General features: G+C 36.1%; 4 protein-coding genes and 1 pseudogene across 4 annotated transcripts; all 5 read left to right on the top strand.

Moving 5' to 3' along the window:
- The first annotated feature begins 1,494 nt into the window (after positions 1-1,494).
- Positions 1,495-2,478, top strand: LOC115526299 (olfactory receptor 56B1-like). Its single transcript, XM_030333746.1, has one exon. It carries the CDS (start codon positions 1,495-1,497, stop codon positions 2,476-2,478), a length of 984 nt encoding a protein of 327 aa, XP_030189606.1.
- Positions 2,479-21,045: 18,567 nt separating this feature from the next.
- On the top strand, positions 21,046-22,029 carry LOC115526300 (olfactory receptor 56B1-like). The gene has a single exon (XM_030333747.1). It carries the CDS (start codon positions 21,046-21,048, stop codon positions 22,027-22,029), a length of 984 nt encoding a protein of 327 aa, XP_030189607.1.
- A 9,956-nt stretch (positions 22,030-31,985) lies between these two features.
- LOC115525963 (olfactory receptor 52N4) lies at positions 31,986-32,951 on the top strand. The gene has a single exon (XM_030333402.1). The coding sequence runs from the start codon at positions 31,986-31,988 to the stop codon at positions 32,949-32,951; it is 966 nt and encodes a 321-aa protein (XP_030189262.1).
- A 10,868-nt stretch (positions 32,952-43,819) lies between these two features.
- On the top strand, positions 43,820-44,785 carry LOC115526301 (olfactory receptor 52N4-like). Its single transcript, XM_030333748.1, has one exon. It carries the CDS (start codon positions 43,820-43,822, stop codon positions 44,783-44,785), a length of 966 nt encoding a protein of 321 aa, XP_030189608.1.
- A 21,237-nt stretch (positions 44,786-66,022) lies between these two features.
- On the top strand, positions 66,023-66,989 carry LOC115525953 (annotated as a pseudogene).
- Positions 66,990-72,089: the final 5,100 nt, after the last annotated feature.

Genomic DNA, 72,089 nt, shown 5'->3' on the forward strand with positions numbered 1-72,089 from the left:
CAGATATGTCCTTCTATATTTAAAGATAATTATATGAAGAATGAATCCACAACTGCCTTTTGTGCTATAAAGGAATTTAAACTATTTGAAAGAAAGGGTGAAGGCATGGATCATTCTAAGCAAGGGAATACCAGTTTTAGGAAGATCAGATGGCTGAGCAAAAGAAGGAAGCATGAGTAGAGGCACAAGTGACCAGATAAGACTCAGAAGTAGCATTGCTGAGGAGAAAGGCTGCATGATGAAGTAGGGGAAGAAACCACAGGACAAGGGAGCAATTGTTGGCCAAAAGGAAAGGCTTGTTTGTTATTTTAAGGCTTGGCTGGTTGGGCTTCTGAACAGAATAAAAAGTACATGAAAAACACCAGCTTCTGAAGAAAGATGAGTCTAGTTTTGAACATGAATCTGAATATACGATGGCAGTTTCTTCAACATATGGGCAAGTAATTCTTGTTTGTTAATAAAATCAAAATAATCTTACTACCAGTGCCTAACTCTTGTATTTCTATGCCTTTATAGATTCTTTAGGACTACACTAGAAAAGAAATCTATGGTTTGTCTCTATTAAGTCACTCCTTAAATCAACAAATTCAGTCATGATCATTTAACTTTCCAAGCTATCCTTTTCTGAATTTTTCAGAAATCCATACAAATCAGAATATTAAAAAAAAATAGTTAGGGGTGCCTGGGTGTCTCAGTCGGTTAAGCATCCAACTTCAGCTCAGGTCAGTGTCTTGTGGTTAGTGAGTCCAGGCCCAGCATTGGACTCTGTGCTGACAGTTCAGAGTCTGGAACCTTCTTCGGATTCTGTGTCTCACTCTCTCTCTGCTCCTTCCCTGCTCACACTCTGTCTGTCTTTCTCAAAATAACAAATAAACATTAAAAAATTTTTAAAGTTATTTCTCTTCCAATTTGCACCATACTTATGCGTGAAAATCTTTATAGTCTGTGGTATAAAATTTGAGGAGGCTATATAAAACATAAATGGACTTCTATAACAACCTGAATAGTACAGCTAGAAAATTTCATCTCCATATTTCTGTATTTAAAAAAATTTTCCGTGTTGTCAATTAATAAAAACCTAAAGTAATATTGAGACAAATATGAAGAAAACAAACACATCCACTTGATTCCACAAAATTTCTGAGGAAATAAAGAAAATTCAAAAAGAAAAAAAAGTAGAATCCTATGTATGTGATGGTCCTAAATTGAGATAACTGGGGATAAGGCAAATGGAGATGTGAGACGCATGCTGCATTGTCCCTCAATAGTCAACCGTGATAATTGCTCCTTATAAGTTTAATTTCTACTATAAAACCCCCAGAACTTCATGGTACTTTATCTTAAATTACAGTAAGGGATGTACAACAGAGTTCATTTGGTTACAGCACCAACTATGCTACGTGGAGATAGGTTAAAAATAATGTTTGATGATAATATGGCTCAAAGAAAGCAACGTTGAAACCCATCTTTTTTTTTTTTTTCTCTTAGGAAACAATGTCTGCATCTCTGAAAGGCTCTAATAGCTCCAAGTTCCAGGTGTCTGAGTTCATCCTGATGGGACTCCCAGGCATTCACAGCTGGCAACACTGGCTCTCCTTACCATTGGCAATACTCTACCTCTCAGCAATTGGTGCTAATATCCTCATCCTCGTCACCATCTGCCAGGACCCTGCTCTTCAGCAGCCTATGTACTCTTTCCTAGGCATCCTCTCTGTGGTGGACATGGGCCTGGCCACCACCATCATGCCCAAGATCCTGGCCATCTTCTGGTTTGATGCGAAGGTCATCAGCCTTCCTGAGTGTTTTGCTCAGATCTATGCCATTCACTGCTTTGTGGGCATGGAGTCTGGCATCTTCCTCTGCATGGCTTTTGATAGATACATAGCTATTTGTCACCCTCTTCGCTACCCATCAATTGTCACCAAGGCCTTAATCTTAAGAGCTACTGTGCTCATGGTACTAAGAAACGGTTTGCTTTCACTTCCAGTGCCAGTGCTAGCAGCCCAGCGTAATTATTGTTCCAGGAATGAGATTGAGCACTGCCTATGCTCTAATCTTGGGGTCACCAGCCTGGCTTGTGATGGCAGGAGGCCAAACAGCATCTGCCAATTGGTTCTGGCATGGCTTGTAATGGGGAGTGACCTCGGTCTTATAATATTGTCATACATTTTGATTCTGCGCTCTGTACTTAAACTGAATTCTGCTGAAGCTGCCTCCAAAGCTCTGAGCACTTGTAGCTCCCATCTGATCCTTATCCTATTCTTCTACACTGTTGTTGTAGTGATTTCAGCAACTCATCTGGCAGAAACTAAGGTCCCTTTGGTTCCAGTTCTACTCAATGTGCTGCACAACATCATCCCCCCTTCCCTCAACCCTATGGTTTATGCACTTAGGACTAAAGAACTTAGGGCAGGCTTCCAAAAGGTGTTTTGTTTGAGCTTAGAAAAGAAAACAAAGCACCAGAGACCTTCTCCATGATGTACATGAACTTCAGCTCCTTCTAAGACGGATAGCAGAATTTCAAATATGAAGGGGGAAGTGAATTGCCTTTGAGATATCTTTTTCACATTGTAAAAGCATCTGGAAACAACAACAACAAAAACATTCCAATTAGCTCCAAAATATTGACAAGAGCTGAATATATTGGAGGAGAAGTATTTTCTACCAAACCAAATGGAATAAAAACTAGAATTTATGATTTATATCTCTCCCCGCAAATAAAAATTAACATAACAAAAACACATAACCAAGAAATAAGTGATTGGGACGTGAGTTATAGATCATGCTTGTTTATTGATAGCTGTACCTTGGGAACAATGTCTGTCTGACTGAACAAGTGTCATTCCAGTAATGTGTCTACAGAGGGAGGAATAGAAAATACTTCAGATGAACAAAGCCAAATCAGTCTATGATGGCGCTTGGGATGGAATAGGGCAAGATGACCAGACTTCGATAAACAGAACCCAAAAGATACAGATCGATTTACTAAGTCTAAAGATAAAAGCCTATTGGCAATTCTGGCTTTCAAGGAAAAACATTTTTTATATTCTAAGGTCATATTTGATGCTTTTATACACACTGAACATTAATATGCTCCTTGAAATTCCAAAGCTAAAATTTTAAATTATGAATAAACCATTTACTTTAAACAGAAAATGGAAAAGTCATTTTAGCGAGTTGCCATATGATTTAAGTGTAAATTTGAGAAACTCTCATTTTAAAACTTTCCTTTTGTATTAATAAACTGAGAAAGTGAATAATTGTTTTTATGGTTTGTGTTGTAAAGACACCTTATCAAGGCTGGAAATGAAACAATATGACACAATTAGCTTAGTACACACTATCAAGCTTTTTATTTCCCCAGAGTGATCTTGATCTAAGAGTTTTGTTAGAATTCTCTTTTTCTGATCTTAATATATTCTCCCCAATTGTTTGGTATTCTGTTTACCTAAAATAAATGTGTGTTGTGTGTGTGTGTGTGTGTGTGTGTGTGTGACAGTTTTCAAACTTTTGTATATAGTTTTCACTCTGATATACTCTTTTGTACCACATATATAATATTAAAACTTAATTAGAATTATATTTAAATTAATGTGCAGCTTATATCATTTATATTTACTGACAAATCAATATATTTGTTCGACTTTTGTCATCTTACTGTTTCTTTGCACTTTCTTTGTATTTTCTTTACCTACTTTATCATTGGAATTCTTTATTTATTTATCTTTTCTAATAATCTTTTTTTTCTATATATGAAATTTATGTCAAATCGGTTTCCATACAACACCCAGTGCTCATCCCAAAAGGTGCCCTCCTCAATACCCATCACCCACCCTCCCCTCCCTCCCACCCCCCATCAACCCTCACTTTGTTCTCAGTTTTTAAGAGTCTTATGCTTTGGCTCTCTTCCACTCTAACCTCTTTTTTTTTTCTTCCCCTCCCCCATGGGTTTTTGTTAGGTTTCTCAGGATCCACATAAGAGTGAAAACATGGTATCTGTCTTTCTCTGTATGGCTTATTTCACTTAGCATCACACTCTCCAGTACCATCCACGTTGCTACAAAGGGCCAGATTTCATTCTTTCTCATTGCCACATAGTACTCCATTGTGTATATAAACTACAATTTCTTTATCCATTCATCAGTTGATGGACATTTAGGCTCTTTCCATAATTTAGCTATTGTTGAAAGTGCTGCTATAAACATTGGGGTACAAGTGCCCCTATGCATCAGTACTCCTCTGTCCCTTGGGTAAATTCCTAGCAGTGCTACTTCTGGGTCATAGGGTAGGTCTATTTTTAATTTTCTGAGGAACCTCCACACTGTTTTCCAGAATGGCTGCAACAGTTTGCATTCCCACCAACAGTGCAAGAGGATTCCCGTTTCTCCACATCCTCGCCAGCATCTATAGTCTCCTGATTTGTTCATTTTGGCCACTCTGACTAGCGTGAGGTGATATCTGAGTGTGGTTTTGATTTGTATTTCCCTGATGAGGAGCGACGTTGAGCATCTTTTCATGTGCATGTTGGCCATCCGGATGTCTTCTTTAGAGAAGTGTCTATTCATGTTTTCTGCCCATTTCTTCACTGGGTTATTTGTTTTTTGGGTGTGGAGTTTGGTGAGCTCTTTATAGATTTTGGATACTAGCCCTTTGTCCAATATGTCATTTGCAAATATCTTTTCCCATTCCGTTGGTTGCCTTTAGTTTTGTTGGTTGTTTCCTTTGCTATGCAGAAGCTTTTTATCTTGATGAGGTCCCAATAGTTCATTTTTGCTTTTAATTCCCTTGTCTTTGTTGATGTGTCAAGTAAGAAATTGCTGTGGCTGAGGTCAGAGGTTTTTTTCCTGCTTTTCCTCCAGGATTTTGATGGTTTCCTGTCTCACATTCAGGTCCTTCATCCATTTTGAGTTTATTTTGTGAACGGTGTAAGAAAGTGGTCTACTTTCATTCTTCTGCATGTTGCTGTCCAGTTCCTCCAGCACCATTTGTTAAAGAGACTGTCTTTTTTCCATTGGATATTCTTTCCTGCTTTGTCAAATATTAGCTGGCCATACGTTTGTGGGTCTAGTTCTGGAGTTTCTATTCTATTCCATTGGTCTATGTGTCTGTTTTGTGCCAATACCATGCTGTCTTGATGATGACAGCTTTGTAGTAGAGGCTAAAGTCTGGCATTGTGATGCCTCCTGCTTTGGTCTTCTTCTTCAAAATTACTTTGGCTATTCGGGGCCTTTTGTGGTTCCATACAAATTTTAGGATTGCTTGTTCTAACTTTAAGAATGCTGGTGCGATTTTGATTGGGATTGCATTGAATGTGTAGACAGCTTTGGGTAGTATTGACATTTTGACAATATTTATTCTTGCAATCCATGAGCACGGAATGTTTTTCCATTTCTTTATATCTTCTTCAATTTTTTTCATAAGCTTTCTATAGTTTTCAGCATACAGATCTTTTACATCTTTGGTTAGATTTATCCCTAGGTATTTTATGCTTCTTGGTGCAATTGTGAATGGGATCAGTTTCTTTATTTGTCTTTCTGTTTCTTCATTGTTAGTGTATAAAAATGCAACTGATTTCTGTACATTGATTATGTATCCTGCAACTTTGCTAAATTCATGTATCAGTTCTAGCAGACTTTTGATGGAGTCTATCGGATTTTCCATGTATAATACCATGTCATCTGCAAAAAGTGAAAGCTTAACTTCATCTTTGCCAATTTTGATGCCTTTGATTCCCTTTTGTTGTCTGATTGCTGATGCTAGCACTTCCAACACTATGTTAAACAACAGCGGTGAGAGTGGACATCCCTGTCGTGTTCCTGATCTCAGGGAAAAAGCTCTCAGTTTTTCCCCGTTGAGGATGATGTTAGCTGTGGGCTTTTCATAAATGGCTTTTATGATCTTTAAGTATGTTCCTTCTATCCCGACTTTCTCAAGGGTTTTTATTAAGAAACGTTGCTGAATTTTGTCAAATGCCTTCTCTGCATCGATTAACAGGATCATATGGTCTTTATCTTTTCTTTTATTAATGTGATGTATCACATTGATTGATTTGTGAATGTTGAACCAGCCCTGCATCCCAGGAATGAATCCTACTTGATCATGGTGAATAATTCTTTTCATATGCTGTTGAATTCGATTTGCTAGTATCATAGTGAGAATTTTGCATCCATATTCATCAGGGATATTGGCCTGTAGTTCTCTTTTTTTACTGGGTCTCTGTCTGGTTTAGGAATCAAAGTAATACTGGCTTCACAGAATGAGTCTGGAAGTTTCCCTTCCTTTTCTATTTTTGGAATAGCTTGAGAAGGATAGGTATTATCTCTGCTGTAAACGTCTGGTAGAACTCCCCTGGGAAGCCATCTGGTCCTGGACTCTTATTTGTTGGGAGATTTTTGATGACTGATTCAATTTCTTTGCTGGTTATGGGTCTGTCCAAGCTGTATATTTCCTCCTGATTGAGTTTTGGAAGTGTGTGGGTGTTTAGGAATTTGTCCATTTCTTCCAGGTTTTCCAGTTTGTTGGCATATAGTTTTTCATAGTATTCCCTGATAATTGTTTGTATCTCTGAGGGATTGGTTTTAATAATTTCATTTTCATTCATGATTTTATCTATTTGGGTCATCTCCCTTTTCTTTTTGAGAAGCCTGGCTAGAGGTTTGTCAATTTTGTTTATTTTTTAAAAAAACCAACTCTTGGTTCTGTTGATCTGCTCTACAGTTTTTTTAGATTCTATATTGTTTATTTCTGCTCTGATCTTTATTATTTCTCTTCTTCTGCTGGTTTAGGCTGCCCTTGCTGTTCTGCTTCTATTTCCTTTAGGGGTGCTGTTAGATTTTGTATTTGGGATTTTTCTGTATCTTGAGATAGGCCTGGATTGCAATGTGTTTTCCTCTCAGGACTGCCTTCGCTGCGTTCCAAAGCGTTTGGATTGTTGTATTTTCATTTTCGTTTGTTTCCATATATTTTTTCATTTCTTCTTTAATTGTCTGGTTGACCCACTCATTCTTTAGTAAGGTGTTCTTTAACCTCCGTGCTTTTGGAGGTTTTCCAGACTTTTTCCTGTGGTTGATTTCAAACTTCATAGCATTGTTGTCTGAAAGTGTGCATGGTATGATCTCAATTCTTGTATCCTTATGAAGGGCTGTTTTGTGACCCAGTATGTGATCTATCTTGGAGAATGTTCCATGTGCACTCGAGAAGAAAGTATATTCTGTTGCTTTGGGATGCAGAGTTCTAAATATATCTGTCAAGTCCATCTGATTCAATGTATCATTCACGGCCCTTGTTTCTTTATTGACCATGTGTCTAGATGATCTATCCATTGTTGTAAGTGGAGTGCTAAAGTCCCCTGCAATTACCACATTCTTATCAATAAGGTTGCTTATGTTTGTGAGTAATTGTTTTATATATTTGTGGGCTCCCATATTTGGTGCATAGACATTTATAATTGTTAGCTCTTCCTGATGGATAGACCCTGTAATTATTATACAATGCCCTTCTTCATCTCTTGTTACAGCCTTTAATTTAAAGTCTAGTTTGTCTGATCTAAGTATGGCTACTCCAGCTTTCTTTTGACTTCCAGTAGCATGATAAATAGTTCTCCATCCCCTCACTTTCAATCTGAAGGTGTCATCAGGTCTAAAATGAGTCTCCTGTAGATAGCAAATAGATGGGTCTTGTTTTTTATCCATTCTGATATCCTATGTCTTTTGGTTGGAGCATTTAGTCCATTTACATTCAGTGTTATTATAAAAAGATATGGGTTTAGAGTCATTGTGATGTCCATAAGTTTCATGCTTGTAGCGATGTCTCTGGTACTTTGTCTCACAGGATCCCCCTTAGGATCTCTTGTAGGGCTGGTTTAGTGGTGACGAATTTCTTCAGTTTTTGTTTGTTTGGGAAGACCTTTATCTCTCCTTCTATTCTAAGTGACTGACTTGCTGGATAAAAGATTCTCGGCTGCATATTTTTTCTGTTCATCACATTGAAGATCTCCTGCCATTCCTTTCTGGACTGCCAAGTTTCAGTAGAGAGATCAGTCACGAGACTTATAAGTCTCCCTTTATATGTTAGAGCACGTTTATCCCTTGCTGCTTTCAGAATTTTCTCTTTATCCTTGTATTTTGCCAGTTTCACTATGATATGTCATGCAGAAGATCGATTCAAGTTACGTGTGAAGGGAGTTCTCTGTGCCTCTTGGATTTCAATGCCTTTTTCCTTCTCCAGATCAGGGAAGTTCTCAGCTATTATTTCTTCAAGTACACCTTCAGCCCCTTTCCCTCTCTCTTCCTCCTCTGGAATACCAATTATGCATATATTATTTCTCTTTAGTGCATCACTTAGTTCTCTAACTTTCCCCTCATACTCCTGGATTTTTTTATCTCTCTTTTTCTCAGCTTTCTCTTCTTCCATAATTTTATCTTCTAGTTCACCTATTCTCTCCTCTGCCTCTTCAATTTGAGCCGTGTCCATCTCCATTTTATTTTACAGCTCATTTATAGAACTTTTTAGCTCCTCCTGACTGTTCCTTAGTCCCTTGATCTCTGTAGCAATAGATTCTCTGCTGTCCTCTATACTTTTTTCCAGCCCAGCGATTAATTTTATGGCTATTATTCTAAATTCATTTTCTGTTATATTGTTTAAATCGTTTTTGATCAGTTTGTTAGCTGTTGTTATTTCCTGGAGATTCTTTTGAGGGGAATTCTTCCGTTTCGTCATTTTGGATAGTCCCTGGAGTGGTGCCGAACTGCGGGGCACTTCCCCTGTGATGTCTTGAATAATTTGCGTTGGTCAGTGGGCTGTGGTCAGACCTGATGTCTGGCCCCAGCCCACTGCTGGGGCCACAGTCAGACTGGTGTGTCCCTTCTCTTCACCTCTCCTAGGGGCAGGATTCACTGTGGGGTGCCGTGGCCTGTCTGGGCTACTTGCACACTGCCAGGCTTGTGGTGCTGGGGATCTGGTGTATTAGCTGGGGTGGATTGGAAAGGTGCACTGGGGTGGGAGTGGCAGGCTCAGCTTGCTTTTCCTTTGGAGATCAGCTTCAGGAGGGGTCCTGCGGCACCGGAAGGTAGTCAGACCCGCTGGAGGGATGGATCTGCAGAAGCAAGGCTTAGGGTGTTTGTGCGGTGCAAGCAAGTTCCCTGGCAGGAAGCGGTTACCTTTGGGATTTTGGCTGGGGGATGGGCGTGGGAGAGGGCTCTGGCAATCGCGTTTGTTCCCTGCTCTGCTGCGCTCTGTCATCCCAGACTCAAGAACTCTCCCTCCCATTGTCCTCCAGCCCTCCTGCTCTCCAAGGAGAGCTGTTAACTTATAACCTTCTAGATGTTAAGTCCCGCTTGCTGTCAGGACACACTCCATCTGTCCCCTCCACTTTTACAAGCCAGACATGGGGGGTCTGCTTGGCCAGCAGGCTGCCCCTCCAACCCAGCTCCCTCCCGCCAGTCCCTGTAGTACAAGCCTCCTCTCTGCCCTTCCTACTCTCTTCTGTGGACCTCTCGTCTGCACTTGCTCCAGAGAATCCGTTTTGCTAGTCTTCTGGCAGTTTTCTGGGTTATTTAAGCAGATGTACGCGGAATCTAAGTGATCAGCAGGACGTAGTGAGCCCAGTGTTCTCCTACATCACATCTTCCCCTCAAAAAATCTTTTCTAATAATCTTGAGGAAGATGTCCTGTATTGCTTTTTCCTGTAATAGTTTTTTATGCCTTCCAAGTAAGAATATTTTGATGATAATTTACTAGTTATAAAATGCAAGTATAAAATGTCATTTGTTTATATATTTATTTATTTATCCATCTATTAGTTATTTTTTTAATGTTTATGTATTTATTTTTAAGAGACAGAGAGTGGGGAAGGGGCAGAAAGAGAAGGAGAGAGAGAATCCCAAGCAGGTTCTACCCTGCCCATGAGGGGCTCGATCTCATGAACCATGAGATCATGACCTGAGTCAAAATCGGGAGTAGGATGCTTAACTGAGTTACCCATGCACCCCAGTAATATCTGAATCTTTTAATTTGTGTTTGTTTATTTATTTCGAGAGAGGGAGAGAGAGACAGAGAGAATGAATGGAGGAGGGGCAGAGAGAGAGCGAGAGGGAGAGAGAGAATCCCAAGCAGGCTCCATGCTCAGTGCAGAGACTGATGGCGGGACTCGATCTCACAACCATGAGATCTTGACCTGAGCTGAATTCAAGAGTCACTCACTTAACCAATTGAGCCACGCAGTGCCCCTCCATCTATTATTTATTTTAAAGAATGTATTGAGTATCTTATATGTTCCATATGGTTTGCTAGACACTGAGGATGTAATTATAAGTACAAAATGCCCTCAATATCAAGCTTCATTGAGTTTTGGAAATGTCTACATTATATTGATTTTTATAGTATCATGAGGTAAATAAAATGAAAGAATAATTCTTCAAACAAATCAGTTCCTTACCTCCAATCATGGCTGTTTGTAACAACATTATTTAAAGATTATTTAGAGGATGTGTCACTATTATCACATCCAAGGGACATTTGAGTCTTTCTGAAGGTTTTCCTTGAAGAATGAATAGGAATTACCTACATTGGAGGGGGACCGATAGGGAGCAACAAAAGGACAGAGGACCTTGTGTCCCAAAACCAAGGGTATCAGTGAGATGTGAGTAGGAAATAGCAAATAGCAACAAGAGGCAACACTGTCATTTTCGTTTCAATCCTTCAGAATCCTATTAATGCTTAATCCTATTAAGCTTTTCTCTCAGAAGCTTCTCCTGAGATGAGCCTGGATACCCACGTGCTCCTATGCCACCAAGTATAACTTTAAGATTGCAACGACATGAGAAGAGGCCCTTGAAGACCATGCTCATCACATGTCCAACTTGTGTTTCCTTGCTATTCCAAATCATGTTATCTTTGGCAAATCTCATCTGTCCTCTCTTGGCATCATACATGATGCAGAATTTCCATAGGACTATTTCCCCTATTTGATGATCTTAAAATAGTCAAAGTTTTTTGATGGAGGGTAGAATTAATATTTCCTCTGATGGCACATAGAAGATAATTTGTTTAGTGGCAAACTCAGTTGCTTTCCATGGCAATTACTTTTGAAAACATGCCAAAATTGCAGCCAGTCTGAAAGAATATACAAATATAGGTATTGAGTACTTGAAATGTTGTAGCATGTTTTACCATACTATCTCCTTCATTTTCTCAGCAATATATTTCATTTTGTTCTCGATAAATTATAATATACAGGTACAATTTCACAATTGCAGTTTGAGGAATCCTAACAACCTGGAATTCACATACCTGTTGACTATATATGGAAAAAGAATATTCACAGCACTTCACAAGAGCTCTCTACATTAGCCATACGTGCAGGTGGTTGTAGATTATTTATTCTCATTGTTACCTAGAATTTCATTGTGGGGTTTTATTTACCCATTCTAGCAATAATGGACATTTAGGCATTTTCCAGTTTTAGATTACTAATATATTACAATTATGCTACAAAGAACATTCTTATGGATGTGTTTTCAAAAAACTCCGTACGCATTTTTGTTAGGAATGGACCTGATGGTCATACATATATTCATCATTAGCAGATAGGCCAAAAATAATTTAAATCTACACTCCTACCCACAGTTGTTCCATGTTTTCACCAATGCTTGGTATTATTAGTCTTTTTTCATCTCAGTGATTTAGTTTGATATGTATTGCTATGTCATGAGAGACTCAATTTCCATTCATTTTCCTAATGACCAGAGAAGTTGGTGCCTATTTACATGTTTAGTGGTACCTTTTTGCTCATCTTTTGTGAAAAGTGTAAGTAATCTGTCCCATCCCACCCCATTTATTATTATTGTAGAAGTTGAAGACCGTGTTAAGCAATGATGAGAAGACAAAGACAGTTAACAGAGGGTAAATTTGAGTATGATAGATTTCAAAGTGTTTGCAGAGACTCTTATACCCTGAATACAAAAGAACACAGCTGGGGTGCCTGGGGGGGCTCAAGTAGTTAAGCGTCCAACTCCTGATTTTGGCTAAAGTCATGATCTCACAGTTTGTGAGTTTGAGCCTGACCTTGGGCTCTGTGCTGACAGTGCAGACCTTGCTTGAGATCCTTTCTCTCTCCCTGTCTCTGTGTTCCTCCCTGCTTGTGTTCTTTCTCTCAAAATAAATGAATAAACTTTAAAAAATATTTTAAAAAAAGAACATAGCTGAGGAGTAAATTTGGCCTTGAAAATGGAATTGCAAAACTCAATAGTCATTTAATGCTCAGCAAGACAGGTATCTTATACTAAGGACTTGTTCTTGGTCTGGAAAACCTGGGATTCTGAAAAATGGGATGTGGATTCTGGATGGATGCCCATTGAGGATTTGGCTCTGCATATCTCTGAATCGTTAAAGAGTTTGGTCTACCCCCTTATTTGTAAGAGCTAGTGCTACCTTAATGCAGGAAGGTGAAGGAAGACACCTCAATGAAGATGTGTGTCTCCTGGTACGGTTATTACCTTCTCAAGGTTTCCAAGCTGGTAACTAAGGTTAAATCTCATTGTGATTATACTATGAGTGAGTTGCAAGAGAAAGATAGTATGTCTTAACAGGAGTCAAGATATTGGAATTTAAGGGTGCTTGATTGAGGAAACCAGAACATAAGACATGAGAGCATAGGAGAAGGGGCATCTGGATAGCTCATTCGGTTAAGGATCTGGCTCTTGATTTGGGCTCAGGTCATGATCTCACAGTTCATTTATTTATTTATTTATTTATTTATTTGATTAAATTCAAGTTAGTTAGCATACAGCACAGTCTTGGCTTCCGAAGTAGAACCCAGCGATTCATCACTTACATATAACACCCAGTGCTCATCCCAACAAGTACCCTCCTTAATACCCATCACCCATTTAGCCCATCCCCCACCCGCTTCCCCTGTGGTAACCCTCAATTTGTTCTCTGTATTTAAGAGTCTCTGATGGTTTGCTCCCTCTCTGTTTTTATCTTATTTGTCCTTCCCTTCCCCTGTGTTCATCTTTTTTCTTTCTTAAATTCCACATGTGAGTAAATTCATATGATATTTGTCTTTCTCTGAGTAGTAGACACTTTTTCATCATAGAGTAGTATACCACCTCATCTTTATCCATTCATCATTGATGGACATTTGGTCTATTTCCATAAATTTTCTATTGTTGATAGGGGTGCTATAAACATTGGGGTGCATATGCCCCTTCGAATCAGCATTTTTGTATCCTACTAAATACATAGTAGTGCAATTGCTGGGCTGTAGGGTAGTTCTACTTTTCATTTTTTGAGAAACCTCCATGCTGTTTCCCACAGTGGCTGCACCAGTTTGCATTTCCACCAGCAGTGCAAAAGGGTTCTCCTTTCTCCACCTCTTTACCAACATCTGTTGTTTCCTGAGTTGTTCATTTTAGCCATTCTGACGGCTGTGAAGTGGTATCTTTGTGGTTTTGATTTGTATTTCCCTGACGAGGAGTGATGTTGAGCATCTTTTCATGTGTCTGTCGGTCATATGGATGTCTTCTTTAGAAAAGTGTCTATTCATCTCTTCTGCCCATTTCTTCACTGGATTATTTGTTTTATGGGTGCTGAGTTTCATAAGTTCGTTACAGACATTAGATACTAACCCTTTATCCAATACGTCATTTGCAAATATTTTCTTTCATTCCATTCTTTGCCTTTAGTTTCATTGAATGATGTTTTATTCAATCATAATAACCCTATTTTGGAATGATTAATTATATAATATTAGATGAAAATATCAGTATATGTTGCAGTACATTATCATCATTTTTGTTAAAACATATATAATACATGCATATCAGCACATTTACATATATGTAATTCTAAAATCAGGATAAAAATATAACAGATTCCTTCTGAATTGGAGAACTATAAGTGCTTTTTGATCTCCATTCTTTTTTCTCAGGTTTTTAATGTATGTCGGTATTACTTTTTTTCCTATTTTAAACAGATAAAAAATTAAAATCAGTAACTTTTCAAAAAATTATTGCTATCATCATGATTATTTCAGGGTTTTATATTCATCTATTTTTTTCCTAACTTAATATGTAGGTGTAATAAGTCTAAACTTTTGTTCCCCGTATTTTTTAGATTGCCATAATTGTCGTCTTTTCTTCTCTTAAAATCTACTCTTGAAATCAATATTACACTATGTGTTAACTAACTAGAGTTTAAACAAAATCTTGAAACAAAAATAAAACTAAACTAGGGACCATGTTTACATCTTTCTTAGCATAGCTTAGAGAGTAGACAGTTTTAAATAAATAGCCATCAAATGGAAAGATGAAATAATACAGGAATAAAAGAAGAAATTAGAAAAAGAATTTGTGTGTGAATGAGAAAAAAACTTCTCTGCTTAAGTGCTTTTGATCTATTTTTCCATTGGACAGGGGAGAAAAAGGAAACATAAATGTGTGCTGAATATCGAGTCCTAGTTTTAATTAAAAATAACTTGTGTTTGGGGCGCCTGGGTGGTTCAGTTGGTTAAGCTTTGACCTCAGCTCAGGTCATTATTTCACAGTTCATGAGTTAGAGCCCTGCGTTGGGCTCTGGGCTGACGGATCAGAGCCTGGAGCCTGCTTCAGATTCTGTGTCTCCCTCTCTCTGACCCTCCCCCACTTGTGCTCTGTCTCCCTCTCTGGCAAGAATCAACATTAAAAAATAAATTAAAAAAGTAACTTGGGTTCAATTTCATTCTCTACTTTCCTGTACATATATGCTAACACACAAACACACACATATGAAATTATTCACTTATTTATGTATCAATATTTGGGCACTAAGAATGGACAGTTATAGCTCTTTTTCTTCCTCCCGCAGAGGTTTAGCTTGATCCCCACATCAACACTTGTGTCTCCAATACTCTGACATGGTCCCTTGGGACACATGACACACATTTTCCTTTAAAGTCTTGGTTCAATAGTACAGATATCAAGGAAGTTGAAGATTGGCTGCTACACATGCACAGTCATTCTAGGATTGTGATTTTTTTAACAAGATCCTAAATACCTGGACTAGACTGCATTCAGCCCACTGTTTCGCTATCCAGGAACTAAGGTATTTAAGACATACAAAAGAGGGGCTAGTGACAGAATTTTCTTTCTCTCTCTCTCTCTCTCTCTTTCTTTCTTTCTTTCCTTTTTTTTCAATAGGCAGTAAGATAAGGCAGAGAGGGGTTTGGGTATATATCAATTGCTTATTATTTTTCCAGAACTAAATCTTCAATTTCATTCATATAATTTGAATGCAGAAATATTGTGTGGATTTGAGTGTTTTTATTAAATATGTGTTTTTCCAAATAGGGCATTAAAATTCAGTACAACTATTGTGATTATGATCATCTATGTTACATCTCTATGTAAATAGGAATCTTTATGTCAGTGGTCGTGGAAGTTGGACATGAATCACTCTCATGACAAGGAGAAATGGAAGAACAGTTAGAAAATAGTTCTCCACCATTAGATCAATGACCCGCTCACTCCGGCTTCTTACCTGTCCTGCCCCTGTTCCTCAAAATCAGAGTGCAATTTTCCTTTATTATTTTCTAGAGAGACGGAGCTATGGCTTTACTTCATTGTTTTTGGGTAGCAAAAAGCACATGGGTATGCCTTTGCCACACCCTCATAGGCAAAGAAAAACATGGATGTAAAGAATTAAAGATGGTCTTGTGGAAAAACAAATTTTCTTACCTAGGGTTGAAGAATGAGACAGCAGGTGATATCAAAACTGCATTTTGTAAGTTTGGTGATAGTCATGTGTTAATATTACCATTCCAGTAACCCTGTCTACAGGCCAGCATAATATAGGTCAAATTTCCTTGTGGAAGAAATTGAATTCTGATGTATCAAAAATTTTTTTAATTTGTTTTGAGAAAAGAAAACTGCTTAAGTTTGTAGTTAATACTTAGTTCTTTAACTTAGATCTTGGAGAGTTTTGCAAATATATTGAAGTTGGGACCCAAATTATTGTGTAAGCATAAAGCCAGTTTTAGTGACTAAAGCTATGCAGATAAAAAGGAAATTGAGGAGTGTAAAGAGAATGTTTAGCAATTTTTATAAAATACATCCTTCCAAAGAGTGCATTTGTAATCCCAGAAAAATATTTTTAGTTTTCAATTTAGTGGTACTTATGAGTTTTTAAAATATTTATTTATTTTGAGAGACAGCGAGACAGAGAGAGAGAGAGAGAGAGAGAGAGGCAGGGAGAGAAAATCCCAACCAGCCTCCATGCTGTGAGCAATCAGCCAACAGTGCAGACTCCCTCTCCCAGCCTGACCTCAGGACTGAGAGTTTAGGACTTGAGCTGATATCAAAGGTTGGACGCTCAACCTACTGAGCCACCCAGAGAGACCTAATGGTACTTATGTTTTTCTTGTTTTCTCTACCTGCTTCTTATACACAGATATATAGTTAAAATGCGATAGATGTAAGGAAATATACTTGGATAAAAAAAACATAGTAACTTTTTCTCCAACCCAAGCAGTTCTTTCTGGGTAGAAATCAAGACACTGAACTAATATCGTTCACGCTTGTTATGAGACTCTAACCTCAAAAGCTGTAATATTGCATTGTGCACCTGCTGTTTACAATACAAGTATAGTAACCAATGACTGAATATCACAGTTCAATCATTCAAGAGAGACTGTCCAATGTATTAAAATGGGATAGAGGGAGAAAAGAATAGTGATCCTTATAGACTAGTTTATACTCAATTTTAATAAGTTATTCAAAGATAATTTTATAAATCTTTTTTTGATTACAAGTGTAACTTGTGTGTGTATAATTTGTTTTAAATTTACATTTTTCTTGGGGCATCTGGGTGACTCAAGTGGTTAAGTGTCTGAATTTGGCTCAGGTCATGATCTCATGGTACCTGGTTTTGAGCCTGGTGTTGGGCTCTGTGCTGACAGCTCAGAGCCTGGAGCCTGCTTCAGATTCTGTGTCTCCCTCTCTCTCTGCCGCTCCCCTACTCACACTCTGTCTCACTCTCTCTCAAAAATAAATAAACATTACAAAATTAAATTTATATTTTTCTTAATGACATACGTGTAACAAAACTTAGAATATACAATGTTACCTATAAATATAAATTATAAATTTACTAAGTAAAGATAAAAGCTTCTTGGCAGTTCTGTTCTTCAGAGAAACATTTTTTTTTAATTGCAAAGGTCTTATTTGTGGTTTTTATACAAATGAAAATTAATACATTCCTTGAAATTCCAAAGCTAAAATTTAAAATGATGAACAAAACATTTCTCTTAAACAGAAAATTGAAAGTCACCTTAACAAGCCGACATATGATTTAAGTGTAAATTTGAGAAGCCCTCATTTTAAAACTTTCCCTTTGTATTAATAAACTGAGAAAGTGAATTTAATTGTTTTTATGGTGTGGGTTGTAAAGAAACCTTATCAACCTGGAAATGAAATAATCTGATACAATTAACTTTAATTACACACTGTCAAGATTTCTATTTTCCAAAGTGATATTGACCAACAAGTTTTGCTTTGAATTCTCTTTTCCTGACATTAATATATTCTCCCCAATTCTTTGATATCTTGTTTACCTAAAAAGAATACAGATTTTAAACTTTTGTGTATAGCTTTCATTCTGATATACTGTTTTGTAATGCATATGTAAGTTTTAAAGTTAATTAGAGTTATAATTAAATTAATGGGTAGTTCAAATAATTTATATTTACTGACAAACCAATATGTCTCTTCCACTTTTGTCATCTTTTTTTTTCTTTGCACATTCTTTGTATTTCCTTTATTTCCATAGTTTATCATGGGAATGCTTTATTTATTTGTCTTTCCTAATAGTCTTCAGTAAGTTGTTCTCTATTGCTTTTCCTATAGTAGTTACTTTTATGCCTTCCAAATAATAATATTTAGATTATAGTTACTAATTATAAAATGCAAGTGTAAATGTTTTTGTGTATTTATTTGTGCAGTCATTTATCCATCTATTATTCATTTTTTAAATGTGTATTAGTTTCTGAGTGAGAGAGAAAGAGAGAGAGTGCACAAGTGGGGGATGAGTAGAGAGAGAGAGAATCCCGAGCAAGCTCTGCACTGTCAACACAGATCCCAACACAGGGCTCGATCTCATGAACCATGAGATCATGACCTGAGTCGAAATCAAGAGTAAGATGCTTAACCAACTGAGCCACCCAGGCATCCCAGTAATATCCTAATCGTTTTTTAATGTTTATTTATTTATTTTGAGGATGGAGAGAGAGAGAGAAAGAGGGAGAGAGAGAGAGAGAGAGGGGGAGAAAGAATGATGGGGTAGGGACAGAGAAAAGGGACAGAGAGAATCTCAAGCAGGCTCCAGGTAGGAAACCTTTCCCAGTGAAAAACTCCTGCTATTGCCAGGACATCAGACTGAGTCTCTGCCCCTGACCACAGTTAAGTACTAAAACCTTGGCATGTTCACACTGGCTAAATCCCAAAGCATCCCATGGAACATCCCTTTAAAAAAAAAAACCAACTTATTTTTAAATTTATTTATTTATTTTGAGAGAGACAGAGACATCATGTTGGGGGGCGGGGTGGGGGCAGAGAGAGAGGAAGTGAGAGAATCTGAAGCAGGATATGTGCTGCCAGCACAGAACCCAATGGGGGGTTTGAACTCATGAAACCATGAGATCACGACCTGAGCTGAAACCTAGAGTCAGATGCTTAACCGACCGAGCCACCCTGGTACCCCTTTTTTTAAAAAATGTTTTTAAGTTTATTCCAATGGCTCATCCTTAATCTTTTCTTATGTTGTTTTGGCAATATTTTGTACAAGGGATTTACTCTTTTCTCTGTCCTAGGAGGAAATAAAGGCTTGGAGAAGCTTTTCAAAGGGATTAGGGCTAGAATTAGAGAAGATAGGGTTTGTGTGGTGATTTACAAGTGACCTCATTTTTAAAACAGCTGCTAGATTGTCTTCAGGATGAATATATTAAGTGTCTTACGTAGCAGGATCACACTCCATGTCTTGCCAACCTTTAAGTGCTAAAAAAAAAATGGAAAACACTTATTTCTTTTCTGTGAACTCAAATCTGCTCCTTCTCTTAACTGTATCACACTAATATCAATCAAGAGAAAACATCAAAGATACAAGGCTGTGTCTTTGATATGATGATATATAATAATAAGTGAGTATTTGACAAAAATACCAGATCCCATACAGTCAAGTGGGTCACACATGTCCAAGTTCTCGAGATGGAGCTGTGAAGTTGAACTCCTCAGGAGTTCTGACCTAAAAGTCCAGAGACAAACTAGTTTCACCTCCAAGCCTCTTTGTGTCTGTTTGGTTAAAATCTCCTGCGAATACATACAGATAATTTTCGTGTTCACCAAATTACATTACCGTTAAAGAAGGATGATTTCCCCATAATTAGGCGGTACATGTTTATCTAAACAGCAGGCAAGACATTTCTGAGAAAAAAAATGCGTCTAGTTGTTAACATGAATCTTCTTTGGTTGGTGATAATATGAGAGAATTTTAGTATTTCTTCAGATTGTTTTTCTATATTTAAAAGCAATTATATAAAAAATAAATCCATAACTGCCTTATGTGCTAGAAGGAATTTAAACTATTTGAAAGAAAGGGTGAGGGCATGGATCATTCTAAGCAAGAGAATACCAGTTTTAGGAATTTCAGATGGCTGAGCAAAGGAAGGAAGCATGAGGCACGAGTGAGCAGGTAAGACTCAGAAGCAGCAACACTCAGGAGACGGGCTGCATGATGAAGTAAGAGGAAGAAACCACAGGAGAAGGGAGCAATTGTTGGCCAAAAGAAAAGCCTGGTTTGTTATTTTCAGGCTTGGCTGGTTGGGATCCTGAATAGAATAAAAAGTACATGAAAAACACCAGCGGGAAGAAAGATGAGTCTAGTTTCGACCATGATGAATCTGAATATACAATGACAGTTTCTTCAATATATGGGCAAATAATTCTGGTTTGTTAATAAAATCAAAATTATACTACCTGTGTCTAATTCCTGTATTTATATAGCTTTGTAGATTCTCTAGGACTAAACTAGAAACAAATTTCTAAGATTTGTCTCTATTAAGTCACTCCTTAAATCAACAAATTCAGTCGTGATCACTTAATTTTTCAAGCTAGTCTTTTGTGATCTTCTTAGAAGTCGATATAAAGTCAAATATTAAAAAAAGTTATTCCTCTTCTAATTTGCATCATACTTATGTTTGAAAATCCTTGATGTCTGTGATATAAAATTTGTGGAGGCTATATAAAACCTTAATGGACATCTATAACAACTAGAAATGGTGAAACTACAAAATTTTATCTTCGATAATTCTGCATTTAAAAAGTCTCCTTGTTGTCAGTTAATAAAAATCTGAAGCAGTGTTGAGACAATATGAAGAAAACACATATCCACTTGATTCCACAAAATTTCTGAAGAGATGAAGAAAGTTCAAAAGAAAAAAAACTAGAATCTTATTTATGTGATGGTTCCATTTTCTTTTCTTTTTCTTTTCTTTTCTTTTCTTTTCTTTTCTTTTCTTTTCTTCTCTTTTGATTTCTGTTTCCTTTTTTTCCTTTCCTTTCTTTCCTTTTCTTTTTTCTTTTCTTCTCTTTTCTTTTAATTTTATTTAAATCCAGATTAGTTAACATAGTGTAATTATGGTCTCATGAGTAGAATTTAGTAATTCATTACTTACATATAACCTCCAGTGCTCATCCCAACAAGTGCCCTCCTTAATGCTGTGATGGTCCCGAATTGAAATAAATAAGGATAAGGCAAAAAGAGATTTGAGATGCATGCTGAATTGTCCCTCGATAGTCAACCGTGATAATTGCTCCTTATAAGTTTCGATTCTACTATAAAACCCCCAGAACTTCATGATACTTTATCTTAAATTATAGTAAGGGATGTACAACAGAGTTCATTTGGTTACAGCACCAACTATGCTACGTGGAGATAGGTTAAAAATAATGTTTGATGATAATATGGCTCAAAGAAAGCAACGTTGAAACCCATCTTTTTTTTTTCTCTTAGGAAACAATGTCTGCATCTCTGAAAGGCTCTAATAGCTCCAAGTTCCAGGTGTCTGAGTTCATCCTGATGGGACTCCCAGGCATTCACAGCTGGCAACACTGGCTCTCCTTACCATTGGCAATACTCTACCTCTCAGCAATTGGTGCTAATATCCTCATCCTCGTCACCATCTGCCAGGACCCTGCTCTTCAGCAGCCTATGTACTCTTTCCTAGGCATCCTCTCTGTGGTGGACATGGGCCTGGCCACCACCATCATGCCCAAGATCCTGGCCATCTTCTGGTTTGATGCGAAGGTCATCAGCCTTCCTGAGTGTTTTGCTCAGATCTATGCCATTCACTGCTTTGTGGGCATGGAGTCTGGCATCTTCCTCTGCATGGCTTTTGATAGATACATAGCTATTTGTCACCCTCTTCGCTACCCGTCAATTGTCACCAAGGCCTTAATCTTAAGAGCTACCGTGCTCATGGTACTAAGAAACAGTTTGTTTTCCCTTCCAGTGCCAGTGCTAGCAGCCCAGCGTAATTATTGTTCCAGGAACGAGATTGAGCACTGCCTGTGCTCTAACCTTGGGGTCACCAGCCTGGCTTGTGATGGCAGGAGGCCAAACAGCATCTGCCAATTGGTTCTGGCATGGCTTGGAATGGGGAGTGACCTCGGTCTTATAATATTGTCATACATTTTGATTCTGCGCTCTGTACTTAAACTGAATTCTGCTGAAGCTGCCTCCAAAGCTCTGAGCACTTGTAGCTCCCATCTGATCCTTATCCTATTCTTCTACACTGTTGTTGTAGTGATTTCAGTAATTCATCTGGCAGAAACTAAGGTCCCTTTGGTTCCAGTTCTACTCAATGTGCTGCACAACATCATCCCCCCTTCCCTCAACCCAATGGTTTATGCACTTAGGACTAAAGAACTTAGGGCAGGCTTCCAAAAGGTGTTTTGTTTGAGCTTAGAAAAGAAAACAAGGCACCAGAGACCTTCTCCATGATGTACATGAACTTCAGCTAATTTCAAATATGATGGGAAAAGTGAATGCCTTTGAGATATCTTTTTCACATTGTAAAAGCATCTGAAAACAACAACAACAATAACAAAATATTCACAGTAGCTCCAAAATATTGATAAGAGCTGGATATACTTGAGAATAGGAAAGACTTTCTACCAAAACAACCAAATGGAATAAAAACTACAATATAATATTTATATCTCTCTTATATTAAAATGTAATATAATAACAAAAGCACACTCACACACAACCAAAGAAATAAATGATCTATAACTTGAGTTATAGATCATGTTTGTTTATTGATAACCATTCCTTAGGAGCAACGTCTGTCTGTGTGAACCGGTGTCATTCCAATAATGTGTCTGCAGAGGGAGGAATAGAAAATACTTCAGATGAGCAAAGCCCAATCAGTCTATGATGCGGCTTGTGATAGAACAGGGCCATATGACCAAACCTGGATAAACATAACTCAACGGATACAGATGAGTAGGCAGATATGAGGAGGAGAGAGAGACAGACAGAGACAGAGACAGAGAGAGAATGAGAGACAGAGAGAGAGTGAGAGAAAGAGAAATATAGATGCACACAAGAATCTATCTTTTGTTCCATTTGCCTTTCCAGATCTATCCACCCTTTCTGCAGTGTTCTATACCCTAAAGGTCTTAAGCTCATATACTGTGTAACCTGGGCTCCTTTTTTCCCAGCACCAGTTAGGTTGTACCAATAGGAATCACTGGCAGGAGATTCGAGTGCAAGAAGAGAGTTTCAGTTATTTATTCTTCTCCTAGCCCACTTTGACATTGGGGTTCTGGCTGGATGTGCCAATGAAGCATTTGCCACATAGCCCATCTGCAATAGCTATAGCTTGTATGGTTTTACCCAAGAATATTTTTAAAATATTCTCTCCCTTATGTTGGACAAGAACACAATCAAGTCATTGTGTTGGTCTCCACTATTTTTTTCAACATCCATTTTTGTTTCCTTCACCCCAACTACAAGCCAGTTAATGGCAACTTCATTAAATTCTCCTGAGACTCTCATTTGTGTGTACCTTTTGTCTCTTGCTGAGACTCTGAATGACTCATGAGCTTTACTTAAACCACCACCACATCTACTGCAACTACTCCTCTGCCATGACTAATAGGATGTAGGCAGCATGAGGAGGTGAGAAGCAGATCTACAGATAGAAATAAAGAAGTCTGTAAGGCAACAGGCAGGTGCAGGATATTTATCCCAGTGAAATACCTTTCCCTGGAAATATTCTTCTCTTTTCTATGATGCTAAAACCAATGAAGAGGAAAAATAAGGCTTACCTTAATATGTCATGAATCTCATTATGATCTGGACTTGTTTCCACTGATCCTATGATTAGAGTATCATTAAGTAGCTGGCATATTTTATGGATTATCTCATAAAAATTGAGGATTAGTTTGGGGCACAGGCCTACCACATGTTAATAGTTCTATTCCATACCATATACTGTCACTCATCTTACAGTTAAATATTAAAAGTAAATTCTGGCTTCCCACATAAACTTGAATTTATTTATTTTCATTTAAATGCTGATAGAAAAAAATACCCAATTTCCAGAGGACTCATAAAACTACTTTCTTTACAGTTAAGATGACAGAGCAGCATGGAGACCCTCAGGTTGTTTCGTCCCTGAAAGTTACCTAGATTCACACAAAACAATTTTGTACACCTAGGAAATTGATCTGAGGATAGCACAAAAATCTGCATAACTTGAGCCACAGAGCTTGGAAGTGCGTGGTGTGGAGAGGTGAACTGAGGGAGAGAAAAGCCACAGAGGTAGGGAGGTGTTTTGGGGAAGAGAGGACAGAGAATGGGGGAGAGTGTGGTGCATCAGGAGAGTGTAGGAAAAACACTCCCTGAAAGTAGTTGGAGAGAAAGAAAGAGAACAAGTGAAAACACTTGCAGGTGATTGAACAAGAGATCTGTTCCCCAAAGCCACTGATGGGGAGAAAGGAGGGGGTTTCACTTCTCCCAGGAGTGCAGAGTCTGAAGTTTTAGAATTCAGTGTCTGGCAGTGCTCTGGTGAGGAAGTAGGGTGAATCCTCAGGTTCCAGTTTGTGTGGTGTGAGGGGTCCACTTGCCATGAAGGGAGGAGTGGTTTTCCTGCTTGGAGTGCATTTGGTTGAGGCCATATGGCCTCCCCATAGGCAAAAGTCCCAGGGGACCCCTGAAAGCAGCCAGGTTTGCTGGTATTGGGACGAAGAAGCCAGAGTGTGGTGAAACCAGGCACCGACTGTGTGTTGTGCTATGCCATAATCTCTGACCCTCTACCACTGGGCAACAGCACAAGACATTGCTCAGCAAGACCCTCCCCCGGAGAACCAGCATGGGTCTAAGCTGCAGGGGTCTCTGAAGTATGGAGTTTTGAAACACAACACCATCTGAGATAAAACTCTGGAGGTGCCACCTGGTAGGCAGATGGCTTGGACAGGAATAGGATAGAGTTGGGGAGTGGATGGAGTCCTGACACAAAGAAGGGCTGCTTTATGGTGGGTTGATGAGAGCAGGAAGTTCCCATGCCAGAGACTAGGGAGCTGGGAGAAGGCACTTCCACCTTTCCCATGTACACATGCACGCACATGCACATGCATGGGCATGTGCACCACACTGATCTATCCCAGGAAGCTAAGCAGAACCATCTAGTGGAGAACAGAGCTGTTTATCCAAGCCCCATCCAACTGTGCCCTCCAAGACATCCAGAAAACAAGCACAAGTCCCTCCACCTGCTTGATATATGAACTATAGAGAGCTTCATAGTTTCAATTCTAGGGGAAACTGAATTTAACTTTATTTAGGTTTCATTCTGTTTGCTGGTTCATTTGTTTTCTTAGGTTTTTTTTTTGCTTCTGTTTTGGTTTAAATTGTTTTTTCCCTTTCTTTTCTTTTTCTTGGATACAGAAATAGAAAATTTTATTTTTATTTTCTTTTTTAAATTTTAATTTTTTATTATTTTTTGCTTTATTTTATTTTTTGAATTTTTTATTCCATTTCATTTTCTTTATTTCATTTTATTCTATTTTTTTAAACATTTATTTATTATTGAGAGAGAGACACAGAGCATGAGCAGGGGAGGAGTAGAGAGAGAGGGGGAGAAATAGAATCTGAAGTAGGCTCCAGGCTCCGAGCTGTCAGCACAGAGCCTGACATGGGGCTCAAACTCACAAACTGCAAGATTGTGACCTGAGCCGAAGTTGGTCGCTTAATCAACTGAGCCACCCAGGAGCCCCATTTTATTCTATTTTATTATACAATTTTTTAATTAAAAATTTTTTCTTACTTTTTTTCCTTTCTTCCTTCTCTTTCCCCTTTTTCTCTATTCTATCAAGCTTCTTTCAACAAGAAAACAAAAACGCTACTAGGATGTAGCTCCTTTATTTGATGTTGTGGTTTGTTTTTATTTTTTTAATGTTTATTTTATTTTTGAGATAGAGAGACAGAGCATGAGCAGGGCAAGGGCAGAGAGAGAGGGAGACACAGAACCTGAATCAGGCTCCAGGCTCTGAGCTGTCAGAACAGCCCTTGTGGGGCCTAAACCCACAAACCATGAGATCATGAACTGAGCTAAAGTCGGATACCCAACCAACTGAGCCACCCAGGTGCCCTATTTTTAATTTTTTAATTGTATTTTTTTATTTTGTTAATTTTTTCTTCCTACAAAATGAAGGAATTCACTCCAAAAGAAAGAACAGGAACAAATGACAGCCAGCAGCTTAATCAACACAGATGTAAGCAAAATGTATGAATTAGAATTTAGAACCATGATAATAAGAATACTAGCTACAGTTGAAAAAAGCATTAAATCTCTTTCTACAGAGTTAAAAGAATTAAAAATGCTATACCGAGATGCAATCTCAAATGTATGCCATGATGGCAAGGATGGATGAAGCAGAGCAGTGAATGAGAAATATAGAAGACAAAATTATGAAGAATAATGAAGCAGAAAAAAAAGAGGGAAAGAAAAACAAAAGAGCATGATACAAGACTTAGAGAACTCAGTTACCTATAAAAAGGCATAGTATCTGAATCATAGGAGTCCCAGAAGATGAAGAGAGAAAAAAGAGGGGGGAAGGTTTATATGAGCAAATTATAGTGGAAAAAATGTCCTAATCTGGGGAAGGACACAGACATCAAAATCCAAGAAGTTCAGAGAACTCCCATTAGATTCAACAAAAACCAACCATCAACAAGGGATATTATAGTCAAATTCACAAAATACACAGACAAGGAAAGAATCATGAAAACAGCAAGAGAAAAAAAAGTCCTTACCCTATAAGGGAAGACAGATCAGGTTAGCAGCAGATGTGTCCACAGAAACTTAAGCTGTAGGAGTGGCAGGATATATTCAACGTGCTGAATCAGAAAAATCTACAACCAAGAATTCTTTATCCAGCAAGGCCGTCATTCAAAATAGAAGGAAAGATCAGAGTTTCCCAGACAAACAGAAACTAAAAGAGTTCATGACCACTAAACCAGTCCTGCTACAAATTTTAAGGGGACTCTGTGATGGGAGAAAAGACAAAACAATATAAAAAAAGACCAAAAGCAACAAAGACTAGAAAGGACCAGAGAACACCACCAGAAACTCCAATTCTTCCCATTTTTTTACTGGATTATTTGTTTTTTGGGGGTTGAGTTTGAAAAGTCCTTTATAGACTTTGGATACTAACCCTTATCCGTTACATCATTTGCAAATATCTTCTCTCATTCTGTGGTTGCCTTTTAGTTTTGTTGGATGACCTTTTATTCAATCAAAATAACTCAATTTTGGAATGACTAATTATATAATATTAGATAAAAATACCAGCCTATGTTATAGTATATTATCATCATTTTTTTTGTTAAAACATACATAATACATGCATATCAATACATTTACATATATGTAGTTTTAAGATCAGGATAAAAATATACCAGATTCATCTAGGTTGTAGAACTATAAGTGCTTTTTGATCTCCTTTAAAACACCTTTCGATTTTGCCAAATTATTCAATGTATGCTGGTATTACTTTTATCTATTTTAAATAGATAAAAAATAAAAACTAGTTATGTTTTTAAAAATTATCACTACCGTCATGATTATTTCAGGGTTTTATATTGATCTAATTTTCCTAACTTAATATGTGGGTGTAATAAGCCTAATCTTTTGGTGACTTTCTTTTTTATATTGCCATAACAATCATCATTTATCTCCCTTAAAAGTAAGCTTTTAAACCAGGGGCCATCACTTATATGTAAGTGATGAATCAGTAAATTCTATTCCTGAAGCCAATATTACACTATATGTTAACTAACTAGAGTTTAAATAAAATCTTGAAACAAACAAAAAATAAACCAGGGATCATGTTTACATATTTCCTACCATAGCTTAGAAAATAGAAAGTTTTCAATAAACAGTCATCAAAAGGAAAGGTGAAATAATACATGAATAAAAGAAGAAATTATAAAATGAATTAGTCTGTGAATGAAAAACTTCTCTGCTTAAGTGCTTTTGATCTATTTTTCCATAGGACAATGAAGGGGGAAAAGAAAATATAAATGTGTGATAAATATCAAGTCCTAGTTTTATGTAAAAATAACTTGTGCTCATTTTCAGTCTCTACCTTCCTGTACAACATACATGCTAACACACAAACACACACATATGAGATTATTTACTTATTTATGTATCAATATTTGGGCACTAATAATGGAAATTTATAGCTCTTTTTCTTCCTCCCACAGAGGATAGCTTGATCCCCACACCAACACTTGTGTCTCCAATACTCTGACATGGGCCCTTGGGACACATAACACACATTTTCCTTTAAAGTCTTGGTTCAATAGTACAGATATCAAGGAAGTTGAAGATAGGCTGCTGCACATGCACAGTCATTCTAGGATTGCGATTTATTTTAACAAGATCTTAAATACCTGGACTAGACTGCATTCAGCCCACTGTTTCGCTATCCAGGAACTAAGGTATTTAAGACATACAAAAGAGGGGCTAGTGACAAGATTTCTTTCTTTCTTTCTGTCTTTCTTTCTTTCTTTCTTTCTTTCTTTCCTTCCTTCCTTCTTTTTGTCTTTCTTTCTTTTTTTCTTCCTGTCTGTATTTGTTTCTGTCTTTCTGATTGTCAGTAAGATAAAGTGGAGAAGGGTTTGTGTATATATCAACTGCTTATTATTTTTCCAGAAATAAATCTTTGATTTCATTCACACAATTTGAATGCAGAAATATTGTGTGGATTGGGTGTTTTTATTAAATATGTATTTTTCAAACTATGGCATTAAGATTCAGCATAATGCCATTGTGATCATGATTTTCTGTGTTATATCTCTATATAAATAGGAATCTTTATTTCAGTGGTGGTGGAAGTTGGGCATGAATCACTCTCATGACAATGATAAATGGAAGAACAGTTAGAAAATAGTTCTCCAGGGGCGCCTGAGTGGCGCAGTCGGTTAAGCGTCCGACTTCAGCCAGGTCACGATCTCGCGGTCCGGGAGTTCGAGCCCCGCGTCGGGCTCTGGGCTGATGGCTCAGAGCCTGGAGCCTGCTTCCGATACTGTGTCTCCCTCTCTCTCTGCCCCTCCCCCGTTCATGCTCTGTCTCTCTCTGTCCCAAAAATAAATAAACGTTGAAAAAAAAATTTAAAAAAAAAAAAAAAAAAAAAAAAAAAGGAAAATAGTTCTCCACCATTAGATCAATGACCAGATTGCTCCTGCTTCTTACCTGTCCTGCCCCTGTTTCTCAAAATCAGAGTGCAATTTTCTTTTATTATTTTCTAGTGAGACTGAGCTATGACTTTATTCCATTGTGTCCGGGTAGTAAAAGCCACATGGAGCAAACAACTCTCATATGAAAAGAAAAACATGGATATAAAAACAAATTTTCTTACCTATAGGGTTGAAGAATGAGGATATACTACAGGTAATATCAACTACATTTTATAAGTTTGGTGATAGTCATGTATTAATATTACTATTCCAGTAATCCTGTCTATAAGCCAGCATAAGTCAAATTTCCTTGTGGAAGAAACTGAATTCGGTTGTATCAAAATTATTTTGATTGAATAATAAAGCTGCTTAAATTTGTAGTTAATACTTAAGTATTTAATTTGGATCTTGAAGAGTTTTGCAAATATATTGAAAATGGGAACTAGTTATTGTGTGAGTATAAAGCCAGTTTTAGTGACTACAGCTATACAGATAAAAAGGAGATTGAGGAGTATAAAAGGAATGCTTATCAAAGGAATGCTTATCTAGTATTTTTTAAAAATACATCTTTCCAAAAAGTGCAATTGTAATCCCATAAAAATATTTTCAGTTTTCAATTTAGTGGTACATATTTTTTTAAATGTTTATTTATTTATTTTGAGAAAGAGAAGGAGGGGCAGAGAGAGAGAAAGAGAAAATCCCAAGCAGGCTTCATGCTGGCAGTGGTCAGCTGTGTTGTTTTCAAATTTTTCCCTATTCCAAATACCAAAGAGGATGTGTATTTTACATTTCACATTTAGCTCTTATATTTTTCTAAACCTGTTTTTGTGTATGACATGATTTAGGGAACAAGGTGTGTTTCTTTTTTCTCTCAACACACATCCATTGACTCAATAATATTGAAAATATAATACTGAAAATACCTTTTTTTAAAGTAAGTTCTAGTCCCACCATGGGGCTTGAACTCTTGACTCTGAGATCAAGACTCTCAACCTCTACCAACTGAGCTAGCCAGATGACCCTTGAAAATGCCATTTTTGTTCTTAATCTGTTTCCTCTGTCATTAATTAGGTGGCTTAATGTGTGTTTCAGTATTTGGTTTCTGGACTCTGTATTTCTTACAATAATATTTTTTATCAGTATTTAAAAGGATAGGTAATCTATTTGTAAGGAAGTTACATAAATTGTCTACATGTATACCTTTAGGAATTGGAAAGATGTTACTGACATGATCTTAGAGACATTGAAGGATCAAAAACACCTCAAGGAGATTAAGTGAATTACAAAAATCAGCTCTGGGGTCCAGGTGTTCTGCCTAATAAATTGGTGAAATTTCTACCATATTAGTTGACAATTTTCTATGGAAAATCATATGCACCTTTTCCTATTTCTAGTTATTATAGGGTTACTGGGAAGGTGATTAAAGAAAACCAATCAGGTTGTTTGGCAACTCTGGCCAGAGGTCCTTTCCTTTCAGGAAACAGAAATTTTACATAAATTGCTTGTTTGTGGAGTCTGCTAAATAAATGATTACCTGCAAGTTTAGTCAGCTTCAATCTTCCATTAATTCTTATTTTGCTTACCTATTGAGCAAAGACCACAATATCTCAAAGTTTTTCATATCCTTCTTCTGTCCTCATTGCTGGGGATGGGGTGATGGTGGTAGAGGTAGAGAGTATTCCCATGAGGGGTAGGAGGAAGATTCTGATTTTCTCGTTGCTTAATAAGTTTTCTTTTTTATTTATTATTATTTTTTAAAGGCATTTTATTTTTTTTTACGTTTATTTATTTTTGAGACAGAGAGAGACAGAGCATGAATGGGGGAGGGGCAGAGAGAGAGGGAGACACAGAATCCGAAGCAGGCTCCAGGCTCTGAGCCATCAGCCCAGAGCCTGATGCGGGGCTCGAACTCACGGACCGTGAGATTGTGACCTGAGCTGAAGTCGGACGCCCAACCAACTGAGCCACCCAGGTGCCCCTACTTAATAAGTTTTTAAAGCACCTTGGAGTAAATTCTGACCCTTTGGATTCTTGTGAGTTCTTTAGTATTTACTTTCCATTATCAAGGAATTCGGTATTATCATTACAAGATTCTTTATGATCTAGCTCCTGGGCAAATGTCCAGGTTATCATTTGTTCCTTTCATACAAGTGAATTCTCATAGACTTGATCGTTTTGATTTCTTTTTATTGATTTCTTTATGTGTTTGTTTTGATTTCTCTACTTGTACTTATTGACTTTTTCCTCTGGAATTTCTTTTACAAATGTATCTCCCTTACAACTTGTCTTCCTTCAAAATACATACCAAACGCCTTCTCTTCAACATGGTCCTTCTTGACAATCACCAATCCCTCCTCCGAACACCCCACCAACAAAAACACACATCCATTTTGATAACATACTGCTTATTTAAGACAATGTACATACTTCTATTTCAGTTTTTTATGTTTACTGTAATTATTACGTTTACTGTGATTATTTCTGTGCACTTGGTCTCTCCATTAGACTCTCAATTCTTTAAAGGATGAAATTGTGTCTTATTCTCCACAGGATCACATTGTAAGAGCTCAGTAAATATTTATGAGAAATGAAGAGATTAATGAAAGAAGGAGATGCCATTTATCTACCCCAAATATTTAGTTAACTTGAAAATGAAGTTTAATTGTAAGTAGGGAATTTGGATTAATTAATTTTTCTCTTGGATGAGAAATGAATTTGATGTGTGATTAGAAATATTAAATTTCCATTTATGTTGTCTCCCACTAGAACCCAACTGAAATGTGTCCCATTGCTAAAGTTAGGAAAAAATGGGGAAAAGTTAGGAAAAAATAGGGAGATGCATATAGTTATTAATAGGTAAGTAAGGTATTCTAACAAAAATTTCTTTAGAGAAGTCATTAACAGAGTTATACTCAATTATAAATTATGAGGATGGAAATATTTTAAAAATAATGAAGACTCAGTGTCAGTGATGAGAACTTGAGTTGCTTAATAAGAAATTGTTAGATGAACAGATGACTTAATCAATGCAAAACAAATAGACAATAAAAACTAATCCTTGGACCTTAGAAATTTTGACTGATCATTAAAATGCACTATGGAATTTTAAAATGTTGAGGTGAGAGGGAGGCAGTATATATAAGCTATATTTTTCTTCTCTTTTTTGCCTACTCTAGGAAAACACACATGAATGTTAAGCCTAATTGATCATGCTAATGCTGAATAAAACAAACTGGACTCCAGCCTCATTCATTCTTAATGGAGTCCCAGGACTGGAAGACATGCACCTGTGGATTTCTTTCCCATTCTGCTCCATGTATGCTGTGGCAATGGTAGGGAATTGTGGGCTCCTCTACCTCATCCACTTAGAGGACTCCCTGCACAGGCCCATGTATTACTTTTTAGCTATGCTTTCCCTAACTGATATTGTCATGTGCTCTAGTACAATCCCTAAAGCTCTCAGCATCTTCTGGTGTCATCTCAAAGAAATTGGCTTTGATGAATGTCTGGTACAGATGTTCTTTGTCCACACCTTCACAGGGATGGAGTCTGGGGTGCTCATGCTTATGGCCCTGGACCGTTATGTGGCCATCTGTTACCCTCTGCGCTATTCAACTATCCTCACCAATCCTGTCATTGCAAAGGTTGGGCTTGCTACTTTCCTGAGAGGGGTGTTCCTCATCATTCCCTTCACTTTCCTTACCAAGCGCCTGCCCTACTGCAGAGGGAATATAATTCCTCACACCTACTGTGACCACATGTCTGTAGCCAAGTTATCCTGTGGAAATATCAAGGTCAATGTCATCTATGGTCTGATGGTTGCCCTCCTGATTGGGGGCTTTGATATCTTGTGCATCACAGTCTCCTACACCATGATCCTCCGGGCAGTGGTGAGCCTCTCCTCAGCAGATGCTCGGCAGAAGGCCTTCAGCACCTGCACTGCCCACATCTGTGCCATTGTTTTCTCCTACAGTCCAGCCTTCTTCTGCTTCTTTTTTAATCGTTTTGGGAGCCACAAAATTCCTCCATCTTGCCACATCATTGTGGCCAATATTTATCTGCTCCTGCCTCCCACTATGAACCCTATTGTCTATGGAGTGAAAACCAAGCAGATACGCGACTGTGTCATAAGGATTTTTTCAGGTTCTAAGGACATCAAATCCCACAGCATATAAAGGACAGTTACCAAAAAAAAAACCATTTTTCATGACAGAGAGGAGCTCCTGTTTAGTCAAGAGGTGTAAAATGTTTTGGGAAGTACTATTTTGGTCATGAAAACGGAGCTTGTTGATTGGTGCATTTCTAAATAGATGTTTTGAAAATCTCAACTGGCCTGCCAACTGAGATTTCCATGAATTTTTTTCCTTTTCAGTCTTGTGAAGAATGAGTCTAATAATTAATACATATCCTTGAGCAAAGCCTGATTATCCCATTTCATTAAAAAATAAAGTAGAAGTAATTTGACAATAAATTATATTTTAAAATAATAAATAAATAAATAAATAAATAAATAAATAAATAATAAAGTAGAAGTAGGTGATTCTGATTCTGAATACCTATTATGATTTCTAGGTGGAGAGCCAGTTGTTGCTTTTCCCTGGAAAATATGTGCTGTATATTTTTAATCACTGCTTAATATGTTTTTTCAATGACTTCTTTCTGAAAGAGAAGTTATAAAGTATCCTTTGTATGGAGTCATTAAGGTAATAAATTTTAAGTCTCTGGGCATCTGAGAGAATGTGGCTGCATAGATCTCTCCTAGCTAGGACAGGCACATTATTTCACTACAGACTAATCTGTGATGCAGTTTTCTTCAACAGGACTTTTGAAAGCACACAATCTGGAGGTTGGGGTAGATAGATCTCTCTAACCAAATGTAACAAACAATATAACTTTTCATAAGAACAGCATGAGAGGGGGTCAAAATCAACTTGTTTCCTCTTATCTGCAATTGTGAATCTAATAAATACAATGAAATATCTCTGTCTAATATTCAAGATTCTTTTAAATTAATGAACAAGTCTGGTTCATTAGACTGGTGGAAATGGTGTTTTTATATTAATGTCTCATGATCTAAGCCAATTATTTAAGGGATATAGAATAAACTGAGTTATTATTCTTATATCTTTTTGTTCAACTTAAAAGAATACATATTGTCTCTGCCCAATTTTGGTAACTATACCAATCAAATTACATTTAATTATTTAATTAGTCTTTTACAATTTCACATTTTATTTTTTTCTTTTTCTTTTATTTTTTATTAAATTTTTTTTATTTTTTATTTTACAAAATTTACATCTGAATTAGTTAGAGGCAAGGGAAACAAAAGCAAAAATGAACTACTGGGACCTCATCAAAATATAAAGCTTCTGCACAGTGATGGAAACAATCAGCAAAACTAAAAGGCAACTGACAATGTGGGAGAAGATATTTGCAAATGACATATCAGATAAAGGGTTAGTATCAAAAATATATAAAGAACTTATCAAACTCAACACCAAAAACCAAATAACCCAATGAAGAAATGGGCGAAAGACATGAATAGACACTTCTCCAAGGAAGACATCCAGATGGCCAACCAACACATGAAAAAATGCTCAACATCACTCATCATCAGGGAAATACAAACCAAAACCATAATGAGATACAATATCACTTTTTAAAATCTTACAGACCACACCACCCCCTAATATATAACCATCTTCCATTTTTTTACCCTATTTCTTTGCTTACCTTGATTTCAATAGTTGTAACCAACTTGTTATAACCAACAAGTGTTGGTTATAAAGTGGCTTTTGTAAACAGAGGGCAAAGAGAGACTGAAGAGAGAGGCAGACCACTCCAGATTGGTAGGCATCAGGGTTAATAAGAAGGTATCATACACACAAGTCTTGTCTTGGGTGGTTGCAAGATGAGTAGCTCTCCACACCTGCCTGCCAGAATCTTAAGAGTTTATATGGAAACCTTAACTGGGTTCAGTCACATATACCATCCAGATAGTCTCAACAACATATTGCTACATATTGAGGCTATGTCTTTAAGGGAGCTTCTGGTGTGGGTAAGGCAAGTACAATGCACAGTCCAAAGACAGGGACGAGCATGAGGAGCCTACAATTTCCTAGGTCCAGTGCTCAGATCAACCTGGGGTCATGCCATCTTGAAGACCTAGTCAAAGAACAAGTTGTCATCTTCTTTCCTTTTACTTTCTCAACTTGAAATAATTTTCCCACTAATTTGCCTTTTGGTCATCACATCCATCACCTGAAATTGCTTTTGCAATTTCACCCGTGGCTTCCATTTTAAGAAATTAAATAGGCCTCTCTCTGGGCTCATATAACTGTATGACTTAGGAATATGAAATGAAATTCTGTATTTCTGATATCTTGAAACATTTCCATTATTTTACTTCAGAAGCATGACACATTGTATGATTTTCTTCACTCCTATTTAAAAAGAAGATGTACTAAATGGTCAACAGGTAGGAAAAGATGCTCGATATCATTAATCATTAGAGAAATGCAAATCAAGTCCAAAATGAGATATCATCTCACATCCTATTAAGATGTCAATTATAGAATAAATCAAACAAAAAGTTGTTGGTGAGGATGTGGAAATATTAGAACCCATGCCCACTGCCAGAGGGAATGCAAATTTGTTCAGCCACAATAAAAAACAGTATAGAAATTCCTCAAGAAGTTAAAAATAGAATTACCATATAATCCAAAAATCTCACTTCTGAGAATTTACCCAAAAGGACTGAAAATAAGATCTCAATGAGATATATGTACTCTCATGTTCACTGCAGCATTACTCACAACATCCAAGATATACAAGTAACCTAAAGGTCCATGAGTAGATGAATAGGTAAAGAAATATAGTATATACATATAGTGTAATATTATTCAGGCCTAAACACAAGGAAGCTGTCATATGCTATATCATGGATGGCCCTTGAATATATTATACTAAGTGAACTAAGTCAACCACACAAGGACATAAAACAAATGTTTTATGATTCCAATTAAAATAGGCATTTTAATGTAATTAAGCTTATAGAAGTAGAAGGTTGAATGGTAATTATCTTTATATATTATAATAAGATATATTATGATAATATAATAATTAATATATACTAATAAAACTACACATTGCCAATAAAATAAATTTTTAAAAATCCAATTAAATGAAGAGACAAACAATGTTCACGGATGAGAAGATACCAGTTTTTCCTAAAGTGATACACAGGTGTGATGCAATTCCTATGAAAATCCCAGCAAGATTTTCTGTTGATATAGACAATTGTTTTCTAAAATTTATTTGGCATATCAAAGGAATGACAGTAGCTTAAAAAAAATTGAAAATATATAGTGAAATGAGGAAGTAGTCTTCGTAATTTCAAGACTTACATAGCTACGATAATCAAGACTGTGGTATTAGCAGATCATAGAACATAGATCAATGGAACAGTATAGAGTACCTAGAAATAGAACCCCACAAATATGCCCAAATGATTTTTGACAAATAAACAAAAGAAATCCATAAAGGAAATGTGGCCTTTCAAAAAATGTCTGTTAAAAGAATTAGGCATTGATAGGCAAACAAAACCAAAACACTCTTGACCTAAATCAAGATTGTACCTTGATTATACCTTATACACAAATTAACTCAAAATAATGCATTATAAACTTAAATGTAAAATTTGAAGCTCTAAAACATTTTTAAAAACTATGGGATAAAACTTTAAGATCCAGGATTAGGCAGAATTCTTAGACTTGACACCAAAACACAATTCAAAATAGAAAAAAAATAAATGAAAATTAAACCACATTAGAATTTTTTTTTTAATTTTGCTCTGCAAAAGACCCTACTAAGAGGATGAAAAGACAAGCTACGGACTGTGAAAAATGCTTTCAGGACATATCCAACACACACACACACACACTCAATGGTAAAAAAAAATCCAATTAGAAAAGACAAAAAAAACAAAAACAAAAAAGCCCAGACATTTCATTGATAAGGATATACAAATGGCAAATAGACATATAAAAAATTGTTCGATATCATTAGCCATATACAAATAAAAATTAAAATTGGAATAGAATATCACTATACAACCATGACATAAGATAAAATAAAGCATACTAAAAACATGAAATTCTGGTAAGAATATGGAAAAACAGAATCACAAATACAGTGATGGTAGCAATATAAAAAAGGACAGCTATTCTGGAAAATATTTTGACAGTGTCTTAAAAACACAGTACTGGAGCTATCATACAACTTAGCAGTTACACTCCTGAGCATTTATCCCAGAGAAATACTTGGGTTCACACACAAAAAAGCAGTAAACTGTGAGCGACATGAATGAAAATGGCAAAATGACAATATTAAAAGTTTGTCCCTAATACAAGCAATGGATAAACTACAAAAAAAAAAAAACCCTGTCAAAATCAACTTTCTCACCTTCTTGATGCTAATTAAAAGTTTTCAGCAATTAGGGGAATGCTTAATAAAAAAAATAGCTGGGCCACTGTGCAAAAAACAGTATGGAATTTCCTCAAAATATTAAAAATAAAAATATCATATGATCCATTAATTCCATTTCTGGGTATTTATACAATGAAAACAGAAACACTAATTTGAAAAGGTATATGCATTCCTCTGTTTATTGCAGCATTATTTACAATAGCCAAAATATGGAAGCAATCTCAGTGCCCATTGACAGGTGAATAGATAAAGATGTGGTATATATACACAATAAGATACGCAGCCAAAACAAGGATGAAGTCTTGCCGTTTGAGACATATGGATGGATCTAGGCAGTATTATGGTAAGTAAAATAAATCAGAATGAGAAAGGCAAATACATATGATTTCACTCGTGTGTGGAATCTTAACACAAAACAAAACAAAACAAATGAATAAACAAACAAAAAGCAGAATCAGACCTGTAAATACAGAAAAGAAATTGGTAGTTGCCAGAAGGTAGGAAGGTGGGAGGATGGACCAAATGGGTAAAGGAGAGTGGGAGATACAGGCTTCTAGTTATGGAATGAGTAAGTCATGGGACAACATAGGGAGTAAATGGTACAACATAGGGAATACAGTCAATGATATTGTAATTGATGTATGGTGACAGAGGGTAACTACATCTGTGGTGAGCATAGCATAATGTATAGAGATGTTGAATCACTATGTTGTACACCTGAGACTAATGTAACATTGTGTGTCAACTGTATTCAAATTAAAAAATTAAAAGGAAATAAAAAATAAAGCATTTGCACACATATGTGTAGAAGTATATGGGAATAGCTATATGCTTAACTCATTAAACTATACTGTGTATAAACCATCTTTCAACCAGCATCTTTTTTCATTAAGGTCTAAGTGTATATAAACTTATGTGTTGAAGCATATGGGAATAGCCTGTTTTTAACTCACTGAACCTACATTGGGTATAATGTGTCTTTCAAGTAACATCATCATTCATTAAGATATAAATGTTTGTAAACTTATGTGTAGAAGCCTGTGGGAATAGATTTATGCTAAACTCTTTAAAACTACACTGTGCCCCAAAATAAATAATAATAAATTAAGCCTAAAAAGTAGAAGAATCTAAGAAAGCTTTGTGACTTTTTAAAAAATTGTGGTAAAAGTCACATAATGCAAAATTTACCATTTTAATTATGTTAAAGGTACAATTCAGTGGCTTTTAATACATTCCTAGTGTTGTGCAACCATCACCACTAATTCCAGAATATTTTAGTCATCTCCCCAAAAAAGCCTATACATTTTAAGCAGCCACCTACTTCCCCATACTGCTGGTATCCAAAAATTTACTTTCTATTCTATGGATTTGCCTATTCTTAATATTTCATGTAAAGGGAATAACACAATATGTGGCTATCTGTCTCTGAAATCTTTGATCTAACATAAAATTTCCAAGGTTCATGTTGTTTGACCCCTCTTTAAGACCTACTACTCTGACTTGGGGATGTCTAAGTACTCAATGATGTCATTTAATTAGAGACATTAACGAATAAGTGAATGAAATAAACGGATGGATATGTGAGTGACAAACATTCTGTGCTAAGTGCTTTTACCATGTATCCTACAAGACCTCATACAAAAAGAAAGACCACTGCAGTAGTATTAAAATAACTCACTTTTATTAAAACTTGTGCTCATTTTAATTCCTCTCCATTAAATACATGGGTATGCACAAACATACATGCACATGAAAAATTCACTTATTCAGTATCATCATATACAGTAAGAATGGAAACCATCCATTCTTTTCCTCCTCTCATAAAGGTTAGCTTGATTGCCACACAAACACCTGTGTCTCTAATGTTTTGAAGTATCCCTTTAGGATAGATAGGACATTTTTCTTAAATACCCATTTCACTAGTACAGATACCATGGGATTCAGAAATTGAATGCTGTGCATGTATATATATCATATGTTTTTTGACTACGATCCTGAACACCTGGACCAGATTGCATTCAGCTCACTGTTCTTTAGAACCTAAGGTATTAAAGGAACATAAAAGTGGGACTAGAGGATTTATTATTGTTTTTTAGGCAGAAAGATAAAGTAGAGGTTTTGAATGCATATGAATTGTTTATGATATTCTCAGAAATACAGATTTGAGTCCATTCATCATGTTTGCAGGCAAGAGTGTTGTGGGAGGCTGGGAGGTTATAAAATGTTTACCCAATGCTCAGATTGCAATTCAGCATAACTTTGCATCATGATTATGAATATCTAGGCCATTTCCATAATCAAATAGAAATCATTGTTTCTGTTGTAGTGGAAGTCAGGTATGAATCATGCTTATGGCAAGAAGAAATGGGGGACATCTAGAGAAGAGTTCTCAGTCATGGTGAGAACACTCTTGCTTCTTACCTGCCCTCCCCTTGTTCTCAGAAAGAGAATCTAATTTTTCTTGTTAATTATCTAGCGACACTTAGTTGAGACTGAATTTCATCCATTTTAGATAACAACACTTGCTGAGAGGGACCCACTATCATAACGAGAGAGCAAATTTATTGTGTATGGGGTTTGGGAATGGTAATAGACAAAAGTTGATATCAAAGTTGTACTTTAAAAATAACATATATGTGCTTGTGTTCCTCTTCCAATATACCTGTCCACACCCACGACATAGTTAATTTTCCTTGCTAGAAAAATTGGATTATGATATATCGAAATCATTTTAAACCTGTTTTGGACATTTCCTCACTTATTTTGTGGTTAATAGTATACTACCTGTGTATAAGTGTGGATCTCTGACAGTTTTGCAAATATATTAAACATGGGACCTAAAATTATTGTGTAACATGAAAGTCACTTTTAGTAATTAAAGATACATCTATAGAAAGAAAGCACAAGATATAAGCAGGATATTTACTTCATATTTAGGAAAGATAGTCTCTAGAACACAGCAAAAGTAATCTCCAAAATATATTGCCTATTTTTAAATTACATGTACCGATACTTTTCCTAAATGCATCTCCTTCTGTTGCATAGAGTTAAGAGTTGACATTTGAATGTATTAAGGAGGAATGAGTAGTGATATTATTTTTTCAACAACTTATGACAATTTATTACACCCTAGCCACGTATTTATAAAAAATAAATTTCAATATCTATTTTAATGGTAAACATGCGCATATATGGATAAACATATATGCACTTACATACATACATAAGAATTTTATACTTTAAAAAAATATCCTTTAATGATAGCTGTGAAAATAATCATAAAAATATTTTTTATTCAAGCGTAAAGTACACATTTACAAGCCTGATAGAATGAAACTTGATAGCAGTTTGTTACTCGTGGAAACACAACACTTACATTGTGAACCCACAGTTTTCCTTTTTCCAAAATGCAAATTGTAAGGCTTTTGTTAGCCCGCTTGAAGGCCAAAAGAATGACACTGAAATGAGAAGTGGAGGATGAGCTAATAAGCTGTGATATAATTAAAGTGTCTCATTTTATTTTTCACTTATTTATTTTTCAGTGTCTCAATTTAAAACTTCTGTGTACTAACAGAGTGAACCAGAGAATTATTTCAGTACTGTACAATGTTTGGTTGTGGAAACACTTTGCCAAAGCTAGAGGTGGGTGACACACTTTGGTGTACCAGCTTTAATTTCCCCGTGTCAAGCCTTTTATTTTACTTGAAAGTGATATTGACTCAATATTTTCTTGTTTTTGTTTCTGCATTATCTCAAAGTAATATTTTATCCAAAAATTTTTGGTATACTTTGTTTCTTGGTATGTTTCATGTTTACAAAACAAACAAGCAAAAAAGCAAAAACTTTGTGCATACTTTGTGTGTGGTCTACTTTCCAATATACCTCTTCTTCAAAACTATACAATATTGTTTTTAAAAATCACTCTGAATTAGGACTAATTCGTAGCGTAGTTCAAATAGTTGATCTTTGTTTTTCAAACCAATATATTTATTTTACTTAGGACATTATTTTTTCCTGCTTCCTTGGGATTTCCTTTGTTTTCTCTATTTCATTTAAACTTAATGGTTTCTGGTGATTTATGAGCTTTTTTCCTCTGGTAGTTCCTTTCTGTTTTCCAAGTAATAATATTTATATTACAGCATTTAATTTAATAATGCCTAAAATCAAGTACAGACTATGATTCATTAATTCATTAATCTGCTCATTTATTCCAAAATTACTGACATTTAATATGTACTAAGCATCTTGCTATAGACTGCAGGTGTAAAATACAATCTGTCTTAATGTGAAGGTTTTGTTAAATTGTGGATGATTCAAGAATAGAATAAGATTTTTATAAAACCATGATATTGAAATAGTGAAAGACATTGATTCCATCAACATATCCATTCCTTACTGTAAGCCTGGTACTTTGCTAATTACACTGTATTAAGAGGCTTTAGAAGTTGGCTTTCTAAACTGTCCAAGAGAGAGCTGAATCTTCCTGGAATGTGTTATACTAGAGGCTGTTATGGGAGAACACAAAAAGGAGAGAAGATTGCAAAATCATGAAGCTAAAAATATCAGTATGATTTGAGTAGGAAATTATAAGCACAAGAGAGAACACTGCTCTGCCCATCTGGCCTGTCATAAACCTAACCACACTTCATGTTTAAAAGCATTTGTCCATTCCTCTTAGCAGCTCTTCTGATATGCCTCAAAGTTAACTTCATTCTCATTCCTTCTTTTTTTAATGTTTATTTATTTATTTTGAGGCAGAGAAGGACAAAGAGAGACAGAGAAAGAAAATCCCAAGCAGGCTCTGTGCTGTCAGTGCAGAGCCTGATGCAGGGCTTGATCTCATGAGTTGTGCAATCATGACCTGAGCTGAAATCAACAGGTCCACACTCAGCCAACTGAGCCAGTCACCTGTGCTCCCCTCTATAGCCTCTTTCTTCAGTATGATTTAATATTCAAAATTTACCAGATATGTGAGAAACTACTCCAATGTAAAAAAGCTACATAAAAATAAATAATTGAAACTTAAATGATATGGAAATTATATGTAATGTGTATACCTTCAAATATATATTTATTACCACCAGACACGCAAGATTCAGAAGAAAATGTGATATTGGAAATTTGTAATATTAGGCAACAACAAACAATGCCAAGATATTTGGGATATAGAGTTCAGGAATTTTTGTAGAAAATGGATTATAAAAATATATCCAATATAAACATTAATTTTTTTTTTAATTTTTGAAGGAGAGAGACAGAACAGGACTGAGGGAGGGACAGAGAGAGAGAGGGAGACACAGAATCTGCAGCAGGCTCTAGGCTCTGTGCTGTCAGGATAGAGCCAGATGTGGGGCTCAAATCCACAATCTGTGAAATCATGACCTGACCTGAAGTTGGATGTTTAACCTACTGAGCCACCCAGGTGCCCCAATATAAACGTTTTAAGAGAGAAAAAAGAAAAGAGAATAAGCCCAGAAGATCTAACTAAAAGTAACAGTAGTAAAATAACAAAGATGTGGTTGTGAAGATAATATCAAAAATTAATGCAAGAAAATTTCCAAAACCAAAGGTTGCAGATTTCCAGACACAAAAAGCCCAATAAGTGCCTGCACAATAAAAGACATGCACACGGACATCTCTATCATCATAACTTCTACCACTGAATTTGAAAGCATAGAAGTTTAAAAATGTTCTTAAATATTTCAGAACCAAAAAACAAATAAATGAAGAAAAGCAAAAGAATAGTTCATATAAAAAGGTATCAGTGGTCCTCTTACTATCTATACCTTAAGCTAGGAGATTGAGAATGTCTTTGAAATTCAGACCTTAGAAACCTCATCCACAAAGACCCACCATTTACTTAATAATAACGTGCAGATTAATAAAAATGCATTCTAGGCTTTTAATGAGGATAAAATGAGTTAATATATTTATAAACTTCTTAGAACTTTACCTGGTACATAGTAGGCATAAATATAAATTATTGTTAAACATAAAACAATAAAATATAAAAGAAAGAATAACAATGCACCTTAATCATATCCATTGTGTTACTGGTAAGGTATTCAATGAGTTCTACTTTAAGAAAATACCTAAACTGGAGAGGGTATAGTAATTAACATTCAAATGAGATATTATATCAGATATCAATCAGAAAGATCATAATGACATAGATCATGGGTGTAACACAATTACACTTGATTATAAGTTTAGAGGGATTGTATCTATATCCTTTTGTTTTAAAGTAATGTAGATGCAATATCTGTGATAAAACCTGATGCATAGTGGGTGTTAAGTATGTATTTTCAATGAACTGATAAATTAATGAATTAACAATGGCTTAAATGAGTTTAGACAATGTTTAAATAAACAGTTCCTGACATCCCAAATGTTTGTTTTATTTTTAAAATACAATATTTAACAGAGAGAAGAGACAGAGAGCACAACTAAGATTTTTTTTTCTATTTTTTCCAAATCTTGGAGGGTCAAAAAACAAAACAAAACAAAAATCAAATTACAACCTTACAAGCATCTTAATGATCATACCAGCCTAATTATGATAATTCTGAACCAAACAGATGTGACCCCAGCCTCATTCATTCTTAATGGGATCCCAGGACTGGAGGACATGCACATGTGGATTTCCTTCCCATTCTGCTCCATGTATGTTGTGGCAATGGTAGGGAATTGTGGGCTCCTCTACCTCATCTACTATGAGGACTCCCTGCATAGATCCATGTATTATTTTTTAGCAATGCTTTCCCTTACTGACCTTGTCATGTGCTCTAGTACAATCCCTAAAGCTCTCAGCATCTTCTGGTGTCATCTCAAGGAAATTAGATTTGAAGAATGCCTAGTCCAGATGTTCTTCATCCATACCTTCACAGGGATGGAGTCTGGGGTGCTCATGCTTATGGCCCTGGATCGCTACGTGGCCATCTGTTACCCTCTGCGCTATTCAACTATCCTCACCAATCCTGTCATTGCAAAGGTTGGGCTTGCTACTTTCCTGAGAGCGGTGTTCCTCATCATTCCCTTGATTTTCCTCACCAAGAGACTACCCTATTGCAAGGGTAATATCATACACCATACCTATTGTGACCAGCTATCGGTAGCAAAGTTATCCTGTGGAAATATCAAGGCCAATGTTATATATGGTCTGGTGGCTGCCTTCCTGATTGGGGGCTTTGACATCCTGTGCATCACAGTCTCCTACACCATGATCCTCCGGGCAGTGGTGAGCCTCTCCTCAGCAGATGCTCGGCAGAAGGCCTTCAGCACCTGCACTGCCCACATCTGTGCCATCGTTTTCTCCTACAGTCCAGCCTTCTTCTGCTTCTTTTTTAATCGTTTTGGGAGCCACACAATTCCTCCATCTTGCCACATCATTGTGGCCAATATTTATCTGCTCCTGCCTCCCACTATGAACCCTATTGTCTATGGAGTGAAAACCAAGCAGATACGAGACTGTGTCATAAGGATCTTTTCAGGTTCAAAGAAAATCAAATCCTACAGCACATAGAGGGGATATTTTTCACAGAAGAGGTTAAGGGGAAGGAAAACAATACTCTGTTGGCTGTTTAGTCATGGTCTAAAGATGCCTTTTTAAGAATACTATTTTGTTCTTGACCAAGATAGGACCTGAGAAGGACAGTAAATGTTTTCAGAATCCCAAAGTCACTGATGTGGCCCTGCACGCTCTGAATTTTGCACCTTCTCACCCCAGTGAAGAAGTAGTCTCATCATTAACCCAAGTTCCCGTGAGCAAAAAACAATGGGAAGCTGAGTAAATTATCAAAAGAAATGAATAAATCATAGAGATATTCTGCTGACAGGTGCCATTTTGTCTTGTTTTCAAATAGTGATTGGAATTTCTAGTTTGAAGGACATTTGTTACTTTCCTCTGGAAAATATGTGATATGTTTTTCTCATCATTACCAAAATTTCTCTATTTTCTTGGTATTGTCCTCCTGATGGAGAAACTAGTAAATATACTATGATGTCATTAGTCTGATGAGATTTCAACCTCTGGACTGCAATTCAGAAATAAGTTAGTCATCTGACTATGTCTCCTATAGAAAACTCCTAAATGGCCAATGTCTAGTAATTACATAAAAGAAGAAACCTCGGGATCTGGAAAGAAGAAAACACATAGTAAGGGGGAAAAAAGATAAATACAGTAATCTTTTATTCTCATCTTCAATTTCTAAATTATGTTAGAGTATTGGAGGGAAATTATAACCTTGTTGATATGGTTCTAAATTTATGTTAAAGAAATGTTTATGGTAATTACAAATGATATTGGGCAAATGAATTTATTATTTATTTATTTATTTATTTAATATGAAATTTATTGTCAAATTGGTTTCCATACAACACCCAGTGCTCATCCCAACAGGTGCCCATCACCCACTTTCCCCTCCCTCATACCCCCCATCAACTCTCAGTTTATTCTCAGTTTTTAAGAGTCTCTTATGGTTTGGCTCCCTCCCTCTCTAACAGTTTTTTTCAGGGGGGCAAAAGAATTTAAAGGGAGGTAAAGTTTTTATACTTCATTTGAACCGGTCAAATGAGGACATCAGGAGGCTGAGATGCTATGTATATAAATATAAAATGTGGAATAACCATTAAAGAATCTATGCAAAGAGATACACTGTAAAAACGTTATACATAAATAAAAATGGACTTCTAAAAATACTTTCAGGACCTACAAAATGGCAGAAATGTTAGATCCTTCTGATTATTTGACGCTGTTATCATCATCTAACATCTTTCTTTGTCTCTTATGACAGTTTTACTTAAAGTTTATTTTGTCAGATACAAGTATGGACTTCATTGCTCTCTTTTGGTTACCATTTGCAAAAGTATCTTTCCCCATCCTTTTCCCTTCAACCTGTTTATATCTTTATATCTAAAGTCTTCTGTATACAGCATATAGTTGGATCTTGCATTTTTAATCTATTCAATTACTCCATGTCTTGTCATTATGTTTATTTAATCCATTTACATTTAAAGTATTAATGGTAGAAAGGACTTAGTATTTTTATTTTGTTAATTATTTTCTGTTTGTCCCTTAATTAGTTATTTTCCTCTCTTATTTCCTTTCTTTGTGTCTCATTAATTTCCTTGTTGTGGCATGTTTTGATTTCTTTCCTATTTCTGTTGCGCACCTTATATAGATATTTTCTTTGAGGCTATTGTGGGGACTGCATAAAATTACATATTGTTATAATAATCTATTCAAATGTTACTCTTATACATCTTTCCTACCCCCAATTTCTGTTAATGATGTCACAGATTACATTATTTTATATTTTGTACCATTAGCACAGTCTCATAGTTATTTTTTGTGCTTTTATCTTTTAAATTCTACACTGGAATTAAAAGTAATTTATGTGCTGCTACTACAGTATTACAGGATTCTGTATTTATCTATGCTTTACCAAAGAGCTTTATATTTTCATATAATTTCATGTTGCTGTCTAGTGTCCTTTTAACTTCGGGTTCCTGTAGCAATTCTTAGCAAGATAGATCTAGTATTGATGAACTTCTTTAGCTTTCATTTATCTGTGAAGGTCTTTATTACTATTTCATTTTTGAAAGAGCTTTGCCAGGTAGTATTCTTGGACAGCAGTTTTTTTTTTCCTTTCAGCACTTTGGATATATCATCTGACTCCTTTATGATCTATTAACATTTCTGCTGAAAATCAACTGATAATTTTATGGAAGCTCACTTGAACATGATGGATTCTCTTGCCACTTTTAAGATTTTCTCTTTGTCTTGGTTTCTGGAAATTTGTTTGTAATGTGTCTTTGGATCCTTTTGGGTTTATCTTAGTTGGAGTCCTTTAAGCTTCTTGAAGTTAGAGGTTTTTTTTTTTCTTCCTCAGATTTGGGAAATTTTGGCCATTATTTCTTCAAACAAACTCACTGTCCCTTTTTCTCCCTCTTCTCCTGCTAGGACTCCCTGATTATCTTGCTTATTCCCTCTAAATATCTGAGGTTTTCCTTACTTTTTTTCCTATTGCTTTTTGTTTTTTGTTTTTTTCTGGCTTAATAACAGCAAATGACCTGTCTTCGGGATCACTTTCTTTTCTCTGATTGATCAAAACTGATGTTTATGCTTTGTAATAGAGTTTTTAAATTGTATTATTGTATTCTTCAACTCCACAATATTTTGTGGTTCTTTTTTATAGTTTCTTTTTGTTGATATTATTGTATTTTCACATTTTTCCTGATTTTGTTTGGTTGTGTTTGTCTTCTTTTGTAGTGCATTGAGCTTATTTTCAATGATTAATTTGAATACTTTGTCAGTAATTCATAGATCTCCATTTCTTTAGGGTCAGATTTTGAAGATTTATTTTGTTCTTGTGCTTTGTTTTTGTTGTTGTTGTTGTTGTTGTTGTTGTGATTTGCGCATTTGAAAAAGCAACCACTTTTCCTAGTCTTCATGAACTTTCTTTGTATAGTGAAAGGTTTTCACTGATCATCTGACTAGAAATTCTTTTTTTTTAATTAAGTAATTAATTTTTTAAAAATTTATATTTAGTTTTTAAAAATTTATATCCAAATTAGTTAGCATATTGTGCAACAATGATTTCAGGAGTAGATTCCTTAGTGTCCCTTACCCATTTAGCCCACCCCCCCTCCCACAACCCCTCCTGTTACCCTCAGTTTGTTCTCCATATTTATGAGTCTCTTCTGTTTTGTCCCCTCCCTGTTTTTATATTATTTTTGTTTCCCGTCCCTTACGTTCATCTGTTTTGTCTCTTAAAGTCCTCATAAGAGTGAATGACTAGAAATTCTGATGGCCTTTTGAACATTTTTTGGGGATGCATTTTCTTGGGCTTGGGTATGTAATTTCTCAATTATAAAGGTTGGCTGGTTTCTTTTTAAGAACTTGCAATTTCTTGCTTCCTCTGGTATCAGTCTACTAGTAGGACATACTCAGGCACTAAAATGAATAACAGAGTTCTCTTTTATTTTCAGCGGCCCCAAAGACATCCAAAGTATCCTGAGTCTGCCAGTGTTCCAAGTCAGGAAAGAAAAAAAAAAAAACAGTCCCTTAGGCAGCTCCCTGAAAACCAGACCATTGGGCATATATTCCATTCTATTTTTCCCTCCCAAGGTGGAAGCCACGAGCTAGACACTTATCATGATTGTGGTGAGTAGTACTAGTTTATGTCTACAGAATTACAATTTCTCTTCAACTGAACAAGAAACTGAGTTCTATATTGTTTTTAGTTGCTCCAAGACATCCAAAGTATGCTGGTGCTGTCAGGTTTCTGAATCAGGTGAGACAGAAATGTTTCTCCAGTTGTCCCCTGAGAAGTGGGATCATTGGATGCATACTTTTCTCTTCTCTTTTTCTCCCAGAGAAAAAGCTGCCAGTGAGCTTCCCCACCCCCCAGGTGCAGTGAGTGATTCCAGATTGGGGAACAGGCTGACATAATTGAAATTAAACAACAGAAATAAGAGAGAAAGAGAAAAGCAAAGTATGCATCCAATGTTCCAACTTCTCAGGGAATCACCAGAGAAACTGGTTTCTGTCTCACTTGACTCAGAGACCTGACAAAAATACTGATTTGAAGGGATATATGCACCCAATGTTTATAGCAGCACTATCAACAATAGACAAATTATGGAAAGAGCCCAAATTTCCATCACCTGATGAATGGATAAAGATGTAGTACATATATATACAATGGAATATTACTCATTCATCAGAAAAGAATGAAATCTTGCCATTTGCAATGATGTGGATGGAGCTACAGTGTGTTATGCTAAGTGGAACAAATCAGTCAGAGAAAGACAAATACCATACAATTTCACTCCCATGTGGAATTTAAGGAACAAAACAGATGAACTTAGGGTAAGGGGGGAAAAAGAGAGGGAGGCAAACTATAAGAGACTTTTAATTATAGAGAATAATCTGAGGGTTCCTGGAGGGGAGGAGAGTGGAGGATGGGCTAAATGGATGCTGGACATTAAGGAGGGCACTTGTTGGAATGAGCACTGGGTGCTATATGTAAGTGATGAATCACTAAATTCTACACCTGAAACCAATATTAAACTATATGTTAACTAACTAGAATTTAACTAAAAACTGTAAACAAAAAATAAAAATAACAAAATAAAAAGAAATAAAACAATATGTCTTACTTATTTCAATGAACCTGTTCTTGGCTTTAGGCTTCTGTGGGGTGTTGTGACTTCTTAAACAGCTTCTGAAGTTCTTCTAGAGGTTTTTTGGACCGCATATTGTTGTTAAATCAGTTTACCTATAGGAGAATGAGGTCTGGAGCTTTCTATTTTTCCATCGTGCTGATGTCCTCAATATTCATTCATTATTCTTAAAAAAAAAAAGCCTCCAATAAGAAGAGTGAAATGTCCTCAATATGCTAAAGATCATCTATGAATCTCCCAAAGCTAATATTATGCTTAATGATGAAAGAATGGAAAGTTTTCTTCTAATACTGGGAACGTATCAAGGATATTTGGTCTCACCACTATTATTCAACAAACTAATTGAAATGCTGGCCACTGCAATAAGGTAAGAAAAGAAAACAAAGGGCCACAAATTAGAAAGCAGGAAATTATAATGTCCCTATTTGCAGATGTTATGATTGTCTATGTAGAAACTACTGAGGAATGTGGCAGATGATATTTACACTTGTGGTGAGCATATCATAACATATAGACTTCTTGAATCACTGTATTATACATCTGAAACTAACGTAGCAATGTGTGTCAACTATCCTTTAATAAAAAAAAAAAGAAAAGAGAAAAAAAAAAAGAAAGAAAAGAAACTACCAAGGAATCTACAAAAAAATATCCTAAACTCAGTTGGTTAAGAATCTGATTTTTGGTTTTGGGTCAGGTCATGATCTCACAGATTGTGGGTTTGAGCCCCACATCTGGCTCTGAACTGACAATGCAGGGCCTTCTCCCTCTCTCTGCCCTTCCCCTCCTTGCACTCTGTCTCTCTGTCTTTCAAATAAATAAACACACACAAAAAATCAATTGTAGCTTCATAACCTAGCAATAAAAAATTAAATAAAAAATTCAATGATATTTACAAATGCTGAATAAAAGAAAATACTTAGATGTAAATCTAACAAAATTTTAGAGGATTTGATGAGATAAAAGATAAAGTAGATAAATGGACAGGCATACCTTGTTTATTGTTTATTGATGTAAAGATATCAATTCTTTCCAAACTGATACGGGTTTAATGCAATTCTTACAAAAAGCTCATCAAGATTTTTTGTTTATATTGAATAAGATTATTTTAAATTATATATATATATATATAATATATAACATGTAATTATATATTATTTATTATTTAATACATATATTAAAATATATTTGATGGGCACCTGGTGGCTCAGTCAGTTAAGCATCTGACTACAGCTTAGGTCATGATCTCATGGTTCATGGGTTTGAGCCCCACATTGGACTCTGTTCTGAAAGCTCAGAGCCTGGAGCCTGCTTCAGATTCTGTGTCTCCTTCTCTCTCTGCTTCTCTCCCTCTTGTGGTATGTCTCTCTCAAAAATAAATAAACATTAAAAATTTAAAAAATATATATTTGTATTTAAATATTATATATTTTATATTTAAATATTAAATATTTTAGGGGTGCCTGGGTGGCTCAGTCAGTTAAGCATTTGACTTTGGCTCAGGTCATGATCTCACACTTCATGAGTTCAGGCCCTGCATCAGGCTCTGCGCTGACAGCTTAGAGCTGGAGCCTGCTTGAGATTCTGTGACTCCCTCTCTGCCACTCCACCACTAGTGCTCTGTCTCTCTCTGTCTCTCAAAAATAAACATTTAAAAAATATATTAAATATTTTAAATTTAAATATAATTAATATATATTTTTAAAGTATATATATATATAATTTAGTACATATATAATATAGAAAGTCAAATGAAAATAATAACTAAAATAATTGAAAAATAATTAAAGTAAAAAAAACACTCTTCTCAATTTCAAGATTTATTATATAGCCATTATATCAACATTCACTGTATGTTAACTAACTAAAATTTAAATTTAAAAAAGTGTGGTATTGGCAGAGGATAGAAACATAGATCCATGCAACAGAATAGAGAAGTCAGAAATAGAAAACACACAAACAAAACAAAAATACCAAACCTTGAACCAACTCTTATAATAGTACCTATATGCAAAAATGAACTGAAAGTGGCTCATGTAAAATGTAAAGTTCTTTTTCTTAAAGTTTATTTATTTATTTTTTGAGAAAGCGAACACAAGTGGGGGTAGGGCAGGGAGAAGGAGAAACAGAATCCAAAGCAGGCTCTGTGCCATCAGTGCAGAGCCTCATGTGGGTCTCTAACTCGTGAACCTTGGTTTCATGACCTGAGTTGAGATTAAGAGCCAGATGCTCAACCAACTGAGCCACCAAGGTGCCCCAAAATGCAAAGCTCTAAAACAGTTTTTAAACTATGGACAAAATCTTCAGGGTCTATAGCTAAGCAATATAGACTTGACACCAAAATAATAATCTTTAAAAAGAAACTGATAAATTTGTATCTATAAAAATAAAAAATTTACTCTGCAAAAGTATGTAAGACAAGCTATGTCTGGGAAAAATATTTATAAAACACATATCTGAAAACAGGACTAGTCTTTGTGTGTGTGTGTGTGTGTGTGTGTGTGCATATTCAACACTTTAAAAAATCCCAATCATTTAGAATAAAATAGCCAAAAAACATGTTTCATTGAAAAGGATAAACAGTTGAAAAATAGATACATAGGGGCACCCGGGTGGCTTGGTCAGTTGACCCTTCAGTCAGGTGACTCTTGATTTCAGCTCAGGTAATGAATGATCTCCCGGTTTTTGGGTTCGTGCCCCACATCAAGCTCTGTACTGACAGTGTGGAGCCTGCTTGGGATTTTCTCTCTTCCTCTCTCTCTGTCTCTGCCCTGCTCACTAATGCTCTCTCTTTCTCAAAATAAATGAATAAACATTAAAAAAGAAAAATAGGTACAAAGAAGAATATTTAGTATTGTCAATCATTAGTTACATGAAAATTAAAATCATAATGGGATATCACTACACAATTGTGACCATGGCTAAAATAAAAAAAAAATCACAATAATCAAAAGCTAGTAAGGATACACAGAAACTGGATAACTTATGCACTGCTATACATTGCTGGTGGGAATTACAAATGGTACAATCACTCTGGAAAATCATTTGGCAGTTTCTTAAAAAGCTAAATACACAACACCATAAAACTTATCAATGGCATTTGTCCCAGAAAAATAAATACTTAATTACTCACAAAAACTAATAAACAGTGATAAGAGAACCAAAATGGCGAAGTTGAAACTCCAAAAGCGTCTGTCCTTAACAAAAGCAATGAAAAATTGTAAGAATCAACATTCTCAGAACTCGTTACTAATCAGAGGTTTTCAGAAATAGAGGAAGAGCTGAAATTAGAAATTAGAAAAAACAGCTGAATCTCACTAAGTGAATTTTGTGTTACTTTTTTAAAAAAATTTTAATATTTATTTCTTTCTGAGAGAGAGAGAGAAAGAGAGAGAGAGAGAGAGAGAGAGAGAGAGAGAGATCATGAATGGGGGAGGGGCAGGGAGAGAGGGAGACACAGAACTCGAAGCAGGCTCCAGGCTCTGAAATGTCAGCACAGAGCCTGATGCGGGGCTTAAACTCACGAACCGCGAGATCATGACCTGAGCCGAAGTCAGACGCCCAACCCACTGAACCACCCAGGTAACCCAATGTTACTTTTTTTTTTTAAAGAGAAGAGAGTGTGAGTGGGGGAGAGGGGCAAAGAGAGAGAGAGAGAAAGAGAGAGAGAGAGAGAGAGAATCCCAAGCAGACTCTCCACACTCAGCATGGAGCTCAATGCATGGCTCAATCCCACAACCCTGGAATCATGACCTGAGCCAAAATCAGGAGTTGGGGGCTCAACTGACTGAACCACGCAGGTGACCCTGTATTACTTTTTAATAGTGGCAAAGTTCATGGCCACTTGTCTCTGACTTCTTCGAATAACATTGTCAAAATTTATCCATGCTTTAGCATGTATCAGTACTTCCTTCCTTTTCAAGGTTGAGTAATATTTTTTGTGTGTATACCACATTTTATTTATCCATTTATCAGTTGATGTGCATTTAGGTTGTTAATACAATCTGGCTATTGTGCTATAGTGTTGCTATGGAAATTTATGTACATATTTTTTTTTTTCAGAACATCTGTTTTCAATTCTCTATACCTGGCAGAGGAATTGCTGGACCATATCATACTTTCATATTTTATTTTTTGAAAAACTACCAGACTGCTACCCACAGTAGTACATTCCTACCAGCAAAGTTTGAGGATCTCATTTTATCCAAATCTTCACTAATACTAGTTATTTCCTGGTACTGGTACAAGCTGCAATATACATGTATTTTGAAAACATGCTGAGAGGAAAAAAACAAACAAAAATATATTGCATGATTCCATTTACATGAAATGTCTAGAATAAGTAAGTCTATAGAAATACATGGTAATTTAGTTGTCAGAGGCTGAGGGATGGGGTGATAATGAATGACTAATGGTTAGGGGCATTTCTTTTTGAGGTACTGGAAATGTTCTGGAATTATATAGTGGTAATGTTTGCACTGCGTTGTGAATGTACTAAAAGGTATGATTTTAAATGACTAAGGGGTTAACTGCATATTCTGTGAATTTAACCTCTACTTTAAAAAACACCAAATGGGATGCCTGGGTGGCTCAGTGGGTTGTCTGACTCGATTTTGGCTCAGGTCATGATCCCAGGGTCATGGGAGCGAGCCCCAAGTTGGGCTCCACTCTGAACATGGAGCCTGCTTAAGATTCTATCTCTCTCCCTTTGCCCCTCTCCTCTGCTCTCTCTCTCTCTAAAATTACATAAATAAAAAAATAAATGCATGAATACATAAATAAAAATTTAAAAACCCAAATGAAGTTAAAGAATTGCACTAAAAATAGTATCTGCATATACATTTTTATATTATTTCTTATAAATTACAAGAACGTACATGTCTAAGAATAGGAAAGTGGTTAAATTAATTGTATAAATATATATGAAGAACTTTTATTCAACCCTAATAACACTAAATCATCCTTATTATAATGTATTAATTATACAATATAAATTTAAAATGGCCAAATTTATGTTTTAATATGCCACAATCCAGACTTTTGCCAAAAACACATATTGCTAACATGTATGTATATATGTATATGAATATATATGTATATTCACACTCATGAGCTATATATGTATATATTTATATAAGATATATATAAAAGTATCATAAGTTAACAATACATTACACAATTTAGGAATGCTGTTTATCTCCTCCCAAACATTTATATTTTTCAAAATCAATCAAAATATGCAGGCATAGTTTCTCAAAAATCAACTTTATTAAGTACGATTTATCGACAACAAAGTATGTTCATTTAAAGTGTGCAATTTGATGAGTTTTGACACAGTATATACTCATGTAACCACCACCACAATCAAGATACAAAACATTTCTATTACCTCAAAGATTTTTTTTAGACCCACTTGTAGTTCAGGCCTCCTTTCACCCTGGACCCACATAACCACTGATTTGCTTTCTGTCACTACAGATTAGTTGGGATTTGTTTAGATTAGTTTTGATTTCTCTTTCCCTGATGATAAGTGATGTTGAGCATCTTTTCATGTGCCTGTTAGCCATCTGGATGTCTTCTTTGGAAAAATGTCTATTCATGTCTTCTGTCCATTTCTTCACTGGATTATTTGTTTTTTGGTTGTTGAGTTCGATAAGTTCTTTATACATTTCGGATACTAAGACTTTATCAGATATGTCATTTGCAAATATCTTCTCCCATTCTGAATGTTGTCTTTATTTTTATTGATTGTTTCCCCTACTGTGCAGAGGCTTTTTATCTTGATGAAGTTCCAATAGTTTATTCTTGCTTTTATTTTCCTTGTATCTGGAGACATATCTAGTAAGAAGTTGCTGCAGTTGAGATCAAAGAGGTTGCTGCTTATGTTCTGTTCTATGATTTTGATGGTTTCTTGTCTCACATTTAGGTCTTTCATCCATGTTGAAAGTATTTTTGTGTATGGTGTAGGAAAGTATTTTTGTGTATGGTGTAGGAAAGATGCATTTTCATCATTTGTTGAAGAGACCATCTTTTCTCCATTGGATATTCTTCTCTACTTTATACAAGATTATTTGACCATGTAGTAGTGGGTCCATTTCTGGAGTTTTGATTCTGTTCCATTGATCTCTGTGTCTGTTTTTCTGCCAGTACCATATTGTCCTGATGATTACAGCTTTGTAACATAGCTTGAAGACCACAATTGTGATGCTTCCAACTTTGCTTTTCTTTTTCAGGATTGCTTTGGCTATTCGAGGTCTTATGTGGTTTGATACGAATTTTGGGATTGTTTGTTCTAACTCTGTGAGAAATGTTTGTGGTATTTTGATAGAGATTGCATTAAATATATAGATTGCTTTGGATAGTGTTGACATCTTAACAATATTTGTTCTTCCAATCCATGAGAATGGAATGTTTTTCTATTTCTTTGTGTCCTTTTCAATTGCTTTCATAAACTTTCCGTAGCTTTCAGATACAGATAATTTACTTTGGTTAGATATCTTATGGGTTTTGGTGCAACTGTAAATGGGATAGATTCTCTGATTTTGATTTCTGTTATTTCTTCATTTTTGGTGTATAAAAATGCAACAGATTTCTGTGTATTGATTTTGTATCCTGAGACTTTACTGAATTCATGTACCAGTTCTAGAAATTTTTTTGGCAAAGGCTTCAGATTTTCTACATGGAGTATTGTATTGTCTGTGAATAGTGAAAGTTTGACTTCTTCCTTGCTGATCTGAATGCCTTTTATTTCTTTTTGTTGTATGATTGCTGAGGCTAACTTCTAGCACTATCTCATATAACAGTGATAAGAATGGACATCCCTGTCCCCATCAATGGTTTTGGGGAACAGATTTCTTGTTCACTCCCTTGTGGATGTTTTCATTCTTTCTCTCTTTCTCTCCAGCTACTTTCAGGGGGAATGATTTTTTGAGGGATCCTGATGAGCTGCATTCTCTCTTTTTCTCTTTCTCTCTCTGTCCTCTATCCCCGAAAACAGCTCCCTACCTTTTGCAGCTCTGCAGCTTTTCTCTCCTCCAGTTCACCTCTCCACACCACATACCTGCCAAGTTCTGTGGCTCAAGTTATGCAGATTGTTGAGTTAATCCTCATCAATTTCCTAGGTGTTCAAAATGGCTTGATCCTGATCTAGCTACGTTTCAGGGATGAGATGGGCTCAGGGTGCCCATGCTGCTCCACCATCTTAACTCCTCTCCTAGTTTATATGTTTCTAGGAATTTATCCATTTCTTCCAGAATGCCCAATTTGTTGGCATATAATTTTTCATAATATTCTCTTATAATTGCATTTCTGTGGGTTGGTTGTGATCTCTCCTAATTCATGATTTTATTGATTTAGGTACTTTCTCTTTTCTTTTTGATAAACCTGGCTAAGGGTTTACCAATTTTATTAATTCTTTCAAAGAACCATCTCCTGGTTTCATGGATCTGTTTTACTGGTTTTTGTTTTTTATTTGTTTCTGTATCATTTATTTCGCTTCTAAGCTTTATTATTTTCTATCTTCTGCTGACTTTAGGATCATTCGTTGTTCCTTTTATATCTCCTTTTGGTGTAAAGTTAGGATGCATATTTGAGATTTTTCTTGCTTCTTAGAGTAGGCCTGTATTGTATAAACTTTCCTCTTATGGCTGCTTTTCTGCATCTCAAAGGTTTTTTACCATTCTGTTTTCATTATTATTTGTTTCCACGTATTTTTTAATTTCTTCTTTAATTTCCTGGTTGACTGATTCGTTCTTTAGTAGAATATTCTTTAACCTCCCTGTATTTATGGTCTTTCCATTTTTTCTTGTGGTTTATTTGAAGTTTCATAGCATTGTGTCCAGAAAATATGCATGGTATGATCTCAATTTTTTTGTACTTGTTGAGACTTGATTTGTGACCTAGTTTGTGATCTATTCTTAAGAATGTCCTATGTGCACTCAAAAAGAATGTGTACTCAGGTGCCTGAGAGGCTCAGCAGATTAAGCATCCGACTTCGGCTCAGGTCATGATCTCACCATTCCCAAGTTTGAACCCCGTGTTGGGCTCTGTGCTAACAGCTCAGAGCCTGGATGGAGCCTGTTTTGGATTCTGTGTCTCCCTCTCTGTCTCTGCCCCTCCCCCTCTCATGATCTCTCTCTCTCTCTCTCTCTCCCTCTAAAAGAAAAAAAAAGAATGTGTACTCTGCTGCATTATGATGAAATGTTCTGAACATATCTGTTAAGTCCATCTAGTCCAGTGTATCATTCAAAGCCATTCTTTCCTTGTTGATTTTCTGTTTAGATGATATGTTCATTGATATAAAAAGGGTGTTAAAGTTCCTTACCATTATTGTGTTGTTATCAATAAGCTCCTTTATGTTTGTTATCCATTGTTTTACATATTTGAGTGTTCCTAGTTGGGGCATAAATATTTATAATTGTTAGATCTTCTTGTGGATTGATCCATTTATTATGATATAGTGCCTTTCTTCATCTGTTGTTACATTCTTTGGTTTAAAATCTAGTTTGTCTAATATAAGTATGGCTACTATGGTTTTCTTTTGATGTTCATTTTCATGATAAATCATTCTTCATCCCCTCACTTTCAATCTGCAACTGTCTTTAGGTCTAAAAAGAGTTTCTTGTAGGCAGCATATAGATGGGTCTTGGTTTTTTTTATCCATTCTGACAACCTATGTCTTTTTACTGGAGCATTTAGTCTATTTTCATTTGGAGTGATTATTGATAGATATGAATTTAGTACCATTGTATTACCCATAAAGTCATTGTTTCTGGAGATTGTTTCTGTTCCTTTCTAGTCTGTGTTGCTTTTGGTCTTTCTTTTCTATTCTAAGAGTTACATTTAATATTTTTTGCAGGGCTGGTTTAGTGTTCATGAACTTTGTCTGGGAAAGTCTTTATCTTTCCTTATATCCTGAATAATAACCTTGCTGGATATAGTTTTCCCATTCAGTACATTGAATCATGCCACTCTCTTCTGGCCTGCCAAGTTTCTGTGAGTCATTTGCTGGTAACCTTATTTTTCTTCCCTTGCAAGCTAGGGACTTCTTTTGTCTTGCTGTGTTTAGGATTTTTTTCTTATCTCTATATTTTCCAAATTTAAGATATGCATATTGCATATCACAATATGTCTTGGTCTGGGCCTGATTTTGCTTATTTTGATGGGAGTTTTCTATGCCTCCTGGATTTGGATATTTATTTATTTCCCCAGATTAGGCAAGTTTTCAGCTAGAATTTCTTCAAATAAAACTTCTGTCCCCTTTTCCCTCTCTTCTTCCTCCTGGAACTCCTATGATACAAATGTTATTACACTTTATGGAGTAAATGAGTACCCTAAGTCTACATGCATGATCTAATATTTTTCTTTCCCTCTTCTTTTAAGCTTCACTCTTTTCCATAATTTAATCTTTCATATCACTTATTTGTTCCTCTGTGTCTTCCATCCTGTGGTCATTATAACCATTCAGTTTGAATCTTGGTTATTGCACTTTTCATTTTGGCCTGATGAGTTTTTAGGTTTTTTAAAAAATCTCTGTGGTAAAGGACTCCCTTTGGTTTTCTCAAGCCTAGCTGGTATCCTTATGATTGTTGCTTTAAATTCCAGTGAGGCATATTATTTATAATTGATTTATTACATCCCTGTCTGTGACCTTTTCTTGTCCCTTCTTTTGGGATGAATTCCTCCATTTTGGCCTTTTGTCTAGGTCTCTGTTATATTGTTATATTTCCTGGTCCTGAAAGTGATGGTTTTATTAAGAAGGGGTCATATACTGTCTAGAGCCTGGCACTTCAGGAAGCGTTTCTGGTGTATGTTGTGTGCATTCTGCTGCTTTGTTTTAGCTGTTCTTTTTCTCAGGTCAGTCCTCTGCAGAGTTTCTCCTTGCCTACAGTGGGGTGTTTGGAACTTGTTCAGTGGTGAGTTTTAACTAGATGTGCTCTGGTCTGCTTGTTAAAAGAGGCCCAATACTATTCCTAGATCTAAAGCTTTGCAGCACTCTATGATCAGTAGACTTGGTGCAATGCAGTGGGGAGGGTGACTGTGTTAGTGTTTTGGGGGAGGGGCCCACTGCTCTGGTTCTCAGGTACACTTGCCCTAATAAAGAAGCACCTGCAGAGCACAGGGTGGCAGAGTTGGTTTCAGCAGTTCAGGTCATCAATGTTGGCACTGTGCTGCTTACTGAAGTTAGTTTATCCTAAGGGACAGGGGAAAGAAATGGTACCAGCCCCCTCCCTCGTCCCCAGAGAAGGGAGTTCATGTCTGCCATTGTCCTGGAAGCTCTCCCAGAAGAGTGAACAATCTCCCCTCATGTGTCCCAGGCATCACTCAGATCCCTGCCTTCACCCTGTGTCCAGGCTGTCTGTCCACCTAGCAATATAATGCACCTGTGTTCTATTCCAGGAAAGCTGGCTGAGTTTTAAAATTCCAAACTTTAGGGACTTGGCATGGTAGGGACTTGTGCTGGTCCTCTGGAGAGGGTCTTGCCACACTGGGACTGATGCAGGTTTGTCCAAGAAGGGCAGTGGCACAAAAGCACAGGTGTGTGGAGTTTGGAGTAAATTGCAGCAAAGAGTAAACCTGCCAGTGTCCAGGTTAGCTGACCTTAGTTGCTCCAATGCTGAGGTGCAGGGGAGGGTAATGGCACCTGCTAGCTCTTTTGTCCCAGAGAGGCAATGCCACCCCTCTCAAATGTACTCCAAAAAAGGGGAAACCATCTCTCTCAATGTGTCCCAGGGGATCCTCACATCATGCCATCTGCTCCCAGGCTTTCTGCATCCTTCTCCACAGGAGCACTGCAGTGTCCCCTGGACTCCACACCAGCCATGCCATGGATCACTACAACTCCAGTCTTTGAGTCCCACTGGTTGTAAAATCTCAAGAAACTCAGGCCCTCTAGTTTTCCCAGTCAATGTCTTTGGGGAAGAGTTTTCCTTGTGTGATCCCCTGTGTGGTTCTCTTCCTCTCTCTTTCTCTCTCTCTCTCTCTCTTTCTCTCTCTCTCTTCCTTTCTCTGTGACAAGGGCTTCCTCTCCTCTACAACACCTATGACCTGTTTCTCCTCCAAATCACAGCTGTGCATACCCTACCTTCCATGATGTGTCCTTTTCTTTCCGTCTAGTTGTGCAGTTTGTTCTGTCAGTCCTCAGATTGACTTCTTGGGTATTGAGAATGATTTGATATTTATCTAGCTGTGTTTGAGGAATAAAGCAAGCAAGCATAGGGTCTTCCTACTATTCTGCCATCTTAGTTCCTCCCCAGCGTCTAATTATTCCTAACGTAATATGTATGCGTAACAAGCCTGCACTTTCTCCAATGCCATAATATTCATCATCTATGTTAGGAGGAAGTAAATTTCTTTAAAACTAGGGCACATCTGGGGGCATCTGGGTGGCTCAGTCGGTTGTGTCCGACTCTTGGTTTGGGCTTAGGTCATGATTTCATGGGTTGTGGGTTCAAGCCCTGGATCGGGTTCTGTGCTGACAGTGCAGAGTCTGCTTGGGATTCTCTCTCTCCCTCTCTCTCTCTCTGTCCTTTCCCTGCCCACTCTCTCTCCCTCTCTCTCTCTGTCCTTTCCCTGCCCACTCTCTCTCCCAAATAAATAAACTAAAAATTTAAAAAAAAAAAAAACCTAGGGCAGATCGTATCTGATTCTTTTTTCATAGCTGTTAGCCTGACTTGGGGAGTGCTAAATATTCAATGATGCTATTCAATTAGACACACAAAAATATAAACAAATAAAAGAAGTGGATGGATGTGTGAATGACTGAAACATTCTGATCTTAAGTGGTTTCAACTTGTGTCCTACAAGGTTCTACATAGAAAGAAACAGCTTTGCAACAAATATTAAAATCACTAATATTCATTTTTAAAAGTTTATGTTATTCTCGTTTTCTCCCATATATACACACTCACAAACACACAACATATGAAATTATTCACTTATTTGTGTAATATTATATAGTTAGTAAACATGAAAATATTCCACTGTCTTTCATCCTCCCGAAGGGCTAAGCATGATCATTACACCTGCACCTGTGTCTTTAACGTTCTAAAATATCCTCTGGAGATATACATAATTTTCTCCCTTTGAGAAAAATGCAATGATTCTTTAAATGCTCAGTTGAATATTATAGACATCAAGGGATTTAGAGGTTAAGGGCTATACATGTACATATATTGTAGAATAGTGATGTTTTGTGACCAACATCCAGAACACCTGGAACAGACTGCATTCAGGTTATTGCTTTGCTGTCAGAAACCAGGTATTAAAGAACATACAAAAGTGGGACTAGAGGGGCGCCTGGGTGGCGCAGTCGGTTAAGCGTCCGACTTCAGCCAGGTCACGATCTCGCGGTCTGTGAGTTCGAGCCCTGCTTCGGGCTCTGGGCTGATGGCTCAGAGCCTGGAGCCTGTTTCCGATTCTGTGTCTCCCTCTCTCTCTTCCCCTCCCCCGTTCATGCTCTGTCTCTCTCTGTCCCAAAAATAAATAAACATTGAAAAAAAAATTAAAAAAAAAACAAAAAAGTGGGACTAGAGACAGGATTTTTTATTTTATAGGCAGTACAATAAAGAGGAGAGAGTCTTTACATATATAACAATTGATTATTATACTCTCAGAAACACAGGTTTGATTCCATCTACCCATCCGAAGGCAGAACTGTTGTGAAAGATTAGGTTTTCTTGGAAAAAATGTTTATTTCTCCATTTCTCAGGTTGCAATTCAGTGTAACTTTCCATCACGATTATGAATATCTGTGTTATCTTCCTCACCAAATAGGGATCACTGGTCCTCTTCAGGTATGAATCACCCCCATGACAAGAAGAAATGGCAGAGAGTAAGAGAACAGTTCTCATCCATGGTCAGAACACTCTTGCTGTTTACCTGCCCTCCCCTTGTTCTCAGAATGAGATCCTAATTTCCTTGCTTCATTTTTAAAGAGATTTACTTGTAATTATGGTTGTTCCATTCCAGATAGAAAAACATATTTGGAGGAACCCTCCATCATATTGAGAGAAAAACTTGTTTTATTTAAATTGAGAAAAGTATAGTGAGGGAATTAATTTATTATCTATGGGTTTGGGGAATGAAAATAGGCAACAGATGATATAAAAATGTACTTTACAAGTGGCAATATTCTTGTGTTGATGTTACTACTTTAGTATAACCTGCCCATCTAGAGCATAATAGGAGCCCATTTTCCTTTCAGAAAAAATTAAGTTATAATGTATGAAAATAATGTTAAATTTATTTGGGAGAAGTAATTTAATTTGTGGTTAATACCATTACTTGGCAAAAACTTGATGGATCTTTCAGAGTTTTGCAAATGTGTAGAAGATAGTACCCTAACTTCTCATGTAATAATAAAGCTAGTTTTATTCATTGACACTAGAGTTATAAAAAGGAAACACAAGGGCCATAAATATGGTATTTACCTCATATTTAGGATATATATTCTTAAAAATAGAGCACAAGTGATCTCTGAGATATAATTCCTATTTCCAGTTTATGGGTATGTGTGCTTTCCCTAAATTTTCTACTTGCTTCTACTGCATGTATACATAGAATTAAGAGTTTACTGTTCAAATGTATTAGATGAATAAACAAGTAGTGATCTTATTTTTCAACAACTTGTGATAGTTTGACATATACTGGTCAAATAAGTGAAATACGTCAGTCTAAGGAAGACAAATACAATATGATTTCACTCATATGTGGAATTTAAGAAACAAAACAGATGAACACGGTAGGGGGGAAGAGAGAGGAAAACCAAGAAACAGACTCTTAACTATAGATGGATACCAGAAGGGAAGGGGCCGGGGGGATGAGTTAAACAGGTAATGGGTACTACAGAGGGTACTTGTGATGAGCACTGGGTATTGTATGTAAGTGATGAATCACTAAATTCTACTCAAACTAATATTACATTATATGCTAACTACCTGGAGTTTAAATAAAAACATATATCTATATCTATATCATCTATATATATAAAGGTTATCTTATATCTATAATAATCAAATGAGGTAAAACACTCAATAACATACTCATCCTAGATTGCTTTGCTATTTCTAAAAAAGGAAGTTCCTTTTTGCAGTACCTAATCTCTCATCATTCAGTGTGAATAAATAAAGATTAAACAGGGGTGTAGGTAGAAAAACAGAATAAGGAACAACTTGATATCTCTGATTTATCCACTATACTAAGCAGTGTTAGCTATCCTTTTAGGATGACCGGACGTTTATTCTGGGAAGAAAATAACAAGTCCTATCAATGCATATATGTGAGGTGTGATGAAGTCCAAGGCTGCAGCATTATAAAATATGTGAGGGTTTCATCCAACATTCATATTTAAGTGTGACATCTGCAGTGTCCTTCTATTCAACTCCAAGAACGCTGGCAAACAATAAAATTTTCATTCCAGGAAGTAGATTGATAGATTCTTTTAGAAATATTACAAGTCCCTGAGAAAAGACCTATAAATAATGACAACTAAGGATGTCAACAATGAAGCAAAGAGGTCCTTACAGAAGATTCAAAATAAATATTCCCAATTTCTGACACTCAATTATCACCTGGAGTTTCAAATCAGCTTTCTAAAGACTCCATATTAAGTGTGAATTAAGTCAAAATTTAAGACAATTGAGAAACACTTCCAAAATGAAAGATAAAAAATGAAGTAGGCTATAAAAATAATTTATTAAACTTAAAGGTTACAGAAATAATAGATGAGAAGTAAAATAAATATGCATATATCTGTATACATATATAATTTTAATATATGTAAGTATACATATGTATATATGTGTATATATATATATATACACACATAATTTTTATACATTCACACTAGCAGAGAAAAATAGGAAGCTTGAAATTTGTAATATTATACAACAACAACCAAAACAATATATTTGGGCTATATAACACTTCCAGAACACTTTTAGAAAGTGGATTAAGTAGATTCAGCCTGGACAATTTTAATTAGCAAAAAAAGAAAAAAAAGAAAGAAAAAAAAGAATAAATTCAGAAGAACCAATATCTGACTAAAAAATGTGTAGAAAATAACAGGAAAAAAATATTGGGAATAAATTATTAGAAGTTAAGTAGATTTCTAAAGTCAAAGGTGTTAGATTTCCAGTGTCAGAAACCCCATTAAATGCCTCCACAATTAGACATACACAAGCACAATACCCTTCTATCATCACCATTTAACTTCAAAGCACAAAAATTTTATATGTTCTTAAGTAATTCAGGGCCCCAAAACATAAAAATAATTTTTAAAAAATGCCAGCGGGAAATAGTTCATGTACAAGATCAAGAACTGGAATGCACCTCTTAATATCTCACTAGAAGCTAGGAGATCCATATAGAAATGTTTTTAGAAAAACTGGGGGTGGGGGGAAATAGCATTTAATTCAATTTTAAATCCAGCAAAATGATGAATAGACTAAACCATATTCAGACATTGATACTCCTCCAAAAAAGTTTTTCATGCAGTCCAGGAAATAGAAAGAAGAAAAATCAGATTTACAAATAGCAATATGACACAAACAGTAGGTGAAGAGGAATTTCTAGATGAGAATTATGTGTCTGAGAAAAAAACTATTTCAGTGAAGCAGGACAAAGACTTCCCAGAAACAGACAGATGGTGTGGGATGAACTAACATTGATAGTGTTTAACTATCAAGTAATGATAGTAAAATGTTTTACAATTCTGAAAATAAGTCAAATTTTTTGAGATATCTACATCAAATATTAAGAAAAATAAAGTATTATCAGACGAGATTGGGCATATTCAGGGTGGTATGGCCGTAGACAATAAAGTATTATCAAAAGGAATTTGATATTGCATGCCAGCAACTCAGACATGAAGAAGCATCATCTAAATAGTGCCTCAATGTATTCAACTGTAAAGTGCAGATTAATAAAAATACATCCTGGACTTGTAGTGAGGATTAAATGAGTTAATATTTGTGAAGTTCTTGGAATAGTATTTAGTATAGCATAAATATAACCCAATAAGGGTAATGACAACAACAAAAACATTGTTACCATATCTGTTAGTTCATTGGAGAAATGATCAATGAACTTCTCCCTAAGAAAACACTCAAAGGGAGATATGCATAGTAATTAACATTTAAATAACATATGCTAACAAAACATCATGAGAAAGATCATAATATAATTATCATTCATTATAAATTTGAGTATTGAATTTATGAATATTGAATCTATTCCTTTTTGTTTCAAAATAGTGAAGACACAATATATGTCACAAAATCTGGAAACCAGTGAGTGCTAAATATTCATTTTGAATGTATCATTAAATTAATGAATTAATGATAAACACACTCTGGGTTTGAACTATGTTTCAGTATTCTCTTATGTTGGCAATATTTGGTTGATATTAAAATGCACACTTGACAGAAAGAGAAAGGGAGAGTGAGAGAGAAAGTATGGCTAAAATTTCTCTTCTTTTTTAAAAGAATTTTTCCCCTATCTTGGAGGATCAGCAAACAAAAAAAACCAGAAACGCACAAAAATCTATAAGCTGTTTAATGATTACAGTAACGTGATCATGCTAATGTTAAACCAAACAGACCTGACCCCAGCCTCATTGATTCTTAATGGGATCCCAGGACTGGAGGATGTGCATATGTGGATTTCCTTCCCATTCTGCTCCATGTATGCTGTGGCAGTGGTAGGGAATTGTGGGCTCCTCTACCTCATCCGCTATGAGGACTCCCTGCACAGGACCATGTACTATTTCTTGGTTATGCTTTCCCTAACTGATCTTGTCATGTGCACTACTACAATCCCTAAAGCTCTCTGCATCTTCTGGTTCCACTTTAAGGAAATCAGTTTTAATGAATGCCCAGTCCAGATGTTCTTCATCTATACCTCAACAGGGATGGAATCTGGGGTACTTATGCTTATGGCGCTGGACCGTTATGTGGCCATCTGCTACCCTCTGTGCTACTCAACTATCCTTACCAATCCTGTCATTGCAAAGGTTGGGCTTGCTACTTTTCTGAGAGTGGTGCTGCTGGTCATTCCTTTGACTTTTCATCATCAAGAGGCTACCCTACCGTAGAGGGAATATACTACACCATACCTACTGTGACCATATGTCTGTAGCCAAGTTATCCTGTGGAAATATCAAGGTCAATGTCATCTATGGTCTGATGGTTGCCCTCCTGATTGGGGGCTTTGACATCCTGTGCATAACAATCTCCTACACCATGATCCTCCGGGCAGTAGTCAGCCTCTCCTCAGCAGATGCTCGCCAGAAGGCCTTCAGCACCTGCACTGCCCACATCTGTGCCATCGTTTTCTCCTACAGTCCAGCCTTCTTCTGTTTCTTTTCCCACCGCTTTGGGGGCCACACAATCCCTCCATCTTGCCACATCATTGTGGCCAATATTTATCTGCTCCTGCCTCCCACTATGAACCCTATTGTCTATGGAGTGAAAACCAAACAGATACGAGACTGTGTCATAAGGATCTTTTCAAGTTCTAAGGACATCAAATCCCACAGCATATGAAAGGGATATTTGTAAGGGAAGGAAGGAGGAGTGAAGTAGAAGAGAAGCAAAGGGGGGAAAAAAGGAAGAGAAGAGAAAGGGAAGGGAGTCTACAGGAGGAAATAGAATAAAAGAAATACTTCTGTTGGTTGTTTTGTCAGGATCTAAGAATGCCTTCCTGAAAGTACCATTTGGGCCAAGAAAACGGAGGGTGTTGAGTATCTCATTCTCACTCAGTGTCTTCAGAATCCTAATATCACTGTCATGCCCACAACATTTTCTATGTGTTTTCATCTTCCTCTGTGAAGGACTGGTCTCATCATTAATCAGGTTTCCACAAACAAAAACATAATGAGACAACTGAGGGACATGAAATCAGCTTTGATGGATGTTTGATGGAAGGCAATCATCTACAACCAGATGCCAGTTTGTCCAATTTCCAAATAGTGATTGGAATTTCCAGTTTGAAAATATATTGTTACTTTATTTGCTATATTTTAAGTGAATTGCTGTATTTTTGTCATCATTACCAAAATTCCTCTATTTTCTCAATGTTGTTTTCCTGACAGAGAATCTATGAAATGTTCATAAGGTCATTAGTTTAATGAGGTTTCAGCCTCTACATTTTTAATTTGGAAATAAGTTAGGCACCTAACCACATCTCTCCTAGCGTGTCCCAAACAAAACTGTTTCCTTACAGACTGGTGGGATATGCAGTTCTTTTCAAAATGGGCTTCAATAATAGTGTGGAGAGGTGGAAATACCTATTAGCCAAATTAAGAAGGCTAATGGTATGCATTATTTTATGAGCACAGGATTAGGAAAGAACAAAAGGTACTTATTTTGTCTTCTTTCCATTCAAGAATGAAATTCGTGAAATAAAATTCACACTGTTTTTCATCTTCATGTTCTTACAAATTAATAACTAGCAGATAGACCAAAAAGTAGTAATTTTACATGAATTTCACAGAAATAATGCCAATTAAATATAATGCAGAGTAAATTCATTAATTTAATTTCTCCCTATCCAAGTAACAAGAATACACATTTCTTCCAGTGATTCAATTTATGGGTACTCATTAAGTTTTATTATGTCAAGTTTCCTATACTGCTCCCATTATAAAATCCTGCAAAACATCTGCCCCACCCCTCAAAATATAATTATTCTCCATGTATCATCTTTTCACTTCTCACTGTAACAGCAAGCCTTCTATAAAAGAAATTGTCAACATTCACTTTCTCTTCTCAAAACCAATTTTCCTATAGTTTGTCTTTCTAACCATCACCTGGAATTAGTTTTGGTGATTTTATCATTGCCTTCCAAAGTAAATTGAATAGGTCATTCTGTAATCTCATTTAACATTACCTCTCAGAAATATTGTATGTGTATACCCCAGAGTAGCTTAACTTGTTCACACCCTTGGAAAAGCTTTTCTTTCTGTTCTTCAATTCATGTATTTGCTCCCTTTTTTTCCCCCATAAAAACCTTCTTGCTTTTACTCTACAAGCAGGAACACTATTTGGGTTTCTACCTGAATCTGTGCTCCCTGAATTGCAATTCTTTGGTCCCATATAAAATCTCATTTACCTCCCCAAAATATATATATATATATATATATATATTTAATTTATTTATTCCTGCTGTTTTGAAATATGTATATATTTTTAATTTCAGAATCATTAAAAATGTCATGTTTTTCTCCACTTTTGCTGAACACTCTTTACAACCGCTAGTTTCATGGGGTGACATAGGATATCTTTGCCTTGCTCTTTTTTTTTCCATACAAACAGAGTGCTTATTTTATTACCACAGGTCACAAATGAAACATCACACTACAAGAAATGTGTTCCAGATGACTGAGTTTACTGAAATTGATAAAATACTTTATTCGTATTTGCTGATGTGAAAACTCAGTAGTAGTTCTTGATGTTAGTAGCATGGAGTCTCTGTTGAATATGATACAAGCTGGGGTTGTTTGTATGCATCTTTCGTTAAGCCAGGAAGTTTTCTTTCTTTTTTTTTTTTTTACTGTTTTTATGATAAACTGGTATAGAACCATAAAAATCACTTTCTATAACTTCTACAAATATTAAGATAATTATATGATCTTTGTTTCTTTTTTAATATGGTAAGGTATATCAATTAGCTGCGTCAAATCACTTATGTATCACTGAGATAAACATTTCTTGGGGCGCCTGGGTGGCGCAGTCGGTTAAGCGTCCGACTTCAGCCAGGTCACGATCTTGCGGTCCGTGAGTTCGAGCCCCGCGTCGGGCTCTGGGCTGATGGCTCAGAGCCTGGAGCCTGTTTCTGATTCTGTGTCTCCCTCTCTCTGCCCCTCCCCCGTTCATGCTCTGTCTCTCTCTGTCCCAAAAATAAATAAACGTTGATAAACATTTCTTGTTTGTTACATAGTTTTAATACACTATTATTGGTTAAACTTTTACTTACAATTTTTGTTATAAATCATGAAGAAACTGTGCCTATAATTTTGTTTCTTCATATCATCTCTATAAAGTACATGTCTTTGAAATTAACATTGTAAGTGCTTGGCAAATTGAATTATATATCTTTTCTTATTTTACCATTTTCTGGTATACTTTGCATAATTAAAAAATTATCTATCACTTGAAATTTGCTCTTCTGCTGTGAACAGAAACAATCTGGGCCTACAGCATTATTTACTTGTTGGGGGGAATGGAGTGGATTGAAAGCGTTTGAATATGGTATTAATTGTCTTTAATTTTGCCCTGTTTAATTTTTTAGTTCTCTTCTGTTATTTTTTTTTCAAATATGTTAGCATATAGTGCTTAAAATGTAAAAAGTTTTTAAAGAGTGCATACTATTTGGTTCTTATGCTTTTAGGGGCCCAAATTTGGTTTCTTTGCATCTTATTGATAATTTTTTCTCTCACTCAGATATATATGAAATGTATCTATATTAATAATATTTTTAGAATAAGTTTTTTTCATTAATCTTCAATATTTTTTATAGTTTTTTTCCTGTTTTTCTTGCATTAAATTCTGTCCTGTCCTGATTATTTTAGTTTTTGGCTTAATTCACTTGTTCTTCATCTGTATTTCTGTATAAAATATCTGATTTGTTATGGTTAAAATGTTTTTTTTTCTTTTTGATAGAGGTTAAAAATAAAAAAAAAGGGGAACTTATTTAGATATAGTTTTTACATATGTCATCCACATTTTATCATGAAATTCTTTAAATATAATTTGTTTTTATGAAATTTCTTTTTCTCCCTACAAGATATTAAGTAGCATATATTTTAGATTCTGGCCAAACTGTCCTCTCTTTTTTTTAAAAAAAATTTTTTTTAACGTTTATTTATTTTTGAGACAGAGAGAGACAGAGCATGAACGGGGGAGGGGCAGAGAGAGAGGGAGACACAGAACCGGAAGCAGGCTCCAGACTCTGGGCCATCAGCCTAGAGCCCAACGCGGGGCTCGAAGTCACGGGACCGCGAGATCGTGACCTGAGCTGAAGTCGACGCTTAACCGACTGAGCCACCCAGGCGCCCCCAAACTGTCCTCTCTTATTAAGTTCTAGTTTTCTTCTGTTATAGTCAGATAATATTTTTATTGATGTAAATTTTGAGAGGACTGAGACATTGGAACCCAATATATGTTGATTTATGTGTACATATCTTGTGGTCTCATTAATAGATGTGTGTTTTCTCTTTGTTGTAGGGTTCTGTATCTCTTCTTTGTTCATACTTGTTAATCATGTTATTCATGGCTTTTTTATTCATATGTGTCAGGTTTAAGCTCCAATGTTAGTAAAGGGGTTTCTCCAGTTACTATATCATTGAGATCCATAAAAGTTCTTATATATATGCTTTTTTAAAATTGATTTTTTTCTCTACCCAAATTGTTCATGAGGGCAGGAACATTGTTCTTCTTATTCAGCACAGTAACTATAAACATGGCTCAGGTGCAAGTGCATACACACAACATTCAAAACATATTAGTTGAATAAAGAAATAAATGCATTGATGAGATTATCAAAAGGGAATTTAGGAAAAGAAACTTCAGTCCAAATTCTGAAGAACAATAATACTTAAAGAGTGGGCATTAGAATAAAAGACCATCCAACTTTCTTGAAAGGAATGAATAGGGATGTGAAAAGAATTATTGGTGTATAACAGCTCTGAGTAAAGGAAGGCAGTGTTTTCTTTCTTTCTTTTTTTTTTTAATGTTTATTTACTTTTGAGAGAGAGAGAGAGAGACAGAACACGAGTAGGGTAAGGGAAGAGAGAGAGGGAGACACAGAATCAGAAACAGGGTCCAGGCTTCTAACTGTTAGCACAGAGCCCAACATGGGGCTCGAACTCACAGACTGCGAGATCATAATCTCAGCCTAGTCGGTTGCTGACCGACTGAGCCACCCAGGGAAGCCACCGACTGCCTTCCCAAGAAGGCAGTGTTTCCTGATGAAGGACTGAGTCAAATATAGTTTGCCACAGTAAAATTGTATAACAAGCAACCATAAAACTTCAGAGGCACACAATAAAAAATTAGTTTTGTCCATGAGCCAAGGACTCACCTGGAGACTTGTGTTAATTTACATTAGAATTATCTTGCTGATCCTAGCTGGGTTTGTTCATGTATCCAGCAGTCAGCTGGCTGGATGAGTTGAGACTGACTGGGGGACAGCCTCATTTGAGACTCACTTCTACCACATGGGTCATAAATCCTTTCAAGCTGGAAAGCTCCTTCATTTGTAACATGTTACTGGTCAGTTTCCAAGAGAGGAGGTGAAAAGTATATGCATTTTTGCAAGCCTATAATTATATCTAGTTTTCTACTGTCCCATTGACCAAAGCAAGAGAGCCCAAGATATTAGACAGGCGACTGTACAAATTTATAGGTCTAAGAGTGTGAATATTGACAGACCATTAGCTGCGGTCTCTGAGGATTTCATTAGTAAGGAGGTTTAATGACAAGAAGCTGTATTACAGTAGAATTAACAATAGGTACAAAGAGAAGAAAACAACAACACTTATAAAAATATTATCTATGAAGCAAATGAGACTATTAGTTTCTTCCTAATGATTGAGAATTAAACATATTTAAATGTTTGAGGGAGAAAGCAGTAAAAGTTGAAAT

The sequence above is a fragment of the Lynx canadensis genome, chromosome D1 (genome assembly GCF_007474595.2).
Source record: "Lynx canadensis isolate LIC74 chromosome D1, mLynCan4.pri.v2, whole genome shotgun sequence".
In the NCBI taxonomy this organism is placed as follows: domain Eukaryota; kingdom Metazoa; phylum Chordata; class Mammalia; order Carnivora; family Felidae; genus Lynx; species Lynx canadensis.

Excerpts from the sequence above, each read along its gene's own strand:
- LOC115526299 (XM_030333746.1), top strand. The coding sequence starts at position 1,495 with ATGTCTGCATCTCTGAAAGGCTCTAATAGCTCCAAGTTCCAGGTGTCT.
- LOC115526300 (XM_030333747.1), top strand. The coding sequence starts at position 21,046 with ATGTCTGCATCTCTGAAAGGCTCTAATAGCTCCAAGTTCCAGGTGTCT.
- LOC115525963 (XM_030333402.1), top strand. The coding sequence starts at position 31,986 with ATGCTAATGCTGAATAAAACAAACTGGACTCCAGCCTCATTCATTCTT.
- LOC115526301 (XM_030333748.1), top strand. The coding sequence starts at position 43,820 with ATGATAATTCTGAACCAAACAGATGTGACCCCAGCCTCATTCATTCTT.